Consider the following 72089-nt stretch of genomic DNA (forward strand, 5'->3'; position numbering starts at 1 on the left):
ATGTGAAATTGTCACTCATATATACATTCTGGAGATTTTAAATATATCTTTTTCTTGTGAACATGATAAAAAGACATGAAAAAAAATGTTCATCTTCAAAAGAAACCCCTGAATGTCTCCACTTAAATCACATCTTTGATTTACTTCAAATATTTTAATGCAAACCTGTAAAAATGACTAGACAGGGAAAAAGGGGAAAAGCTAGAAAGAAGAGCAACCGGATTTCTCACCAAGAGGGAGATAAAAGAAGAGCGAGAGAAATCAAGCTAAAAGGAGGGAGGGCTGTTGTGGGTACATTGCTCCAGTTGGTGTTGCTATGGCCCTGCCCTCCCTGCTCACTGAGCCATTTCCTGTTTTTGACCTGAAATCTTTATTTAGAGCCATTCCTCCTCGCTGCTCGGCATTCATGGCTTGGCTTGAAGTCCGGAGGGATGAACACTGTAATAAAATCCCATTTTGAGCGTTAGTTCTTTGGTGCTGTATTAAAATGAAGACCACTGTACGAGTTGCTCGATTGAATTTTTGCCAGCCAAGGTTTTACAATTGACGATGAGCCCTTTCATGCACGAATCATCATTACTTCTAAACCTATACAGGCAAGGGCGTAGGTTTGGTCTCAACATTGGTAGGGACGATATAACAGCATTACCTGCATGTACACTTTTTGCTGGGGACGGGACATTTATAAACCCAAACAGACTGGGTGAACAGAAGTCAGGGCTACATTTCTCACCAATATGAACCTAATTAATTGATAGGCTAAATGATCAATGCAAAATAAATCTGTATTGACTTAAACTAACCTTCATGTCTATTGCTTCAGGTGATACACCGTTCGATTCAAACCTTTGTTTTCAAAAACTACGAGATAAACCTTTTGAAAACTTCTAGAATAAATGTCTGGATTTTATTAGCAAATTTAAATTTCCATATTTAACCACAAATTATATTAACATACACAAGAAATACAAACCTTTTAATCATCAATTAACTATTTATAAGGGGGTAATCCTTACTTCACTACATTTCTTACAGTTTAATTAACGTTAACAGTAGAAAACATACAGGAGAATATTTCTCTCAATGCAGCTTCCTCCTCGAATTCGAGAAATTCACACTGATTAACGTTATGCTAACTCAGAATAGAATAGGTCTTTATTGTCATAGTCAACAACAGAACATGGTGAACTACGAAATTGGATGTGGCACTCCAGTATAAATATATGTATTTCATAAATAAAATAAATAAATCGGAAAAATATATGCTCTAGAGCTATAAGTGCATAATTATAGCTTACTTAGACTGAAATATGTACAGTGGGGCAAATAAGTATTTAGTCAACCACCAATTGTGGAAGTTCTCCTACTTGAAAAGATTATAGAGGCATGTAATTGTCAACATGGGTAAACCTCAACCATGAGAGACAGAATGTGGGGAAAAAACCCAGAAAATCACATTGTTTGATTTGTAAAGAATTTATTTCCAAATTAAAGTGGAAAATAAGTATTTGGTCACCTAATAACAAGCAAGATTTCTGGCTGTCAAAGAGGTCTAACTTCTTCTAACGAGGTCTAACGAGGCTCCACTCGTTACCTGTAGTAATGGCACCTGTTTTAACTCATTATCGGTATAAAAGACACCTGTCCACAACCCTCAGTCAGTCACACTCCAAACTCCACTATGGCCAAGACCAAAGAGCTGTTGAAGGACACCAGAGACAAAATTGTAGACCTGCACCAGGCTGGGAAGACTGAATCTGCAATAGGTAAAACGCTTGGTGTAAAGGAATCAGCTGTGGGAGCAATTATTAGAAAATGGAAGACACACAAGACCACTGATAATCTCCCTCGATTTGAGTCCCCGCCAAATGGCTGGAGAGACTGGTCATCAAGCACATTAAAGCTGCAATACCGCCTTCACTTGACCCACACCAATTTGCATACAGAGGGAACCGTTCAACTGAGGACGCCATCGCCACAGTGCTGCACACACTTCTAGTGCACCTGGAGCATAAAAACACCTATGCACGGCTCCTCTTTGTGGACTACAGTTCTGCTTTTAACACCATCCGGCCATTCAAACTCCGGTCCAAACTTCACCTACTGGGCCTCAACACCGCCCTGTGCAATTGGACTGTGGACTTTTTGACTAATCGCACACAGAGTGTCACAGTGGGCAAAAACACCTCCTCCACTCACCATCAACACCGGGGCCCCTCAAGGGTGTGTTCTGAGCCCTCTGCTTTACACCCTGTACACTCATGACTGCTCCACCCCCTCTGCATCCAACCTCATCGTCAAGTTTGCCGACGACACCACAGTGCTCGGACTCATCTCCAACGACGATGAAACGGACTACAGAAGAGAGGTGCAACATCTGGAGTCATGGTGTCACAAAAACAACTTGGCTCTAAACACAAAGAAAACCAAGGAGATCGTGGTGGATTTCCGTAAGGGGAGTCACATCATCCATCAGCCTCTTACTATCGGCAACGATGTGGTGGAGAAGGTGAGAAGCTTCAAATTCCTGGGGGTAACAGTGACTGAGGACCTGTCCTGGGGGGACCACATCTCCACAGCGGTGGGCAAGGCACAACAACGCCTCTATTACCTGAGGAAGCTGAAGAGCACTAACATCCCCAGACCACTGATGGTGAACTTTTACAACTGTGCCATCAGCAGTGTTCTGACATACGGATTTTTAGTGTGGTTTTCCAGCTGCACTAAGGCAGACCAGCAGGCGCTCCAGCGCGTGGTGAAAGCTGCCGGGAGAATCATAGGAATGACTCTCCCTGAGATCAGCACCATCTACTCCACTCGCTGTTTGAGAAGAGTGCACAACATCCTGCGAGACCAGCACCATCCTGCTCACAACCTTTTCCACCTACTGCCCTCAGGGAGAAGGTACAGGTCCATACAGGCCAGAACATCACGACTGTCCAACAGTCTGTACCCACAGGCTGTGAGGCTACTGAACTCTGCCCCTCTCTGCTCCCCTCTTACGGACAATAATCCACATCCACCAACAACAATAACTCTGAGCTGGTTTGCATTGTTGCAGTATGTCACTATCCACTATTTCCTCCTCCCTGACACTTGCCCATTGGTTGACAACCTGTAGGCTGTACTTGATTATACTTGAGTAACTTATCTGGGTTTTGCACTGATTTTTGCCTTTTTTCAACTGGTGTATTTTTGCTCTGCACTTTAGCACTGACATGACCTCATGCTGCTGTTGAATCTTTGCTGTGCATATGTCCAAAACTGTGTCAATGTTTACACTTGGTACTGATGGGTATTTATGTTATGGGGTTGCACTTTGCACTTTACCAACTTAGCTGTATGAGCTGGATGGATGCTCCCAACAAAGTTTCGTTGTGCTTTTTTGTAACAATGACAATAAATATTCTGAATCTGAATCTTTCGTGTTTGGAGGAGAAAGAATATTGAATTGTATCCAAAGAACATCATACCCACTGTGAAGCATGGGGGTGGAAACGTCATGCTTTGGGGCTGTTTTTCTGCAAAGGGACCAGGACGACTGATCTGTGTAAAGGAAAAAATGAATGGGGCCATGTATCGAGAGATTTTAAGTGAAAATCTCCTTCCATCAACAAGGGCATTGAAGATGAGACGTGGCTGGGTCTTTCAGCATGACAATGATCCCAAACACACAGCCAGGGCAACAAAGGATTGGCTTTGTAAGAAGCATTTCAAGATCTTGGAGTGGCCTAGCCAGTCTCCAGATCTCAACCCCAAAGAAAATCTGTGGAGGGAGTCGAAAGTCCGTGTTGCCCAACGACAGCCCCAAAACATCACTGCTCTAGAGGAGATCTGCATGGAGGAATGGGCCAAAATACCAGCAATAGTGTGTGAAAAGCTTGTGAAGAGTTACAGAAAACGTTTGGCCTCCGTTATTGCCAACAAAGGGTACACAACAAAGTATTGAGATGAACTTTTGGTATTGATCAAGTACTTATTTTCCACCATGATTTGTAAATAAATTCTTTAAAAATCAATGTGATTTTCTGTTTTGTTTTTCCACATTCTGTCTCTCATGGTTGAGGTTTACCCATGTTGACAATTACAGGCCTCTCTAATATTTTCAAGTGGGAGAACTCGCACAATTAGTGGTTGACTAAATACTTATTTGCCCCACTGTACGTGACGGAAATAGTGCAATGCTGTCCTAATTTTAGCAGCGTCATTTGTGCAAAGAATTGAATATGAATAAAAAAAAAAAATCTATAAATAGAAAAGTGGTCCAAGTAATGTGCAGGTTCACGGTTTAACCAAGTTAAAAAGTGTTGAAAATGTTTTCTTAGGAGTTTATAGTTTTTTTGTGTTTAAGGTAGTTATGACCCTGGGAAAGAAGCTGTCTTTCAGCCTGTTAGTCCTTGTTTTGCAGGCCGGACTTTCAGGAGCAAAATTAGTGGTGTGTTCCCTACCTCCACAGCATTGACGTCTTTTTACATGATTTACAGTGGCTGCTGCTGGCGAAAAAAAAAACACTTCTAATTTTCCCTCTTCTTCGAAGGGGGCGGAGGAGGTGGCATGTTGTATTTCTGTCAGGCTGTGAATGCATGCATGTGTGTGTATGTGTGTGTGTGTTGTGGGGGTGAAGTCATCAGCCAATCAAACGTGTGTTTGAGGGGGGAAAAATGGACTTGCACATACAGCAAGTGAAAAGGGGTCAATGTGAGTCTGAACATAATGAAAGCACTGTAATTCACTTAATAATGGTCGGGTCAATTCTATCCTACAATATATGGGAAGACAATCTAAATGACCTCTATAACTGAAGTCATGATATAATGCAAATAAGGTTGCTGAAAAGTTGATGGGGACAATTTGAGCATCCTGAAAAATTGGTACTGTTATGTCCCTACCGTCCCTATGCAAACCTACGCCCTTGCTTACAGGGCACTCATTGGCTGTCATTTGCCACGTTTACATGGAGCCAAATATTCCAATTACAATCGGTTTAGATGTTCAAACCGAATAAATGTGTTCCATATAAACACCTCATTCGGAATGAACAGGCCCAAACCGAATGGAATTTCATTCCGATTCACAGGGGTGGAATATTCCTTTTCCCAAACCGATTAGAAGTAAAATTATATCATGTAAACAGGGAAGCGGAATGGTGTCTGGTTGCGTTCTTTCTGCACATGCTCCATACTGACGTGGTGACGTCACTTGGTGACGTAAGTAACGTCACTTGCAACATGGCTTCCAAGCACACGCACAGCGGACCTAATTGGAGTCCGGCGGAAAGTTTATATCCATGAATCCCTCCACCAGCCCACACAACTTTTTAAATGAACGGCGTGTCATTCTGAAGTTTTGTTTCCACTCGAAAATTTAAAACAGCAGCTGATCTGACGATCGATCTCCATGTTTTGCAACGTGACGCTTTGTTTTGATTAATCTGCGCATGTCAGACGGCAGTTGTCAAACGTCCTTTCGGAATAAAGGCAGACACATGTAAACGCTGGATCGGAATAGATGAAGTGACATGTAAACAGCTGATCTGAAATTTCCATTCGGAATGATTTGAATCGGTATGAATAAAAGTCAGCATGTAAACGTGGCTACTGAGTTGAATACTTTAGGGGGAAAAAAATCAACTTTTGAGTGTTACTTGGGGCTGTAACCGGTATGTATTTCTCTTTTTATTCATTTAAATTTCATGAATTGTCTTTCTGTTAGAGATAGAACGATATATCGGCCGGCTGATATATCGGGCAGATATTTGGAAATTTGACATATGGCGGAAAACACTCAGGTAACTTGAAGTTCCGCTCTGAGACCCACAATTTGGCCAAATTTCAAAATTGTCCTATATGCATGTGTGATGCATCATTGAAAAGCTTAATACCTCAAATTTCAGGAGAAAGAAAAAATTTTCATTTTTCGATCCAAAAACTCAGTGTAGCATGTCTCATTGAGTGTCAAGACACAGGTATTATAACAAGGGTCGCAATGCAGAAATTGCAGACATCAAGGAATGGTCGAGCTTTTTTTCTTCAAATATTTACCCTTTCAAGTGTTTTTTTTTTACCCCCATTTTTCTTTCTTTGGATCGATTATTTATCATCTAAAATATCGGGGAAAATACGACAGTAACAACAAAAATACAATTAAGTCATAGTTATGAGGTAGATATCCGTGACCTATTGACAGACACTATATTTTTCATTGTGACGTAATTTGTTTAAAAGTTTAAAATATGCGAGTGAATAATTTTATGAAGTCGTTTTTTTTTAAACTAAATATTAGACATCACATAATAATTGTAAGCTAAAAATGATAGACATTTCTAATGATAAATATAATTACGTCTTTTTATGGCTGGGTTGAAACAAAAGCGGTTGTGCGGTGTCCATATATAGGGGTCTCCAGGGTAAAATGGACAAATTAAAAATAGTTCGGGGGCTTAGTGCGCCATGAACTGCTATGGTAGCATGTAGACATATTGTTCCATCAAACACAACAGTTCTTTTGGCTTAAAATATAGCAGTTTATTTTAAAGAGTGGTGCAAGAGCAGAAACTGCTTTTTCAGCCTTGTCTGTGTTTTCCGCCATATATCGACATTGGTCTTTTTTTTTTATGTGAGAAAGTCCCATTTAAAACTAGGGATTAGGACTACGGATCATGCCTTTTCTCAGAGAATCGGAATTGGGTGAAAAGGATTAGGTTTATGATTTAATAAAATACATTATTATGTTTTTCTGCTTCATGCTTGTACACAGCCTCAGTCTCCCTCCTGCTGCTTTTCTTGGTCAGCAGTGCACTGCGAGTTTTGCTTGTTATCGACGATTGACAGGCGATGAAGTTTTGATCTTGCAAGAGAAGCTTGGCACCGCTACCTTCAAAGACGCCGAATGTGTCAATCATCGTTTAGCTTGTTAAAGACTCGTGTGCTGTGGCAACTCATTGTGTGTGTTTGCGCGGCTGTTCTCAGCAGTAGGCGGATTTGACTAGACTCACTCATGAAGCATTTAATACAGACAGGCATTTTTCTATGTTATTCTTTTTTAGAAATAATTTACATTTTGAAGGCGTTACGGTGGGACAGTAACATGTTTAAAACTTTTTTTTGGGGGGGGGGGGGGACAACAGTCTTTTTCCGGAGAGCTATTTATTTAACCTTTTATTTAGCTTTATAAGAGATGTTTCTGAGTCTAGAAAATTCAGAAAAAAATCCAGGCACTTATGGAGCGATTATTTTTTTATTTCTTATTATTAAATAAACCTGCTTTAAGCATTTCAATGATGTTCAGTGTTTACATTATTAATTTTTTTTTTACGCCAATTTTTACACTTTTACTGCAAATGAATATCTGCTCCAAAAATCTGTTATCGGCCCCTCTAACTACTAATCATCGGTATCGGTCCTGAAAAACTCTTATCGGTCGATCTGTACTTTTTTTTATCAACGTTGTATAAATAATAGTGAATTGGTTTTAGTTATAATCATATTAAAAAGTAATATAAATACACAATAATTATGAATACATGAAAAAAAATATATACATTTTTTTAAATGACCAAAAATAGTCACTAGCCTTACAAAGGCTTACAAATTGTCCAATTGGTGAATGTAACAAAGTACTGTACTGTACTTAAGTACATTTTATCTGTACTTTATTTGAGTACAAATATAAAGTGGTACTTTTTACTTTTACTCCACTACTTTTCAAATTGTCACCTGCGTTACACGTTACTTTTGTTTGTTTTCTTTTTTTGCTCATTGTGAATTGATAGTTTTGTTTTCATGTCTCCGGTGCAATCGATAAGCCTTGTGCAACTATACCATAACTGAGCTCTAGAGGCAGCAACAGGAGTACACACAAGATTAGGCAGGGGAACAAGATATTGACCAATAAAAACACCCACACTCTTGTACAGTAGGTGGCGGTATGCACCTGATAGTTGTTTGCAGGCCGACATTAAGCTAAGTTTTGAAGTTTTTGAATTTGTTAAGCATGTGTTTACAGAGCAGTCAATTTTTTTGCTTTTTTCCATTCCAATGACTTTTCTGATTCTTTCTTTGAATACAGACTCAGATCTCTGTATGTACGTTGGTACAGTGGGGCAAATAAGTATTTAGTCAACCACCAATTGTGCAACTTCTCCTACTTTTCCACCATGATTTGCAAATAAATTCTTTAAAAATCAAACTGTGATTTTCTGTTTTTTTTCCACATTCTGTCTCTCATGGTTGAGGTTTACCCATGTTGACAATAACAGGCCTCTCTAATATTTTCAAGTGGGAGAACTTGCACAATTAGTGGTTGACTAAATACTTATTTGCCCCACTGTACGTATGTATGTGTATGTATATATATATATGTATAGTAGGGTTGCAGCTATCGATTCTTTTAGTAGTCGATTAATCAATGAACTAGTTAATTTGAATAATCGGGTACAGTACAACAAAAGAACAATTAGCTAACTTACATAGCAAAAGTCTGGTGGCTTAAATGCTATAAAATGCTAACTTTTTAAATTTTATTTATTTAAATTAAAAAAAACATTTTTTTTACAATGCACTTAACAAATGCTTCACATATTCCCACCAAAAACAGCTAAATATACCTATAAACTAAATTCAAGCCATGTGAAATTAGTTATGTCATATTCACTGTTGCCACTAGAGGGAAGTATATCCACCCAAATCAATAAAACTAAATGCACACACTTTCAATACAAACCATTACTACGCCACTTTAATTAAACGAATACTCGAAGCAGCAAAATTTAATTCGAATCTTTTTTCTAATCGTATTACCCGAGTTAATCAATTCATCTAATATATATTAGATTTTTGCATCGGGAAAAATACTTTTCCTTTATACTTGTAAATTTTAAAGCAAGTACTTTTGTACTTGAGTAAATTTTTTCTTAGATACTTGTACTCTTACTTAAGTATTTTTTGCACCTGGTACTGTACTTTTGTTGAGGTAAATAAAAGTAAGTACTTCATCCACTACTGCTGCAGTCTCAATCTGTAAAAAAATGTCTTTAAAAAAGAAAGATGTACAATGCCAAGAAAAAGTCAAACAAAAGCTGGGTAGAGTCCGTGCTCATCTATTCGAGTGACATATAGTGAAAGACCCAAGAACAATTACTGGTACATGCTGTTCACACTACATGGCAGAAGGAACAATTAAGTTGTGTTTCAACCTGATGCCATTCTTACCAGTGTAAACAATAGCAGTGTGTTTCATTTTCACACAGAGTAAATACTGTACTCAAAAATGTACTTTGAGATTACATTATTATTAAGATATGCAGTAAGTGCTTTTTGTGACATTTTTGGTGGTTTTATCACACCAAAAGAATGAAAATTGATGGATTTATTGTCAACTGTTATTTCGACTTCAATGGTTTGAGGAAACTGATAGCAACAATTCATTTGAGTTGAATACTGAAACTTAAAAAAAAAAAAAAAAAATCAAATAATTATTGTTAAGAAACACAAGCAAGATGGTAAGTGCGCTTCCATTTGTGCAGTGCTTTTCTACTGTTGAAATACAAAAAGTACAATGTCTTCTCTCTATGTTTTAACCAATAAAATGTCGTCTAATCCATCTGCAGGCGACTGGGAGATCATGATTTTACGACACTGTGCGGTTGTTCGCTGGTCCTCACGGGAAACGCAATCTTCCTTAAAGTGACACTACCGCTTTTGTCCACAGGTGTCGCAAAAACCGACCGAAACTGAATAGTTACCTAGTGCTGCATTAAAGGTCTGCAAATTATTACCCTATGTTTTTTAGATTGCACAGGTAGCTTTTTATATTGACTAATCTTGGATTGATCAACTCATAATGCATAAGGAAAAGACAACAAAAAGCAATACTATGACTGGTTAATATTGTAATTCTCGTATAATGAACAAAGTAAAACCAATACTGTTAAAAAAAAAAGAAAAAAACTGGAGTTGCTATGCAACTTTGAAATATTTGTGGCATTCGGTTGCATGCCACTGAAGGAACTTGGACGTAGTCGATGCTAATGTGGCTTTGCTCTGTTACATCACCAAATTTTTAATTTTATCCTCTTTAAGAGAATTAGCTGCATTTCTTTGTAAAATGTAGCACTATTTACTAACATAAACTGTCACTTTGCACATTTTATGTTTGCATGTTCCTCTTACAGTATCAGCGCTAATGTAAGTCTACCCATACCAAAAATTTGCTACTTATCTGTTGCTTAATCTCGTCTTGTGAGAATTTGATCATCTCACATTTATCTCTTTCTCTGCTTATTTGTTTCTTCGTTTGTGCTCCTAAGGGTACCCTTAGGAGCAAGTGATGAGTCAAAATGAGCAAAGACATCATTGAGACAAATGAGATTGATTTGAGAAAACCAGATTTGAGCAATATTCGAGAAGAGAAATTCTCTTAATTAAAAATGGAGTTATTCTTGTACGGCACCTTTCAGGCACGCAAAGCACTTTGACACTCATCATCTACCTGCTGGTGACACAACAACGTAGGGTTCAGTGCCGGGTTGGGGAACGACTTCTCTACCACTGAGCCACACACGGGCTCGGATGCATTGTGCTCGATGTGACGCAGCACATCAATGGAAAGCAACTTCAGAAAGCGTGTAGCAGCGATGAAGAAAATTTATTATATTTCTGTTCATTTAATGATTTATATATTTCTTTGATATTTAAAAAAAAAACAACAACTTCCAAATCGCAGACATGTTGCCTGTGAGCCAGTAGTTTTGGCGAGACATCGTCAGCCAGCATATTGCCTGTTTTGATTACGTCATTAAACAAGAGGACTAAGGTTCTTCACACTATTTTGTGATAAACTTTCGGTCTTCGAAACCAAAAACCGATATTGCATTCATAGCGGCCGATAGTTTTCGGCGCCGAATTTTCGGTCACGTCTCTAATTTTTACATTGAACAAGATGGACCAAACGAACCAGATGTTATTTAATTATTTGACCAATTATAATATTTACTCGGATTTTGGCATGAGATGAATTAAGATGTTATTGCACATGTCAGAGCGGACACTAGTGTTTCTTAGAATGAAAGAATCTTGAAAACCCGAAATGAGCAATTGCAGACTGGAAGGAGATCAAATTGAGAAATATTTGTGACTGGCACAATATAAGGTTGCTCCTCGAGATCAGTAAAAGAGACAGGTTTGAGGCAAGTTGAAGGTATAAAATACTTTACTCATCCATATCTTTGACTGAGACATTACTGAGATCATGACTCCAAGTAAGGAGATAAAATTGAGACGCATTTGAGATGGACACAAGTACTCATCGTTGTCTCTTGGTGAGAACTTGAAAGGAGACAACTGTGAGACTTTATTGAAAATTCGTGCCAGTACAACTATTCTTAAGACCTTCTCATGTAATGCTCACTATGAGACATACTTCTCTTAAGACAAATTTGAGAAAACTGAGAAAACCACTCTGGTCTCTATGATTGGTGATTCATTTCTCTGAAATGTAAATGAGACGAGCAAGATCTTCAATTTTGCTTTGCGATGGGTACTGTCAACTGTAATTAGCAGTTTTCACCCTTTAACTTAGTTTGCTAGATACAATCAAATAATCATAGAAAATTAATTCATGCCAACTAGTTTGCAATTAGTTAATGATAGTTAAAAGAAAGGCTACAGTTTCAGTTAAGCGTTGCTTAAAACCTAAATTTGTGCTCATTCTTTCAAGTATTTTTTTTCAGATAGGAATTTAGTCAGCATAAATAACTGTATTTCAAATATCTCGCTCAATAAATACTGCCAATCGTTGGAACAAAAGTCCCAGGCAAAGTCTGTTCTGAAAGTAGACACCCTGTCTGGACAAATATGGAGATCAGCATTGTTTCTGTGAGTGTAGCAGCGCAAGTGTGAGTATGCGGTGGGGGGTAGTAAGTGCACAAACACTTTGAGTTGCACCGTCTTGTGCACTTAAGGCTCTACTGCTGTTCTCTGCCAATCCTGAAATTTACTAGTCATCTGTCAATTACTGGTTTAAGATTGAATTTACTGGCACCACTGTCACCACATCAAAACCAAAAACCTATAGTTATAGTAATAGTTTAAAATCTTGTGGGTGGAGGAGTGGAATTGGGGGTGGAGTAAATTTAATGGCGTCACATGTCAGGGCAGCTGCTCCTACTCTGCCTCGGAGTCCTCCTGTGTCAGACTAGTTACGGTAGTTATCCAGTGGCTGTTGACAAAAGTACAGTGCAAGGATCTTTGTTGTTTTAAACAAGCCGTATTCAAAAAAAGAAAAGTCAATTTAGGTAGTAGTAGGCTACTATTTGTCAGAGTAACCTCATTTTCTCTGAAAAGTTCTGTCACAGACGAAGGGCAAGAAAAGAGACACATCATTAACTCTAGGTCAGTGACCTTTTGCACTGTTGACAAAAGGGGCGTGGGTAGAGTAGCCAAAAATTTTACTCAAGTAAGAGTAGCATTACTTCAAAATAATATTACTCAAGTAAATGTAAAAGTAGTCGTCCAAAAAATGTACTCAAGTACCAGTAAAAAAGTATTTGGTGTAAAGAATACTCAAGAAATGAGTAACATTGTGAGTAACTGCCTATATTTTTGTTGAATTTTTTTTTTTAACAATGGTATTTGTTTCCTAAGCACAAAGTTATCAATACGAACGGTTGTTATAATAATACTGTACAATAACCCATTACATAACCATATTAAGCCAAAGATATACCCAAAAAAAATCATTGAAATCCGACGAGAGAAAAAATACCCCATAAATGAACCATTATTCATCCAAAGAGCATGAGTGCCATCTGGTGGAGAAAATAGTTCCTAGTTTTTATTTTTATTTTTTTTTAAAAGGATCATGTCTCTAGTTTACCGTGGTCAATTGGTGCCAAATGAAAACTGGGTGAGAGGTTACAATCTGCGCTTTCGAGTCGTGTTGAGGGCAGCGCTCTGTCAAATACTTCATTTTTCACGGTGCCTTAAAGACACCACATGATTGAACAGGCTGGCGTGAACATGGAAGCATCTGATTGGTACAGTGGACTCGTGATGATTGTTGTGACATCTCATTGGTGAAATTGGTAGAGCTAGTTTGGCATCGCTGGCAAAAAAAAAAAAAAAAATGTAGCATAAAGAGGAAAAAAGTGAAGACTCTTGTGTAGCCCAAAGTAGCGGAGTATGACTAGCGTTTTTTTTCTTCACAAATCTACTTAAGTAAAAGTAAAAAGTATAGCTTAGTAAAACTACTCTTAGAGGTACATTTTTCTCAAAAAGTTACTCAAGTAAATGTAACGGAGTACATGTAACGCGTTGCTACTTGGAGAGTTCCAAAAAATCGATTATTAGATGCCACACGATTCGACACGTGACGATTTTCATATTATTCTAAAAATGGAGTTTTATTTTTGTTTCACATTGCACGCTATATAAAACGTTGTAAGATTAGTCATCAATTTGTGACATTTGTAAGATTGCCAACGGCCTCGGGTTGACAGGTATGTTTAGCCTTTATTATTGTTGTTTTTGAGATGTTAACAGTTAGCGCCTAGCGCTAAGCTAATTAGTTAATTCGCTAACCTGTATTTCATATGCAGAACATGTAAAACCATGATTAAGTACAGTGGTAACACTACAAACATGCAAAATAGTACAATAAATCTGTGAAAACAAATTATATTAGTTAAAATTAGTCTTATTTCTAAAGACACTTTGTTTCCAGAAAATGTGGAATTCATTCCACCTGTGTAAATTTTATTGTATTGTCAAGAGAAATAAGTACAGCCTTTAAAATGGTTAATGTTTTTGCACTTTCTTGTTAAAAAAAAAAGCAGTTTAAGGGCAGCATTTTTGTTGTATGGGCATGTTTCCATCGTTCCTGTTGAATCATTAGGATATTTTAAATAATTAATGGACATAAATTTGTTTGGCTACTTTATTAATTAGCAATGTGCGATGCATCGATAATCGTGATAATCGTGATAACCATAAGCGGATTTATCGGGGGGCCCTGGTGGCCGAAAAGTGTCGTTGCATGTAATTGACTGTCCTATATATACGTATTGTATATTTTTTAAAAAAGCGATAAAACTGCAACAAAAATGAATGAACTGAACAAAAAAATATATTTTTGAAATGGGTCAAAATTATTTTTTGAACAGATCATGTGACTAGCACCTTAGACGGTTATTTGCTTTGGATATAATTTTCATTTAAAAATATATATATATTAAGGGAGGGCAATTTTATTTTTCAAATGATTTTTTTCTTTGGTTGAAAATATATATTTTTTTACCTAAGCAACTTTTTGAGGGATTGAATGATTGAGACGCAAATGTCCTAACTCTAATATGGCCCAAACACAAAAAGGATTGCTTCATTCAAAGAAAACTTCTTCAATGAAAAATTAAGTGTTCAAATGCAAATTTTTCAATCTCAAATATTTTTTCGTATTCAAAAACTTTTTTCTATGATTGAAATTTTTCTTTTTTTGATTGAAGTGATTTTTCTTTTTAAACATATTTTTAAGCAACTTTTTTTTTTTTTTGAATAGTAAAGACAAAAATGTCCTAGCCAAAATGTGGCCCAAACACAAATCAATATTACTTCAATCAAAAAAGTTGCTTCAATCAAAAAAACTAAACAAATTCAATCCAAAAAAAAAAAAAAAAATCAAAGAAAAATAGCTTTCACATGCATTTTTTGTTTTGAGTTTCAAATGTATTTTTACATTTAAATACTTTTTTTTTTTTTTTTTTTTTTCAATTGAAGCGATTTTTTGGGGGGGTTGAAAATAAATATTTTGATTGAAACAACTTTTTTTGATTAAATAATAAAGACACAATCTATCTATCTATCTATCTCCATATGACTCCGCTCAGGGGATACAATTTTTAAAAAAAGTATTGCCTCAGCAGCCTGATTTAGAATTCCCCTCAATGATGGGAAACAAAAAAACGCTCATTGTCAACTTATTATTATAAATTTTCTTGTAAGTTAATTTTATTGCTGACACTGCGTTTCGGGATCATCAACATGTTGTGCCCCCTCCCACTGCCCCAAAAGTCAAACTCCGCCTATAGTGATAACTATTTGACTCAATTAACGCACATGCTCTGCTCAAACAGATTAAAATGACAGCAGTGTAATGTCCGCTTGTTACTTGTTACTTGTTTTCTGTTGTTTGGCGCCCTCTGCTGGCGCTTGGGTCCAAATGATTTAATGGGTTTAGGGAGTGAGGATGGTGTAATTATTGACATCAACAATGGCGGGCGAGCTAGTTTATTTGTTGATTGAAAATTTTACAAATTCTAATAAAACGAAAACATTAAGAGGGGTTTTAATATGAAATTTCTATAACTTGTACGAACATTTATCTTTTAAAAACTACAAGTTTTCTATCCATGGATCGCTTTAAGAGAATGTTAATAATGTTAATGCCATCTTGTTGATTTATTGTTATAATAAACAAATACAGTATTTATGTACCGTATGTTGAATGTATATATCCGTCTTGTGTCTTATCTTTTCATTCCAACAATAATTTACAGAAAAAATGGCATATTTTAGAGATGGTTTGAATTGCGATTAATCACGATTAATTAATTTTTAAACTGTAATTTACTCGATTAAAATTTTTAATCGTTTGACAGCCCTATTAATAACGTGATCATCGTTCAATAATCGATTCTTGGCACCCTGAATCGTAATCGAATCGAATTGTGGGATGCCTAAGATGGCACACCCCTAGTTACTAGCCACTTTTAGTTAGCTCTAGGTCAGTGACCTTTTGCACTCTTGACAAAAGGGGTGTGGGTGTCAGGACCGGCCCAGGCCATTTGGGGGCCCTAAGCAAAATAATGCCAAGGGGCCCATATTTTTGGCCCACCATTTCGTCACAGTGTACTGTGAAACCCATATATGCAATCCAACCTATATGTCCATATTTTGTATATTAATCAGATTTTGTTGCACTGCATTCTTCAAACTTCTCACCCCAAATGATTGTCAGTACTTACAATAGATAACGCCAAACCTTTTTCTAAAAGAGGAAAGAAAGAAGTTAAGGAAGAACTTAATTTTTAAGCTTGTAATCAAGTATCAAAACTCATAAAAGTCAAATAAAGCAAACTGTAGTAAACAAAATAGAATATAAATTAAACAATTGCCAGATTGCGCACTATCTGGGCCCCCAAGTGGTCAGGGGCCCTAAGCAGCTGCATAGTCTGCGTATAGGCTGGGCCGGCCCTGGTGAGTGTGCAAAATTAGGTATAAAGTTATGAAATAAAAAAATCATAAAACAATTTTGTAAATTGTTCTGATTTTTATTTGCTTACTTTTGCACCGCGCTTTATTTGTTGCTTGATGGACCTTTATGTGTGGCAGGCGGCGTCAAACGTCACGAATCATACAGAGTGGCCGCTTCTCCGGGTTTGTCCGACAGTCCGTGAATGCATCAGCGTTCCAACTAGCGAGGCATTTTTTTCTCTCTCCTATCAGCGCCATTGTGTGACAGAGTCTCCAGCGGTGAGGACGCTGTGTTTTTCCCCTTGTCGAGTGGACTGTTTAAATACCCCCATGTTTCTCTTCCAAACTCTGGTGGACCTGAATCTGGTAAGACACTTATTCTCACTCCAAATCGATAGTGAACACACACGCCATTCAATCAAGCCGTACTATACAGAAAGCAACGCCGTGTTACATACAGTACAGTATTTGTACATAATAATATGCACAAGCGAATGCTGTCGTTTTTAAGTATCTTAGCTGATGGGACTCACGAGGAATGAAAAGTTGTTATAATATTTTTATATCTGATATACTTTTCCCCTGCTGTCCTTCTGTTTCGATACTGACGACCGCCTCCACTTTCCAGTTTATCACAGTCGAGAAAAGTGTTTGAACTTTTCCAGTTAACCGTCCTGTTTGTGTTTTGACATTAGCGACACATTAAAATGAAAGTTAGCAATATTTTACTTGGATACCAATTAAATGCTTATTGTAGCATTGTTGGCGATTGGAGCTGCTTTAGCTTTGAGTGTTTTAACGCGATTCAGTGACTGTCTCAGGCAGTCTATGGAAGGGGGCTCTGTTTTGTAACATGCGCTACAACACAGCAGTCTGCTAGCTCATGTCAAAGGTGTTAAGGTCTGTCTGGAGGACAATCCCACTTGAGCACAGAGCCATGTTAGTCTACCTTTAAACTGGAGAGGCGTGTTTGTAGAGTGATGACAACTTGAACAATTTCAGGTGCTGGAGGTGACTCACTAGTTCATGTACTTGTGTGTCATTATAAATACATGAGAATTAGCCTACCGTACATAGAAAGAAATCAACTCAGGATTCAAGGATTTAACTCAAGATTTACTTTTTTTGTTGCCACTGACAGCTACAGATGTTAAATCCAGGTGTTGAATGACTTAAAACGCATGTAAAATACTTTTCTGTTGTGGTCGGCGCAAAAATTACATATATTTTTCCACTAACAAAATTATAATTTTTGAACCCTATAATCCAGTCTGTGAAGTTCAAAGCTTGAAAAAGCAGCACATTTACAGAGGCGCTAAACTAACGTGCTCCTTGTCAAATATGTTTTGGGGGCAGCAGCTAACATTTCCTCATTTGCTGATGTTACACTGCAGGGGTGTCAAACACATTTTGGTCAAGGAGTACATCAACACATCAGACAGTCAATAAGAAGCCTTGTAAGCGGATGTTTATCCTGGATTATTACATATACACGACCAGTGTTGTCAGTAACGCCTTACTCAGTAACTAAGGCTACGTTCATACCGCAGGTCTTAATGCACAAATCCGATTTTTTGTCATATCTGTTTTTTCAGCGTGCCCGTTTAGAGTATGCGCACGAATTCGCAGTCCGACACGCACTGAACAAGAAGACCCGCATGCGCAGAAGCATCAAAGCAAATGACTACACATGCTGGCTGTCATCCGTCATTCCAGGGCGATCATATTTTTATTTCCAAAAAGAGGACACAAATAACAGACATAAACAATCCCCGTTTAGGCTTATATTAAAAGTTTCTGTGGATCGATAGCATGCACGCACTGTCCGTGCATATCACAAACATACGGGCACTTTGCCCCGACTCTCGGCCGTGTAAGTAATCTTGAAATATTGCTCATATAGACCCTACTCACCAACGTCACAGAATGACGTGTCGCTGTGTCCGGCCGCCATATTGTCCATGTCTGTTTAGCCCTATTGTCAATGGTTTCAATTAGTCGTTCAGTTTATAGAGCAATTCATGGAAGCTCTGGTGCTTTTAGACGCTGTAAACTCATTGGATGCGTTGCATAAAAGGCGTTATGTGGAAAAGCTTCAGTCTATCCATTCGCCAGATCCATATTTGATGCCTAAATCGATATTTTTCGACCTGCTGTCTTCGCCCTCGCTGCCTGACATCTGCTACCCTGATATCTACAACTATCTTGTCCACACAAAATCGGCCTATTCTCACGAAAGTTTGGAAAACTTTAAGAGCAGCATTCTAAGCAACATTACCCCGTGTGACCCTTTACTTCCAATTTTCTAAAATGGCGACAATCAATAAAAAAAAAAAGTTGACTGAGATGGCCGACGCTTCAAGGATAGGTGGATATTGGACTATTTCTTCAATAAAACACGCAACAACTGTGTCTGCCTCATTTGCAAAGAGACAGTCGCTGTTTTTAAAGAGTTCGATGTGACGCGATAATATTACCGAACAAGACACGCTGACATGTACGACATTACAGGGAAGATACGCAGAGATAAATTATAGCAACTTGAAGCTAGTTTCATTTCACAGCAGCAGTATTTCGTAAGAGCCCGAGTGTCGAAAGAAAACGCCACAAAGGCGAGATTGTTGAAATTATGAATTAATGAAAAAAAAAAAAAGTAAATGTGACACACAGAAGGGCTTGCTAAAATTTGTTTAAATATATTGTTGTATGTGAATCAGCCAAGGTAGCCCCCAGCATTTTTACCACACCAAATCTGGCCCCCTTTGCAAAAGGTTTGGACACACCTGTTTAACTGATGATCCGTAGACGAGGCCAGCTTCTTTCACTTGGTACCAGCTAAATATTATTCAAAATGTAATGATGATGGAAGAAATAACTTAGCATCTTGAATTTGAAACTGTATGTTGTCGGCGATTAGCCTCGCAATGATCTTAATTGTGGTTGTCAGCCCAAAACCCTCTAAATATATATTAAATGCATCTTACCAGATATAAAATGACTACTACATAATCTGTGGTAATCGTTTGGACCCCAGTTTTCTCGTCGAATTGCAGCAGTCCATCTCGCTCTCCTCTCCGGGTCTCTCGGAATACGGTAGAACTTCAAGTCTCTCGGTCTATCTTCTCTGTTACTGCAACCAACCGCCACACACGCCTTCACCATTATGATTATTAATGTTAACGAGCAGAAAAACACGCCATAATTGGAGGAATTTACGAAGCGGTAATGCGTTAACATGACGAGTAGACGGACAACATGGCGCGGAGGCGTGGTTGTGACGTCATGTGAGTAGGGTCTATAGAGCAGAGAGAAAACCGATCAGTCAGGCTTATCCTCAACCCATTTTTATTTTTTTTATGACTGTTGCCAAGCCCGACCCTTCCCCAAAAGCCGTGTTCAAGACAAGCTAGGCGCTAACGCACAGCTGCACCGCTACCGTACCGCGCCGTCTCCCTCGCTCTTTGATGACGCAATTGCTGCATGAATTCCGATTTGGGAGACTTGCCAGTTTAGACCACTGCAACGTTCTGGAAAAATGTGGCCCAGATCGGATTTAAACCACATACGAAAGTGACCCAGATCGGATTTGAAATGGTCCACTTCTATGCGACTTGTCCCATTCAGATAGTCAAGTTAATTGCCTCTTTTGAGTCGGAAAAACACAAAAAAATCGGATTCGTGCATTAAGACCTGCAGTATGAACGTAGCCTAAGTAACTGATTACTTTCTTTCAGTAACGAGTAATCTAATGCTTTAATTTTTCCAAACCAGTAACCTGAATAGTTTCTTTAGTGTCTGCGTTGCTATTTTGTTATTGCCTTATCATGTATGTAGAATGACGAATATTGTAGTCATGTACGAAGAGCATTTAGAATAGGAAATTCTAGAAATGTTCCGCGCTACGTGTTCGTTGTCATGGTAACCGCTCACTATTACTTCCTGTTTTGGTCTCGAGTCACACGTGCTAAGTTTTTTGGGACTGAAAGGCTGCCAGCGCGGGTGCACATTCGAGCCGAGTGCAGCTACTTGTTGAGATGTGCAAGGGAATGTTGATCTATGTACATCCATGAATGAACTGAGTATTTTTCCTTCATTCTGGAGGATTCCTTCGATAGGTTGGACCCCTTACATGCGTGGCCGTTTCGTAGAGTTGCTGTTGCAACGACGGGTAGTCATCGCCCTAGGTTGGCAAGCATTGTTTACATCATATTCGTGTTGCACATTTATGCCGTGAGGTTACGTGTTCGTTTAGTATCTTTGGGATGTGTTGTGAGTCCGATTTAGTGTAAAGTGCTTAGTTGCCGACACTGTTTCTGGCAAAAATGACCGCGTGTGTGTACGGCGTACGTCCGGGTTGTGTGCGCGCATCCGCGCCCAACCCCACCTTTGTGTTTATTGTTTTGTGCAATTCATTTGTGTGTTGTTGATTATTATGCAGTCAATTTGCATTGTTTTACATTGGCATTGATATGCTGTTAGCCCTTAAACCCTAACCCGAAGTTCAGAATTTTTTACATTAGGCTTAATCTTCGAGTTAGCTGGAGTTTAAATAGTCGGTAGAGCTGATCTCAACAAATTCCAAGCAGTTTGTCAGTTATTTGTTAGTTTCAGGGCTCCACAGTGGCTAAGGTAGCGCGAGTCAATGGTGGTTGAAATCAACTCCATCAACTAATTAAACCTCCGCTAACTTGAAGATTAAGCTTTATGTGAAAAATTCTGATCTTCCCCTTTAAATTCAATTATCGGAACATCAATTACATGCGATGACCTTTTTCTGTTGTCATTCTTATGTTGAAGCGGCAAGTGGGAGAAAAATTGGTAAAAAGTAACTGATGAATTACTTTTAAAGAAACTTAGTTACTTTGATAATAAAGTAATCAGTAAAGTCACTAGATTACTTTTTTGAGGCGTAATCATTAATTACATTACTTTTTGAAGTACCGTACTAGCCCGAATATAAGAGGGTGTTTTTTTTTTTTTTTTTTTTTTGCATTGAAATAAGACTGAAAAAGTGGGGGTCGTCTTATATTCACGGTCTAGACATTATACCCATTCATGACGATAGATGGCGCCAGATATCATTGAAGCGATGTTCTGTCATGACAGATCTCAGCTACTCTCAAGTTTTTCCTAATTCAGATTTGTTTCAAGACTACAGTTACAGTTAGATTTCACTTTGATGGTTAATGCAGTTATTGCAATTTTGTTGTTTTATCACAATAGATTAGTTTATTTACATTTCAAAAACCAGAAGCCATCCATTTACGAATGTTATTGCACTTTAGGTTACATATTTAAATGTTCAGATATTAAGATTTGAATGAGGAAAAATAACTTTTTTTCTCTCAAATATATTGTTATAATCATGTTTCACATGTACTGTAATCATTTTCTCTTTCAAAATTAATTTGGTGTTCAAAAAGTCTTTTTTCAAACTTGAGTCTTGAAAAAGAGGGGGTCGTCTTATAATCAGGGCCGTCTTAAATTCGGGCCAATAGTACGGTAAATTACTTTTTCAAGTCATCTGTGACAACACTGTTTACGACAAACTGAAAGATTCCTCAAATCAGCAAAAGCAGTAAAGCTCTGTAAGGGATGCTGCTAGATCACGTAACTCATTCACTTTCATTGACAGTAACAGATATCAAATTTATTTGAACTGGGATGACTGGCATCGAGTGATCATGTTTTACTACCATTGACAGAGCTAGCTGTCCAATCCAATTTAACTGGGGAGTCCCAGCAATTTAATTCAGCAACATGGAGCTGTGGGCAGAACAAATAAATTATCCCTCATTAGATTAATGTGTTCACCTGTTGCCGCTCATATTACACAATAAGTCTCCACTTCCTCAGGGTGTATCAGCTTTTTTGCTCAGTTAATCAGGCCCAGATTTCACACTGGGTAAGTCAATATGCAAGTAAATTAAGTTCGCTATTATTTACTTACGCATACGTTTTTGGAGACTTTGTTTTGAGTCTATGGTGAATTACTGTAATGCAAAATGAATGTTTGAGCTCAATAAAGTTGGTAGCACTGCTTTAAAGTATAGTAATTAAAGACATTTTGGCAGCTAAATTCCTAGAAGTAATTCCACAAGAATGAGACATCGTACAGTAGTACGGCTTATATACTGTAGCGTTGATTTAGTTATATTCCCATTGATGGACATCGAGTGAGTAGTGGTATCTAGTACTGTAGGAATGCTAAGGAAACTGCAATGCATTGCACACAGATACAGTGTATAACAAAGTGAGTACACCCCTTGCATTTCTGCAGATATTTAAGTGTATCTTTTCATGGGACAACACTGACAAAATGACACTTTGACACAATGAAAAGTAGTCTGTGTGCAGCTTATGTAATCGAGTTCATTTATTTCCCCCTCAAAATAACTCAATAACTGAAACCATCGGAACCAAACAAATTAATCTTCGTCTCATCAGACCATAGGACATGGTTCCAGTAATCCATGTGCTTTGTTGACACGTCTTCAGCAAACTGTTTGCGGGATTTACCGTCTTCAGAAGACACTTCCTCCTGGGGTGACAGCCATGCACACCAATTTGATGTCGAGTACGGCGTATGGTCTGAGCACTAACAGGCTGACCCCCCACCTCTTCAATCTCTGCAGCAATGCTGACAGCATGCCTGTAATGAGTCACATGACATTTTGGAGGGAAAATGACAAGCAGTACTCAATTTGGACATTTAGGGATGTACGTAGTTCCCATGCGGTGTACTCACTTTTGTTGCCAGGAGTTTAGATATTAATGGCTATATTTTCAGTTATTTTGAGGGGAAAATAAATGAACTCTATTATATAAGCTGCACACTGACTACATTTCATTGTGTCAAAGTGTCATTTTGTCAGTGTTGTCCCATGAAAAGATATACTTAAATATCTGCAGAAATGCGAGGGGTGTACTCACTTTTGTGATACATCGTATCTGCAAGTATACAGCAGTAACAGGGTATGTATAACATGTAAAATTTGCTGTATTACAGTAATAAGGAAGAAATACTGTACTATAGTAGTAAGTAGGGCTGGGCGATATGGCCTTAAGCACGTATCGCGGTAAATTGAGCAGATTTACCTCGATAACGATAAATGAGGATAAATTCGCCCAAGCGGACTGTTATATAATTTGAAAATCTGAATCAATGCATGAAATACAGATTAACCGTTTCTTGTTGATTTATTTACCAGCTTTCAATTTAATATGTTTAACAATCGTACATGCAGTCTAAACATTAAGTATACAAAAATTTATTGTAAACAATAAGAATTCAAGTATGAACATTTATAACAGCTTGTATGGCTTGAACAATGTACATTGTCAAAATCAATATGCCTGTGCAAAAATGTCATTGTAATACAAATGACTTACAGCTTGAACAGTACACTTCAAAAAGACAACTTATTGTTAATGGCTGCTGTGACATATTTACTTAACACAAGTGTTTATTTCAAGGTTTCAGGTTTTTTTTCCCAGTGCATTTTTTAATACATGCAAGCACACATGAACCCCCACACAGACACAGACACATTAAAGCTGCATTGATCTAATGACACAGAATTAAGCACATACAGAAAAATAGCTGGGGCCATTAAACAGTCATATTAAAATTTTCACTGTTGGATTGTACTTTATGCTGAATGCTTTACTATCACAACAGCCAGCATTTAGTTATTATGCTCTTCACCTCTGGAACAAGTTACCCGAACGTCTGAAGTATGCTCAAACTGTTAGCTCTTTTAAATCAGGGCTAAAAACGCTTTTGTTTAGCACTGCATATCTATAACTGTCTATATATTTCAATCTACCTGCTTTCTATTCCTCTTGTTTTTATCTCCATTGCTGTTTTCAATTATTATTATTAGTAGTAGTTTTTGTTTTATTTATATTTTATTTATTTATTTTTATTCTGTGATTAAATGCGATCTTTTGTCTTCGTTTCTACGTTGTGTTGATTTAAATGTGATTTTTATGATCTTCATGTGATGTAAAGCACTTTGAATTGCATTGTTGAATTGTGCTATATAAATAAATTTGCCTTGCCTTGCCTTGCCATCAGAAATCACACATAGACAGAGATACACAATAACGTGACATACTAATTGCTAGATGCAGTCCGTGCCCAATCCACTCATTAAGTTCAGCTGTTTCGCCAAGGTTAGAGCCGCTATCCGACTCCATCACGTTTATTTGTAGCGTTAGCCGCTAGCGTTAGCCACTAGCGTTAGCCTGTGGCTTGGCTACTAGTAGAAAGCATTGAAAGCATCCTCTTTGGAAATCGTGAGAACATGGGAGGACAGCGGGTGAAAGCCTGTCTGGATACCGCCAAGAGTCTATTTAATGTCGGGTGAAAGTTTGGCGAACCTCCCTTAAGCCACACTCCATCACATTTGCTTGTAGCGTTAGCCGCTAGCGTTAGCCACAGGGCTCTTATTTGTTTGGCTTCCTGATAACCACGTGACTCCATACGTAAGCACACTTTCTGCTTTGTTAAAGGGGATTGAACATTGCCGAACAAGACAGAGTCAAAGCGGGATGAAAAGACTATATTTTCTTGTTTTATTAAATTACTGAATTTACCGTCATGGTCAAAATTACGTCGGTCATCGTGAAGAATTTCGGTGCCGGTAAATTTTCGGTTTACCGCCCTGTTCTAGTAGTAAGACATGTTGCACCAATACTGATGCTAGTATAGGTACCGATTCAGCACTAAAATGGCGTCATTGCTATCAGCGAGCAATTAGAAATACTGTAACTTGTCAATGCTTTTGAATATGAACTTTTCGAGAGCTAGTTTTGTACCGCTGTTCGCCCAACCCAAGATGGCCGCTCGCGATGCGCACCACCGTAAAAAAGGAGCTTTTATAAGTTGTCGCCCTTCTCAAGGTGCTAATAGACGTCCAATCATCCTTCTGCTGTGAATTTAAATGGGTTTATCACTGGTAGATGTCCCATCCATTTGAAAAGGGAGCGTGTTAACCAACATTTGCTGTCAGCCTCCCACTTCAAATGAATTGGATGATTAGCAATGTCAATGGCAAGTAACGAGTTAAGCCGTGTCTGACCAAGCTATTATTGGCAATTACATTGCACTCAGGGGCGTATTAAGTAATTTAGTATTTAGAACTGGCTGAACAGGGGTCAGGGCTCCATATCTTATGAATATGAACCTGCCGTCATTTTCGAACTATAAGCCGCTACTTTTTTCCTTCATTTTGAACCCTGCGGCTTATAGTCCAGTGCGGCTTATTTGTTGATTTATTTGGGTTAATAGTTAACACTTTATTTGACAGTGGCGTCATAAGACCGTCATAATTATGACATGACACTATCGTGGGCATTACTGAATGCTTATGACAGATGTCATTAAGTGTCATCTGGCAAATTACAGTAAGTAACTAACTCCATTTATGTCCAGCTCGGATTGTTTACATCCATTCAAAAGTGAGATAATTTGCCAGATAACACTTAATGACATGTGTTATAAGCATTCATTAATGCTCATGACAGTCTCATGTCATAATTATGATTAGTCTACTGATAGTCTTATGGCGCGACTGTCAAATAAAGTAATACTGAATACTATAACTAGCAAATCAACTGGAACAGTAACTGAAGAAATAATTAGCACAGAACTTGAATTTTGATTGTTATTTACATCTGTAGCACTGCAATGCATGCTAGGAGGCTATTGGACAACAAAAATGTTGACAGCAGATGGTAGCAGCTTTGCAGCCAATTGGTTCAATACTTCATGGTGGTTCATTTGGTCTCATGACAGTCGTATGATGCTGCTGTCAAATAAAGTTTTCCCGGTTAATATCTTTTGGTGTAAATATCCCATAATACAGTGAGGACAGCTGCGGCTTATAGTCCAGTGCAATTTGTCTATGAACAAATGCCGTTTTTGTGTCAAATTTGGTGGGTGGTGGCCTATAGTCAGGTGCGCCTTATAGTGCGAAAATTACGGTAATTAATTGATAGGCTAAAAGATCAATGCGAAATTAATCTGTATTGACTAACTATATACAAACTTTCATTTGTATTGGTTCAGGTGATACACCATTCGATTCAAATCTTTGTTTTAAAAAACAAACCACTAAAGAAACTTTTTGAAAACTTCCAGTATAAATGTCTGGATTTTTAAAGCAAATTTAAAGTGCAATATTTGAACATAAATTATATAAACATGCACATTCTCTTAACTATCCGAGAATGGAAAAATAAGCATTTGTTAAGACCACTCAACATTTGTCGAAATAAATAAATAAATTAAATAGAACTGAAAAAACTTCTTAGTCTGGGCCCAGGGGATATCGAGAATAAATAAAATGGAGCCCTCCTCCAGGTAAAACACTACTGCTTTTGTCCACAAGCACAGCCAAACGCAACAAAAAATGAAAACTATTTACCTCGATCATGATTAATATATGATTATCTGAAAAATGTCTGTATAGGTTGCAAATACAAATAACAGTGGTATCTGGACATACAATCGCTTTGACACACAATCTTTTCGACATTCGATGTAAAATTTGACTCGCCATTTGTTTCTACATCCGACGACATGCTCGAAATACGATGATTCATGACAGCGCCGCAGTTTCTTTGTTTGCCCGCAAGACGGATGCACAGCAGATTTTCTTGTGAGAGAAATCAACATGGGTTCCAAGAATGTTAGCGCAGGTGGTAAAAAATGGAAAAAGGTGACGCTTACTTACACAGCTGTGAATGGCAACAGCCGGACTTTTTGGGGCTTTTATGAGTGAAACACGGTAGTATAACAAGGGTCGCAATGCAGAAATCACAGACATCAAGGAGTGGTCGAGATTTTCTTTTTCAAATATTTACCCTTTTAAACTTTTTTTTTTTTCAATTTTTTTTCATTTGGATTGATTATTTATCATCTAAAACAAGGGTCCCCAAACTTTTTCCTGTGAGGGCCACATAACTTTTCCCTTCTCTAATGGGGGGCCGGGGTCAGTTTGTAACAGAAAAGGTGTGACGATTGCAGAAGTGCCTAAATGTAAAAATTAGGGCTGTCAAACGATTAAAATTTTTTATCGAGTTAATTACAGCTTAAAAAGAAATTAATCGTAATTAATCGCAATTCAAACCATTTCTAAAATATGCCATATTTTTCTGTAAATTATTGTTGGAATGGAAAGATAAAACTCAAGATGGATATATACATTCAACATACGGTACATAAGTACTGTATTTGTTTATGATAACAATAAATCAACAAGATGGCATAAACATTATTAACATTCTGTTAAAGCGATCCATGGATAGAAAGACTTGTAGTTCTTAAAAGATAAATGTTCGTACAAGTTATAGAAATTTTATATTAAAACCCCTCTTAAGGTTTTTGTTTTAATGAAATTTGTATAATTTTCAATCAAAAAATAAACTAGTTGCCCGCCATTGTTGATGTCAATAATTACACAATGCTCATGGGTGCTTAAGCCCATAAAATCAGTCGCACCAGCAGAGGGCGACAAAACTCCAAAAAACACAAGTAGCAAGTTGACATTACACTGTGCTGTCATTTTAATGTGTTTGAGCCGGGTGTGTGTGTTAAGTGCGTCAAATATTTTAAAGTGATTAAATAAAAAATTAATTACCGCCCGTTAACGCGATAATTTTGACAGCCCTAGTAAAAATGTATTGTTTTTCAGAAAGCCACAATCAAATAACCCTTTCTGAATTCTTCACGGAACAAAAGTAAATAAAATAAAAATAATAATATAACATAATATAATATAATAATAACACTATTAATTAAACAGATAATAACCAAATAACCCTCTCTGGGTTCTTCACAGAAAAAGCCAGGAAATAAATAACACTATTGGGAAAAAAAAAAAAAAAAAAAAAAATTTCTTCAGGGGGCCCGGCCCGCGGGCCGTAGTTTGGGGACCCCTCATCTAAAATATCAGGGAAAATGCAAAGTAACAAAAAAAAATACAATTAAGCGATAGTTATGAGGTGGATATCCGTGACCTATATACAGACACAATTTTTTTCATTGGGATGCAATTTGTTTAAAAGTTTAAAATATGCGAGTAATTTTATAGTCTTTTTTTTTTTTTAACTAAATATTAGACATCATTAACGATTCTAAGCTAAAAATGATAGACATTTCCAATAATCAATATAATTGCTTACCTTCTTTTTATGGCTGGGTTGAAACAAAAGCGGTTGCGCGGTGTCTGTAAACGGGGGTTTCCAGGGTAAAACTGAAAAATTTAAAATAGTTCGGGGACTTAATGCGCCATAAAACTGCTATGGCAGCATAAAGACATATTGTCCTATCAAACACAACAGTTCTTTTGACTTAAAATACAGCAGTTTATTTTAAAGATTGGTGCAAGAGCAGAAACTGCTTTTTTATCCTTGTCTGGGTTTTCCGCCATTTGCAAAGCAAATAAGGTTGCTTTAATGTTGGTGGGAACAATTTGAGCATCCTGAAAAGTTGCTACTGTTATGTCCTTACCGTCCCTATGCAAACCTACGCCCTTGAGTGTAACAGACATTCTGCAGTGAATTGGGAATATACAGTGTTGCTGCAATAAGAAGCTGTAGTACTGAAAATGTTATTCTGCAACAGTAACGCAAGGATATGTCAAGAACAGTGTTGTTAATAACGGCGTTACAATATAACGGCGTTACTAACGGCGTTATTTTTGTAAGTAATAAGTAATCTAATTAATTACTTTTCTCATCTTGGCAACGCCGTTACCGTTACTGAGGCGGGAAAGGCGTGCGTTACTATGCGTTACTAAGTTGGTTGAATAAAAAAAGTCTGAGAGAAACGGACTCACAGGGACGAGAGCAGAGCAGGAGTGGGTCCGTTGCAACCGCGATGCTAGGTGGCTCCAATAATACCTGACTGTAGCCATAGCCGACAAACTACGCCCACATGACACGGTAGATATCATATTATAGAACTAGATGCAAATGACAGACAAAGCTGCATTGCCAACATGTTTTAAGGACTACATGCGTTAGTAAACAGCCGCCATCTTAAAGCAGTAGACCTCTCAGGAAGGCCCTGATGTAGAGATCCTTCCTAGCGAACCTAAGTAATTTAAAAAAAAAAAAAATTTTTAATCTAAAATGCTCCTAAATCGGCAAAATCTTAACTTAAATCTATCTTTAAATGATGAAAAAGGTTGAAAACTTACACATGTTTAAAGTAGACAGAAGGGAACTAATGCAATAACGGGAGTCATTTTAACAACTTTAACGATTGATTCACAACTTTAAATGACTTCCACACATAGCAAAGGTTACTAGCTAGTTATCGCAATACCCTTGTGTCTAGTTAAGTGGAGGTAAAGAATTGGGCTAGGGCCAATTGTGCCCCAAACCCTTTAAGCTTCACATTGTGTGACCTGTTTTTGTTGTTGTTGTTTTTTTTTTTTTTTTTGAGAGAAAAAAAAAAAATTATCACTAGTTACTTTGCCAAGTAACTAATTGCTCTTACATTCAGGTAACTGAGTTACTAACGCAATTACTTTTTGGGAGAAGTAATTTGTAACTGTAATTAATTACTTTTTTAAAGTAAAATTAACAACACTGGTCAAGAATAAGTCAATTTAGCAGTAAATGTGTAGGTATAAAGAAGTATTAAAGTGTCTACAATGCCGGGGTATTCTTGTGCTAAGAAAATTAGTAGACTGCAGAATGAAGACAAGTATACTGTAGTAGTAAGGCACTTGCATTCCAGTGTATTGTGTATACTTTAGTACTAAGACTGCTATACTGCAGTAATAATTCAGGAGCACTGAGCAAGAGGACAGAACACAGCAACGTGTATGCTGACATTAAGTGACTTGTACTTAGGCAGCAAGGTAGGAGACTTAATTCAGTAAAAAAGCAAGTGTTTTGAGGCAGGTTAGTATACAGTACAGTGTTAATAAAGCAGGTACATACTGCAGTAGCGAGGCAGCTACTGTATTGAGCAGACAGATTGAGGCTGTAGATTTCAGTAGTTCCTGGGGCTGTTGCTGGAAGTGTCAAGCTGCGTTTTCTCCCACCAGAGGCTAGCAAGGAAGAGCGGAGTACTCTACAGCATGCAGACACGTCTGCTGACCTAAATCTGCTCCCCTCTTTTTTCTTCCTGCACATAATATGTGTTTAAGGAAAGAAATGTTTTCAGTGAATGCAGCTGCAGTTATCATGAATCAATTTCACTTTAGAATATGCTTTTCATTCTTAACCCCTTGATGCTTGAATTTACATTGAACTCTTTCAGTGCTGATGATGCTAGATGTCCAATCCTGCGGAGTCCAATTTTGCTTCTGCTGTGAGTTGAAAGGATTATGTCACTAGTAGCCGTGAATGGCAGCAAAGAGTTAATATACAGTACTCATGTGCTTCATGCATTTTTTTCTGCTTTATTCGGACTCTGAAGCATTTTATTAGGTACATCTGGCGAATGTGTCTAGCTTTGTGCTTACTGAAAGCAACCATTCTTTTTTTCAAGGACCATTTTGATGTGTCATTTTTAGCATAAATATAACCATTTTCCTATAAACCAGCACACAGAAAACCAAATAGAAATTCTGTTGTACTTCATCCGTTTTATACCAACTTCCCCTGAACATCACTGTCCACTGTTTTCACATGAATAGCATTTCGCTGGTTTTCGAGTACAAACTTTAATACGTTTAACTAAGCCTGTCATTATGCAAGATGCCGTAGTGTTGTGAATTCACTGTTTGATATGCAACTGACTTCTGTCATGTGAATCTTATGACGTGAGTGAGGAATAAGCACACACAGAGCCAAAGAACACAAATAATCTTCAGGTGAAGTCCGTATCACTGTATTTTCAATTGAATATACCTTTTTGACAGGAATGACTAAATCAGGACTAAGTATTTGTACTATTTGTTCACCAGAATCCAGCGGTAAACCAACAGCCGTCATTCAAAAAGTTTGTGATATGTGCACTACACTGCTTGGCAGACCGTGAACAATTCTTCAATAAAGAGTGCTTGTTTTTTTTCTAGCTGTTTTTTTTTTTTTTTTTTGCTTCACTCAAGTTTCTTACATGTGGATACTGGAAGTAGAGCCAGGCGGTACACTGAAAATTTACTGTTACCGAAAATTTTCACGATGACCGACGTAATTTTGACCATGTCTGTAAATTCAGTAATTTAATAAGTCAAGAAAATATAGTCTTTTCATCCCGCATTGACTCTGTGTTGTTCGGCTATGTTCATTCCCCTTTAAGAAATCAGTCAGTGTGCCTACGTATGAAGTCACGTGATCATCAGGAACTCAAAACAAACAGAAGCCCGGTAGGCTAATGCTAGCGGCTAACGCTACAAGCAAACGTGATGGAGTCGAGCTTAAGGGAGCTTCGCCAAACTTTCACCCGACATTAAGTAGACTCTTGGCGGCCTTCAGACAGGCTTTCACCGGCTTTCCTTCCTGGTTCTCACGATTTCAGGAGCGTGTGTTTTCAGTGCTTTCTAGTTTCTACTGGTAGCCAGGCCACAGGCTAACGCTAGCGGCTAACAGCAGCTACAAATTAACATGATGGAGCTGGATAGCGGCGCTAACATTGTTGAAACGGCTGAATTTAATGAGTGGATTGTGTACTTACTGCAGCTAGCAATTAGTATGTCGCGTTATTTTGTATCTGTGTGTGTGTGTAATTTCTTTAATATTTTTTGTGATGGTAAAGCATTCATCATAAATTATAATCCAACAGTGACCATTTAATGGCCACAGTTATTTTTCTGTATGTGCTTGCTTTATTTTGTCATTCCGTTATTCTGTCTCATTACTGCCATCATAAAATCGTTGGTGTTTCATTGGCATAAGAGCGATATAGCTTTAATGTGTGTGTGTGTGTCTGCGTGCGTGCATGTATTTAAAAGAAAGCTCTGGTAAAAAAAACACGAAACCTTGAACACTTGTGTTGAGTAACTATGTCACAGCTGCCATTAACAATAAGTTGTTCGAAGTGTACTGTTCAAGCTGAAATTTGTGTACAATGATATGTTTGCACAGTCGTCATATTGATTTTTATAATATAAATTGTTCAAGTCATACAAGCTGTTATAAATGTTCATACAGTACTTGAATTCTTATTGTTTACAATAATTTTTTATATACTTAATGTTTAGACGGCATGTACAACTGTTAAATTGAAAGCTGGTAAATAAATCAAAAGAGAAACAGTTAATTCGTATTTCATGCATTGATTAAGATTTTCAAATTATATAACGGTCCGCTTGAGCGAATTTATCGTCATTTATCGTTATCGAGGTAAATCTGCTCAATTTACCGTGATACGTACTTGAGGCCATATCGCCCAGCCCTACAGTGGAATGCCCTATTCCGGGTACGAAATTTGATTGCAAATGTAACAATAGTCAGGAATTTGATTTTGCGCGACCACAGGTCACCAGAAATTTGTTACTCTTGTTTCATGGCTGCCATGGCAGCTCATGTAAAGATTTTTAATTTAGTTTTTAAGACCCACAGGATTGGCCATCTGTCATCGTTGATGACACTGAAAGAGTTCATGAAAAAATAAAATTTAACTAATCGATAGGGCATGTGCCGGTATGAGATTCTGACAGTATGATAACCTTAAGCCAAAATTTAATGGTTTCACGGTATCACTGTATTCCAATTACAACTCTGAAATGTGTTACTTTGAGATATATGGGTTAAAATAAAGATTTTTGAAAACATATTAGCAAATTGGAACATAAGTATAATTTTAACTTAAAATAAATTTTTAAAAACAACAGTCTAAATAAAATTAAAATTAATGCAATCCTTTAGTTGAGCCTAAACCCTCAGCCACAGCTCAACATTATTCCCGTCAGAACAAAAATAATTGAATTATTTTCCATAAAAAGCTCGTGTGTATGACTCGTATCATGTTTACATTATACATAAACTCTCTTTCTCAACACAGATATTTGCCAGAGAGAAAAAAACACCATGTTTTACCACCGCTAGACACACTAAACACGCTGGAGTTTACTCTCGTAGCTGGTGGGAAATGTTCATGACCGTGTTTACTAACCTTTAATTTTGTATAATGCGAAATCATATTGGAGGTGTTGCCTCCCCGGCAGCCACTCTCCGTAAAAATGTTTTACATGTCGGTTGGCCCTCCTCTTCTAAGCAGCGGCAGTCTTTATCTTTTCTGTAGCCAAAGTATTCTCATACTAGCGATTTCGTTTTCTTTGATGGGGGAAAAAAGTTCAGGAGTTTCACCTCCTCCAGCCATCGTGTAGCACAGCTGAGTCACGGACACTTAGCAACAACTGGTGGGGGAGGGTTGAGCCCTGTAGCTGCAAGCGAGAGATTTCTCCCTGCATTTTTGGACATAAAAATAGCTAATACCTCAGGGATTGTCTGACAGAAAAATTTAGATAGGCTATAGTGGTATGATAGTGATATAGAGTATTTTTTTTAGTAACAATATTGAGTTGAAAGTTTTAGTCTTGTGACATCAGTGCTGAAGTTTACATTCATGTCAAAGGGGAAAGACTACTTCAGATACAACTGTTTTGAGTTATGAACGTGATTATGTAAACAAGTGAACTCAGGAATCAAAGCAGCTTTGTGCTGTATTTTCTCTTCAAATACTGGGAGCGGATCCGTTCAGGAGACAACTACAAGTTGCTCATCCTCTGGTTTTGTCTGGAATGTGTTTACGAGGACCACATTGTGCGTCCCGCTCACACGCACAAGCACACGGACACATACAGAATTTGCTTCTTGTCTTTAGCTGCAAGCAGTTCAGTTAATGCTACAGTAACGTGCTTCTGATTATGCCCTACTACACAATTATATGCTGTTTTACATTCATTTACCTGCAGTGGCGCGGTGTGTATTTGTCTATCTTTACTTTGTGCATTTCAAGAACCTGAAATAGCCTTATATATGCAAGGGGGAGGGGTGGATGTGTAGCACAGGCATGGAAACCAGGGTATCCGGTTACAGGATCATAATATCACTGCAGAGTCCATCCACTTGCACAGCACTACTGCACAACGCATTCATATGCACTTATTCCACCCCAGGCGAACACACTTCTGGATGCATACAAATATAAAACTCGTTCCCTGGTAATTTTAGGGACTGAGCGATTTGGGTTTTTCATGATTAATACTGATTATTAGTAATTACAGAGGCCGATTATTATTATTATTATTTTTTTTTTTGAGCCGATATTCATTTGCAGTAAAAGTGTAAAAATTGCAGCTAAAAAAGTTCAAAAAATGCAAACACTTCATTGAAATGCTTAAAACATGTTTATTGAATCACACAAATAGAAAATAAAAGCTCTAGAAGTGCCTGAATTTTCTAGACTCGGAAACATCTATTAAAAAGCTGAATAAAAGGTTAAATAAATAACTCTCTGAAATTCATTGGTAGAGTAGTCGTGGGTTCGATTCTCCGGCCTAATGACTTCGTCTAAATGTTGTTGAGCAAGATACAAGACCCCACGTTGCTCCTGGTGCTGTGTCACAAGTAGGTAGAGGAGGATAGAGTACGAAGCGCTTTGAGGGCCTTAAAAAGGTGGAAAGACACAATACAAGTGTAACTCCATTTACCATTACCATTTAACCAATCAGAGGATGGGATGACTACTAGTGCAGGAGAGAGCATGTGAGCCAAAATAACCCAGTTTTCAATAGATTTTTTCATATACGCCGTTTGGATTAAAAAATAGCCCGATACCATTATATGTTAAATTTCCGAATATCGGCGCCGATAATCGGGCCAGCTGATAATTGGGCTATCTCTAATTTTTCGAAATAGAATTTTTAAGCAGCCACTTCTCACCTGAAGGCAGTTGTTAAGATTTAAATACCATGGTATGAAAAAGTATCTGAACCTTTCTGGATAACATCACCATCAAATGTGATCTGATATTTGTCAAAATTACACAGATGAAAAAACAGTGTCTGCTTTAACTAAAACCACCCATACATTTATTGGTTTTCATATTTTAATAAGGATAGTATGCAAACAATGGCAGAAGGGGGAAAAAATAATTAAGTGAATCATGACGTTTAATATTTTGTGCCCGCTCATCAGTGATTGGACACACCTGACTTAAATTGTTTGGTAAAAATTGGTTTCAATTGCTCTTTAAGTTTCCTTAGGCACCGGGTTGACTAACTTATTTCTCCCCCTTCTGTCATCAAATATCAAAACCTATAAATGTTTGGGTGGTTTTAGTTAAAGCAGACACTGTATTTTCATCTGTGTGATTTTGACTAAGATCAGATCACATTTGACGGTGATTTTATGCATAAATGTATGAAATTCCAAAAGGTTTAGATAGTTTTCATACCACTGCAATTTTATCGAATGAAATTTCCTAGGTATACTTTTTTATGGTAAAAATATAGTGAAAAGCCTGCCATCAACACCACTTTTATGGACTCATTTATCATGAAATAAACATCACAAAGTGTTCAAAAATTGCATTTTGTAAACGCTACGCCACCAAAAATTATTTCAAAATAGAGAATAAAAGTCACTCCTTTACCGTTTTTATAAATATCCACACAAATATCCACACGGGGATCCCCAATTCACTGGTATCAGTATGAAGATTTCTGTATCCATTTTAGAATAGAAAAATGGCAAAAAATATTATTAGAGAAAAATTTCAAGATATGAACAGTCTTTTGGACTGTAACCAGTTTGCCAGCGATCAAGCTGCAGTTTATATTGTTAGCATTTGATACAAGCATTTACTTTTGTAATTAAATCATCAAAAATTGAAACTTTTTTTATTAACTCATTGGCTGTCATTGACAGTGACACTAGCAGCATTTTTTTCCTTTTCCTTTTTACCTGTCCTGTTCAGCTGCTTAGACACAGAGAAAAGGAATCTGAGTGCCCTTATGGTCTGAACAGTTGTAATATATCACATGGGAGTTTGATATACTCCCATTGTAGTTGTTAATTATGTTTTATTTAAAAGGAGAAAGCAGTGAACAGGAAGGGATTATAGGGGGGACAGAAAGAAAGGAAGCAGACAGAAGAGGAGAAGAACAAACAACAACAAGAAATACATTATTACTTGCTGATGCTACCTATGAACATAGTGGTGCGACCATTAGCTAATTATATTTACCTGTAGACACCATGTGGAGGACATGATCACCGAGGAGAAAGAGGAAAGAAGTTGAGTCAAGAGGAGACGTGATTAGGCGGGGTGGTGCATACACAATCCAGCAATGTGAAGTGGAGAACCCAGTATTATGTAAATCACCTTTAAGTATGGATGTGTTGGATGGATAAGCAAGCTAATTTAAATTCACAACAGAAGGATGAAAAGAGCCACACGATTGGACTTCTAACGCCGTCAATGGCAGCCAATTGGCTAGGTAAGACTAGTCAGGCTTTAAATTAAGATACACAAAGATCACTATTGTTCCTATATAGTTTTCATATTTTGGATCACAAAGTATAGGTTTTGGCCTTGTAAATGGGAAAAGAGTGAGGTGGTGAGATGATGTGAAGGCATGGGATGAAGAAGAATGAAAAAGAGGAGAGGTGGGGCAGACGGAAAAGGAAGAGGAGGACACTGAAGTGGAATGTAAGGGGTGGGGCGCCTCTGGTATGTCAGTCTTGTACACTGTGTGCAAGTGTTTGAGTTTGAGTCAGAGAGGCACACATGCTCAGCTGCTACGGCTTTCAATCATACACACGCAAACGGCTTTGAAACTGTCACTCACTTGAACTCCCAACTCCTCGTGTGTCTCTGATAGATCATCTTTTAAACTCTAGATTGCAACATTTTGTTTCAACTCATTCTAAAGATTCTCCAATAATCAGAGGTGGGTCAAGTAGACTAAAATTTGACTCAAATTAGAGTAGCGTTACTTCAGAATAATTTTAACTCAATTAAAAGTAAAAGTCATCCAAAAACTTGACTCAAGTACAAGTAAAAGAGTATTCGGTATAAAGAATCTTCCAGTAATGTGTAACATTGTGAGTAACCACAGAGGCCCAAATAGGAGAGAATGAAATCTATAAATACATCTTAAAATATATACTTCAATATGTCATTAAATAATTAAAATACCAGCTCATTTAAAGTAAAAACATATACAGTGGGGCAAATAAGTATTTAGTCAACCACTAATTGCGCAAGTTCTCCCACTTGAAAATATTAGAGAGGCCTGTAATTGTCAACATGGGTAAACCTCAACCATGAGAGACAGAATGTTGGGGAAAAAAAAAAACGGAAAATCACATTGTTTGATTTAAAAAAATAAATAAAATAATTGCAAATCATGGTAGAAAATAAGTATTTGGTCAATACCAAAAGTTCATCTCAATATTTTATTATGTACCCTTTATTGGCAATAATGGAGGCCAAACGTTTTCTGTAACTCTTCACAAGCTTTTCACACACTGTTGCTGGTATTTTGGCCCATCCCTCCATGCAGATCCCCTATAGAGCAGTGATGTTTTGGGGCTGTCGTTGGGCAACACGGACTTTCAACTCCCTCCACAGATTTTCTATGGGGTTGAGATCTGGAGACTGGCTAGGCCACTCCAGGACCTTGAAATGCTTCTTACGAAGCCACTCCTGTGTTGCCCTGGCTGTGTGTTTGGGATCATTGTCATGCTGAAAGACCCAGCCACGTCTCATCTTCAATGCTCTTGCTGATGGAAGGAGATTTTCACTCAAAATCTCTCGATACATGGCCCAATTCATTCTTTCCTTTACACAGATCAGTCATCCTGGCCCCTTTGCAGAAAAACAGCCTCAAAGCATGATGTTTCCACCCCCATGCTTCACAGTGGGTATGGTGTTCTTCAGATGCAATTCAATATTCTTTCTCCTCCAAACACGAGAACCTGTGTTTCTACCAAAAAGTTCTATTTTTGGTTTCATCTGACCATAACACATTCTCCCAGTCCTCTTCTGGATCATCCAAATGCTCTCTAGTGAACCGCGGATGGGCCTGGACGTGTACTGGCTTCAGCAGGGGGACACGTCTGGCAGTGCAGGATTTGAGTCCCTGGCTGCACATTGTGTTACTGATAGTAGCCTTTGTTACTGTGGTCCCAGCTCTCTGTAGGTTATTCACTAGGTCCCCCCGTGTGGTTCTGGGATTTTTGCTCACCGTTCTTGTTATCATTTTGACGCCACGGGGTGAGATCTTGCATGGAGCCCTAGATCGAGGGAGATTATCAGTGGTCTTGTATGTCTTCCATTTTCTAATAATTGCTCCCACAGTTGATTTCTTTACACCAAGTGTTTTACCTATTGCAGATTCAGTCTTCCCAGCCTGGTGCATGTCTACAATTTTGTCTCTGGTGTCCTTCGACAGCTCTTTGGTCTTGGCCATAGTGGAGTTTGAAGTGTGACTGACTGACGTGTGGACAGGTGTCTTTTATACTGATAATGAGTTAAAACAGGTGCCATTAATACAGGTAACGAGTGGAGCTTCGTTAGACCTCGTTAGAAGAAGTTAGACCTCTTTGACAGCCAGAAATCTTGCTTGTTTGTAGGTGACCAAATACTTATTTTCCACTCTAATTTGGAAATAAATTCTTTAAAAATCAAACATTGTGATTTTCTGTTTTTTTTTTTCCACATTCTGTCTCTCATGGTTGATGTTTACCCATGTTGACAATTACAGGCCTCTCTAATCTTTTCAAGTAGGAGAACTTGCACAATTGGTGGTTGACTAAATACTTATTTGCCCCACTGTACATATAGTCGTTTCACAATTTAATTAAGTGTTTCATGGACACATGTTGCACCACATTATGAATTCATTTTATCTGTCAAACTCACCCACCAAAGTCAGTGGGTGGGACTATTGCTGATCTAAGTCTAATCGATCGCTGTCGTCTGAAGTCTTTCACAGAGGATATACTCCAACTTTCTCGGGAGTTGGTCAGAGATATTTTAGGCCTTGCTGATTGCGTGAACCTGCTGACCAAGAACATGTGGTGTGCAAAGCAGAGGAGTTTATTGAAGTTGTTGGCATCATTTCGGCTTTTTGTTGCAGAACTTCATGAATCAATAAGCAAAACCTGCTGTCACTTGTCCTCCACTTGTTTGACCCAAGCAAATGAAGCGCCACCTAGTGTGCCAGAATTTGTTTACTGGCTCTGCAAAGATGGTTTATCCAAAATGCCGTCTTGGCTTGATTTGCTGGGTAACAAATCAGGTGTTAGTCCCGCCCACTGATTTTGATAGGTGAGTTTGACAGATAAAATGAATTCATGAATTGCTGCAATGCATGTCCATGAAATAATTAATTAAATAGTGAAATAATTGTTTTTTTTTTGTTTTTTGTTTTTACATTAAAGGGACTAGTAGTATTAATGACTTAATGATACATTTAATTACACTTTTATTTATTTAAGTCCCATTTTAATTAATTAATGACACATATAAGTATTTATTTATTTATAGAAGAGTTATAGACTTCATTCTGTCCCATTTGGTCCTCCATAAGTAAATGCTTACAGTGTTTTTTTTTTTGTTTTGTTTTTTATGGTAAATTTTTGTTTCTCAGCACGTCAACTATATGAACTGTTATTATTATATGGTACTACAACCTATTATATGACCATATTAGGCCAACAAATACACAAAAATCATCAAATTCTAACTCAAAAAATCTACAGAAATTAAAACATCACCCGTCCAAAGACATGAGTGCCCTGTACTGGAGAAAACATATTCCCTACCATCGAAGAAAACAGATCGCTGGTATGTAAATACTTTGGCTACAGAAAAGTTAAAGGCGGCTGTGGCTTCGAGGAGGAGGGCCAACTGAAGTGTAAAACTTGTTTGCAGAGGGTGGCTGCCGAGGAGGCAATACCTCAATATAATTTCGCATTTATACAAAATTAAAGGTTATTAACACTAGTGCCATGCGAAATTTCCGATTCTTAGATTATACGCGATTCGGCCGTGGAAGATTTGAGAACGATTCACAAACATCCAAATTCCGATTATTGAATTATACCATACTACAAACAACGCCCAGTTGCTAGTTTCTACAAACATACGGCCACATATGGCTACAGTAGATATCATATATGTAGAACTAGATGCGAAATGACAGACGACAGCACCGTTAGACCGTGTATAGAGAACTAAATGCGAAATGACAGGCTTGCCGGCGTTCGTAAACAGCCGCCATCTTAAAGCAGTAGACTTCTCTAGAAGGCTCTGTCATAGCAACCCTAATTAACTTTTATCTCAAATACTCCTAAATCAGCAAAATCTTTACTTGAATCTATCTTAAATGATGAAACAGTTTTAAAACTTTGACATGTCGAAAGTAGACAGAAGGGAAATTATGGAATAACAGGAGCAATTTTAACAACTTTAACGGATGATTCACAACATTAAATTAATTGAATGTCGTTTAAAGCTGATGATACAGAATGGGGACTTGAGTATTTTATTAACTGTTTTTAACTGTTAACTTGATACTGAAATATTATTTTGGTTTAGCCTGAGAGGATTTTTGAAAAATTTTGGAACTAATGTACATAACGTCAAAATGGGGTGGTGTACATCAATAATCGATTTATAATTGAATCTGAGTCTCTGAATCGTAATCGAATCGTTAGGTGCCCAAAGATTCCCACCTCTATTAAACACTGTCATGAACGTTTCCCACCAGCTATGAGAGTTAACTCCAGTGTGTTTAGTGTGTCTATCGGTGGCAAAACATGTTTTTCTTCCTGGCAACTGTCTGTGTTGAGAAAGAGAATTTGTGCTTTTTATGGAAAAATAATTCAATTATTTTTGTTCTGATGGTGATAATGTTGAGCTGTGGCAGTAGCTGTGGCCGTTTAGGCTCACCTAAAGGACTGCATTTATTTTAATTTTATTGAGAACATATATATATATATATATATATCTTTTTAATTATTTTAATTTAACATAAGACTTATGTTCCAATGTGCTAATATGTTTGGAAAATTAAAAATCCTGTTCGATGGGGAAAAAAACAGATATCTCAAAGTAACACATTTTAGAGCTGTAGTTGCAATACCGTGAAATCGTGATATTTTGGTTAAAGGTTATCATACCGTCAGAATATCATACCGGCACAAGCCTAAGTTACCTATCACGATCCTTTATTAACTGAACATTGTAGAATTCTTAACTGTCAGCTTTCTATCCATTAACTTTCACGATAAATGTATAAAAGGTGCAAGTTGCACTTCATATAATGATGCTGAAGACTGACTTACTGTAGTTCGTGTCTCAAACACCTATTGTTGAGACTTTTCTATCTTTTGTAAAATGTGTAGTTGGCACAAGTTGTTGAGAGGGTCGTCACTGCGTCCTTAGGCAAGACATTTCATCTACCTACCTGCCTGTGTGAAAGTAGTTTGAGTGTGACCGGTTGGCGGTGGTCAGATGGTGCAAATTGGCTGCCTCGCTAATGTCAGTCTGCCCCAGGGCAGGTGTGGTTACTGTAGTAGCTCATCACCGCTTAATGTGGAATGAATGATTCCTGTCCTAAAAAGTATCATATAAATATGGCGGAAAACACTCAGGTGACTTGAAGTTCCGCTCTGAGACCCCCAATTTGACCATATTTTAAAATTGTCCTATATGCATGTGTGATACATCATTGGAAAGCTTAAAATCTCAATTTTCTGGGAGCAGAAAAATTTTGAACAGGAGGGCATTTTTAAAAAAAAATATATTTTTAAACAGCAAAACCCTAACTGGAGGTGAGAGCACGCGAGAGCAGAATTAAAGACGGCGTGATTTTAACGAGATATTATTGCGTATTTACCTCGTTTTGATCCAAAAACTCCATGTAGCGTGTATCATCGAGTGTCAAGACACAGATGTGAATGGCCACATCTAAAATATTGGGGAAAATGCAACAGTAGCGAAAAAATACAATCAAGCAATAGTTATGAGGTCGATATCGGTGAATTTGTTTAAAAGTTAAAATATGCGAGTGAATAACTTTTTAAAGTTTTTTTTAAACTAAATATTAGACATCAATTGCTGATTCTAAGCTAAAAATGACGGACATTTTGAATAATAAATACGATTACTTCTTTTTATGGCTAGGTTGAAACAAAAGCGGTTGCGCGACGTCTGTAAACGGGGGTTTCCAGGGTAAACTGGACAAATTAAAAATAGTTTGGGGACTTAATGCGCCATGAATCTGCAATGGCAGCATATAGACATATTGTTCTATCAAACACAACAGTTGTTTTGGCTTAAAATACAGCAGTTTCTTTTAAAGAGGCGTGCAAGAGCAGAACTGCTTTTTCAGTCTTGTCTGTGTTTTCCGCCATATACCCAATGTATTATTGTTTTTTGAAGGAAGGTCATCTTTAAGATTCACAACATTGGTTGCGTTGTAATGTAACAAGTATTCATCTTGAATGAAATCGTTTTATCGAATTTTGACCCTCAATAAGACAGTTGTGCTCCAGTAATTCCTTGTAAGTCCTTGTAATTTAACTCATTTGCTCCCAGAAACATATAAATAAGTTCTATTTTTAAATGCTTCATTGTCTCAAAAACGTAGCACTGGCGGCAGTATGCCAGGCGGCGGACGACTGAAAAAAACAATCGAGTGGACGCCTGGAATGTCAGGCGCTGGACGACGGAGCAAAACGACTGCGACCCCCGTGCAGCGGGCTCGCCAAGCAGACCCCGCAGAGATTAAAAAAATAATCCATCTTTGTGAGACAGACAACGATGAGGGAAAAGTTTACACAGCAGACGCGGCGACAATGGCGTTATCTCGACGACAACAGGCGTCATCTCTCAGTAGTCATGTGTAAACAAATTGTTACTTTGCTATCAAAAGCTCTATTTGTCTTGTTCATTATGATATTTTGTAAAAGGAAAACATTCAGATGTTTGGGATGTAACTAATGCAAAAAATAGCTGTGTTAAAGTCAAAGTTATGTTTGAAATGTATGCGTTTACAAAAAGCTTATTTTCTCCGTTTTTTCATCAGAAATTGGAAAATTGCTCAGACTAAGCTATTTTCGAATGCTGATTTCAAAAGAATGGAAAAAGATATCAACTTACTTTTTTCTGCTGAAAGAAGAGAGTCTAATCTTTCCTTTGGTGGGTTCCATATTTATATAGCAATAGAACAGAATTTTCTGTTGGCCTTGCAAAATCAGTCAAAATCCAGAAAAACTGCCGGGAGCGAAGAAAATGGCTGGGAGTGAATGAGTTAATGGCCTTAAAGACTTTCTGCCATAACCCTCTTTGCTAACCCCAAGAGAGTGTTCTGGCTTTTTGATATAACTAATATCATTTCATTAGGACAAGTAGAGTTATTATTTAGGTTAATTGGGGAGACGTCTGTTTTGGAACTTCTGGAAGTTCATGAAAGAAGTTTCAGTTCTAATACAACCAAAGTACTTTTTGTGCAAGTGTGTTTTTGACTGAAACAAGTGGATGATGGAATTTATAAGGAATATTTGTCAGTTGTCTTGTTTGCTGGACTGCTGCTCAGTGAAATGTTGCTCATGACTCCTACCTTTGGCTCCACCTTCTCTTCCTCCTCCTCTTCAACCTCCCTCTCTTCCTTCATACCCTTAAGCAACCCCCACTACCATCTCGTTCTTTGTCATCTCTTTGGGTGAATTCCCAGCTGACTCTGTTTGTCATGGCAACCAACCAGTCATGGTGACTGGGCCTGCAGCTCACGCTTCCTGTGTGTGTGTGTATGTATAGCGGCTGGCTCTATGAGCCTGTCAGTCTGGATTAGAATCAACCATACTGCAGTGATGCCTGCTTTCCCTATTTTGCTTTTTTTTTTTTGGTCTTTTTTTTTTCTCCTCTTGTCCAGCAGTGGTCCAATCAGACGCTTTAATTATTTAAAACTGCTTTAATAGTTGTTATGAATACATTCAGGCTCTTTATTATCGTGCGTCGGTATGTCTTGCTTACTGAGCGGCTCTGTGCTGTAGTCGATGAGCGGGAGGGCGGAAGGGGTTTGGCTTAAAACGTGGCCTATGATCTTGTGCTACGGCAGGGAACACTGCTATTACATAACGTGAATGTGTGTGTATGCGTTTGTTGCGTCCCAGTCTGAAGCAAATAGGCTCCCATTCCATCTGCCCTTTAGTTTAAATTCACGCTTTATTAAATCTGATGTTGTAATAAACCTGCTGCCTAAAATCAGAGTCATGAAACACTGTATAATGGCATTATTTTCAGGTCAGCTACTTAAATTTGCTTGTGCCAGTACCAGTACTTAACTCTGTTACATCTTAGAGTTGAATGAAAATGCATCTCACACCCAAATTTGTTCAGAAATACACAGCAGAAATATAATGGGACTTTGTACAATATACACTCAAATATATCACTTTTTAGAGTGACAATTTGAAACTCCTTCTCATCTGGGTGGGAGCGTGTTCCCTGCTATCCTTTGCTACGGCATCGTGACTGTGGCTTTGGCATCGTGGCTGTCTTGCCGGAGCACCGGCGTGGAGGAGAAACATTCGTCTGATATCTGTGCAGGCAGCGTGAATTCAGTTCCCTCTCAGTGAGCGCAAATGGTGCTCTGTTTTTAGTGACAAGCTCATTTTATAGTGCGTATTTCAGTAGAAGTCAGCTGGGATAATCTTCGGGATGGACGGCATATTTCATACATTTGTGCAATTAGTTAAATAAAAGACTGAAACCAAACAATGAAATTATTTTAACTTGCTCGGCTGGAACTTTTCACAGAAGTAAAACTGGTTTAACAGCTATTCTTCCATACAGTACAATGGCCATTTTAAATCATCATCAGCCCAGGCAGGGCTCCAGACTAACATTTTTTACTAGGAGGACAGTGGGCCCTAACTTAAAATTTTAAGGGCGCAAGCAGAAGATTCAGGGGCGCACAATGTACCGTAATTTTCGGACTATATGGCGCATCTGACTGTAAGATGCCACCCACCAAATGTGACACGAAAACTGCATTTGTCCATAGATAAGCCGCACTGGACTATAAGCCGCAACTGTGCTCACTGTATTAATATTAACCGATAACGCTTTATTTGACAGCGGCATCATACGACTGTCATAAGATCAAATGAAACACCATGAAGCTTTGAACCAATTTGCTGCAAAGCTTTATTGCTTCAAGTAGATTCATTTGGCGATCACTGCTCCCTTGGGGGAGATAGTCAACCTCTGCTTCCACCTGCTGTCAACACTGTTGTTGTCCAACATGCCTCCTAGCATGCATTGCAGTGCTACAGATGTAAACAACAATTAAAATACATGTTCTTTGCTAATTATTTATTCAGTTACTGTTCCAGTTGTTTCATTAATTGCTAGCTATGGTATTTGCTAACCTTAACCCTAACCCTTAAGAGTGTCATGACACAATCATAATTATGACATGAGTCACACGACACTGTCATGAACATTAATGAATGCTTGTGTAACGGGTACACGCAGGTCCGCGTGTGTGTAAGCGGTGCGTGGAAAAACCTTCCTTTCGATGCCTTCGTGTCGGTGCGCTTGCGGCTGGGCCGTCAGCTCGAGCTTAAGGCCTAGCGGTTAGTGTTTCCGCCTGCTGAGTTGACGTGTCGTGCGGCGCTTGTTCGAGTCTTGACCTGAGCGGGCAAATTATCTCACTTTTGAATGGATGTAAAAGATCCAAACTGGACATAAATGGCGTTAGTAACATAGTTAATGACACCTGTCATAAGCATTCAGTAATCCCCCTGATAGTGTCATGTCATAAATATGACAATCTTATGATGCCACTGTCAAATAAAGTGTTTCCAAATACCATAACAACTAATTAATGAAACACCTGGAACAGTAACTGAATAAATAATTAGCACAGAACATGAATCTTGATTGTTATTTACATCTGTAGCACTGCAATGCATGCTAGGAGGCATGTTGGACAACAACAGTGTTGACAGCAGGTGGAAGCAGAGGTTGACTGTAGTGCTGCAACGATTAATCGATTAACTCGAGTATTCGATTAGAATAAAATATTCGAATTAAATTTTATTGCTTCGAGTAATCGTTTAATTAAAGTGGCGTTGTAATGGTTTATTTTGAAAGTGTTTGCATTTAGTTTTATTGCTTAGGGTGGATACACTGCCCTCTTGTCTGCCTCATTTCACATGGCTGAATCCAACTGCTCCCTGTTAAGACCAACATAAGCTAAGTTTTGTTTGAGCTAATGTTTTTTTAATGCATTCATAATTTAGTTTATAGATATATTTAGCCGTTTTTTGTGGGAATATATGTCTGAACCATTTGTTAAGAGCATTGTATTAAAAAAAAAAAGTTTAGCATTTTATAGCATTTAAGCTAGCTGACTTTTGCTATGTAAGTTAGCCAATTGTTCTTTTGTCGTACAAAGATCCTTTTATTTTTCTTTTGTAAATACCGTTTGAGGCTCAGCTCAGGTATTTTAATTTTTCATGTTCCTTATCCGATTACTAGATTATTCGAACTAACTAGTTCATCGATTAATCGACTACTAAAATAATCGATAGCTGCAGCCCTAGTTGACTGTCTCCCACAAGGGAGCGGTGATGGCCAAATGAGGCTACTTGAAGCAATAAAACTTTGCAGCGCTGCAATGCATGCTAGGAGGCATGTGTGCCTATTAACCCAAATAAATCAACAAACAAGCCACACTGGACTATAAACCGCAGGATTCAAAATGAAGGAAAAATGTAGCGGCTTTTAGTCTGAAAATTACGGTAAATCAACGTACAAAGTTTTTCTCTATTTTTCACTGTTTAACCGATACTTTCATAACAAATGCATAAAAGTACAACTAACTTATGAATCTATATTTTATTCTCCATCAGTTTTGACATCAACCAGTATACTGCTTAGGAAATTAGATTAACATGGGAATTTTATTCTATTTATGTTGCTGTCACCTGGCACTACAGGACACTGGCCAACCTGGAAATTGACATCCACACACCACACTTTGTCCACATACAGGAGCTTTCATTTTAGCAGTTTACTGTATGACACCTCTCAGCATGATTTCTGGGACATAAATCATATAGCAGCAGTATGGGAAGTTGTTGGTGCTCAGAAAAGACCGGAAATTTTAAAATGCCCTCCAAATTCTGAGCTAATCAGAAACAAGAGATGATGCACAGGCGGTGCGTGTCACTCTCGCTTGCCGCTGCAGTCCCATCACGTCCCGTGTGTTGGCTTTCAGCTCAACGGCGAGGATTTTCGCCATCGCTCATCGCCTCCCGTGTGTCGAGCCCCTGAGCTGCACTTATGCACAAGTAGATGAAAAAAATACTCGCACCGGCTCTAATTTTAGTCGCAAAGTGCGACCATTTGGTCGCAGTCTGGAGCCCTGCCAGAGTACCCTTCAAGTACATGAGCTCACCTGAAAATATTGTTAATTTTTAAAGTCAGAGAATCACAAAGTGATGGAATATTAAACTATTCTTGTACGTAAATGACTGTTTACAACTACCGTCTTGAAAACTTTTTGACTCGTACAAACAGTGAGTAGTGTCTTGCTATCCTACAAAGTAAGACATAAGAGACTGAATCAACTGAAAATAAATGACAAGTTATCACTTTCATTTATAATGTGAATTTTAAGCTTTAAAACCATTTCACTGAAACACAATCACCAATAGATGGCAGCAACAAACTGTTTTAGATGAGATCAGTATGAAGGTAGATTTGTGTCTTTATTATTCAATCAAAAAAAAGTTGCTTCAATCAAATAAAAAGTTGCTTCAATCAAAATATATATTTTCAATTGAAGAAAAAGTCACTTCAATCAAAAAAAATGTGTTTGCATGCAAAAATAAATTTGAAACTCAAAAAAATATATTTGAAAACTATTTGTGTTTGATTGAATTTTTTTTTATTTAAGTCAAGTTTTTGATAAAACAACATTTTTGATTGAAGTCATGTAATTTTGCGTTTGGACCACATTTTGTGTAGGACATTTATGTCTTTATTATTCAATCAAAAAATAAGTTGCTTTAAACATAAAAATATATATTTTTTAAAAGAAAAATCACTTAAATCAATTTTTTTTTTTAATTCAAGCGTAGAAGAAAAGGTTTGAATGTGAAAAACTAACTGAGACTCAAAAATTCGCATTTGAACACTTTATTTTTCATTCAAACTGTTTTCTTTGATTAAAGCAATCCTTTTTGTGTTTGAGCCATAGAAGGGGTAGGACATTTGTGTCTAAATCATTCAATCGCAATAAAAGTTGCTTTAATCAAAAAACAATTTTTAATCAAAGAAAAAAATCATTTGCAAAAATATATTTTTTTGAAAATATATTTCGTTCCGAACCGAGCACCACGTACCGAAACGGTTCAATACAAATGCATGCACCGTTACACCCTTATAACTTAAGATAAACATGGCTCATACAACACTTGACAAAAAAATGGTGGCGTTAGGATTTTTTTGCAAAGTCAGCTTTCCGTCATGATGTTCTTTTTTCTCTTTGCTTTCCAGATTTATGTTCAGTAAAGGTGCCAAGCGAAAACTGGACGAGTATGAAGAGGTGCTGGAAGGCAAAACGCTGGAGGCATCGGAGGCGGGAGGAGGGCTAGGCCTGGGTCACGAGGGGTTGTCCAAGGTGTCGTACACCCTTCAGAGGCAGACCATCTTCAACATCTCTCTAATGAAGCTGTACAGCCAGCGTCCGCTGAACGAACCCAGCCTGGAGCGCCGCGTGCTCATCAACAACATGCTGCGGCGCATCCAGGAAGAGCTGAAGCAAGAAGGCTCCTTGCGGCCGCTGCTCCTGCCACCGTCGCCTCCGCCCGACGACCCTATGGACGAGGGCTTCCGTGAAGCCCCACCTTCATTCGGGGTCCTCTCCGCCGCGGTGACGGCACAGGCGGCTCCTCCTTCTGCTCTTCTGATGCCGGCGATCATTCCGCCGCCTTCGCCGCACCCTTCGGCGCCTCCCGACTGCCCGCCCCCGCCGGACGCCTGCCTCACTCCGGCTTCGTTGTTGGAGGAGGACGGCGCCGATTCCTCTTTTTGTGCTTCATCTCCGCCCACACCTCCCCTGTCACCTCCCCCGTTACAGAGTCAGACGTCCATCAATGTCTCTTCGTCCAACAGCGTGAACGGCATGGATTTGCGTCCTCTGACAGCCATAAGCAGGACGGCAGCAGCCATTTCTATGACAGTAACTACCTCCCTCGCTCCCACCCTGCTCACCCAACACCCCCACTTAGCGGCCTTGTCCCCGGCACCCTCGGGCCCTGCGAAAGACTGTAGAAGTTCAGACTCTAAAACTGAAGCAATTTGCGTCTCGCTAGTGGAAAGCTCCGCTGCTGAGCACCGACCGATGGACGCCCATCCCGCAGCACCGCCATCCGCCCCGGTAGAAATATACACCTCTCATTCCCCGGCTTCCGCACCCTCCGGCTTTCTCACCGACCTGGCGCTGGACGACGTCCTGTTCGCCGACATAGACACGTCCATGTATGATTTTGATCCCTGCGTGACGGCGGGGGCGGTCGGCACGCCGGCAAGCGCTGGCCTGGCAAAGATCTCGCCGGTAGTGACGGCGGACGACGTCCTCAAATCGCTGGCGTCGCCGTACAGTGGCCCCGCCCCTCAAGTTTCAGCAAATCAGCCTTTTAAAATTGACCTGACGGAACTCGATCACATCATGGAAGTGCTGGTCGGTTCTTGACAAGCGTGCACCACCACTTTTTCTAAACCAGACACTCTCAATCCAGACAAGAGACTGAAATGAATATTTCCGACGGATCTGGGATTTGTTTTTCTGCTGGTCATTTTCATTTTTGTGCTTTTAAAGTTTGCAATTTTAATTTTCACTTGTCATATTTATCATGACAAGTACTACTACTACTACTACTTCAATTAACACTGTGCATGGACTGTCCTCCCCTTTCCAAACACAGTCATGAAATTCTTGGGAAGCAAAAATACAAATTAGTTTACATTTCTATTCTAGTGACGACCTCCAAGGAATTAATTCCCTCACTTGAACGTAATCCCAGTTCTGATCTTTAACACTGTCCTAAGCCTTTATGGTGTCACAATAATTTTTTTATGCTTATTTTTGTTTTATATCCAAGCCTAGGAAGATCCTTACCGGTACATGAATTAACAATACAAACACACACATACAGTCGAATAGCGTAAAAGGATCCATTTTGCATGTGTGATTCAAGAGTTGCAAACACACAGACACATGTGCACATTAAATGTGTGTCTTTTAGCAGATGAGTGCCTTCCCCCCAAAAATGAACACTTATTTAATTCTTTTATCTAAATTTCAGTTCTTCCTTGATTATATTTACACAGTGGTACCTCTACTTACGAAATTAATTGATTCTGGGAGTAGTTTCCTAACTTGAAAATTCTGTAAGTAGAGACACGTTTTCCTTGGAAATGCTCTAATCCATTCTAATCCAAAATTCAGACATAAATCTTTTATAATGCATCAAAACATGTAACAAATACATGTTACAATTAAGCTAGGTTCATACCGCAGGTCTTAATGCACAAAACTGATTTTTGCGTGTTTCTCCGACATTAACTTGATGATCTGAATGGGACAGGTCGCATAAAATTTGACCATTCCAAATCTGATCTAAGTTATTTTCGTATGTGGTTAAAATCGGATCCACATTTTTCCAGAATGTGGCTGCGGTCTGAACTGTCATGTCCCCCGAATCAGAATTCATGCAGCAATTATGTCAGCAAAGAGCGAGAGGCGTGGAGGACGGCAGCGATGTAGCTGCTCAGTAGCGTTAGCGCCTAGCTTGAACTCGGCTTTTAGGGAAGAGGTGGGCTTGACAAGTCATAGACTTCGCTATCAGTTGACGGGAAACAGGGCCGCTCCGTAGGGGGCCTATTTTCAAGAAACTTAAAATTCAAATATTTTCAAAACCAAAGACGCTAGCGACCTACAACCAAAACAGACACCTCCCTTAGGCATATATGAGTCGTTCCCTAATAAAATCCTGATTAAAGTGTTTTGTATATAAGTATAACAAAACTTAAAATGGCTATAAAATTCTCAGATTTCACGCTAGATGCACAAAAATCATCAAAAGCATAGATAATCGCTTATATTTTCAGTATCAATCGCAATATTTAACATATCATAAAGTTTTGTTGCCCAAAAAAGCGACTTAATTTTTTTATTTATTTAGTGCAAATCATGCAGAATCGTCTTAATTTTAGTAAACAAAAGCAAATTTTGCACTTTCTATATCCAATCACAGCTTATTTAGGTTGAATTCCGACATCACTATTGTCTCAGCACGTCTTGCTGGCTATCTGGTCCTTGTCGTTTTTAGATTGATATGTTGCATAAAATAAAATGTAACATGGAAAAGCTGATTATTTAGTATGGACGCAGAAATGTCTAAATTACTAGTTTCTTGCCCAAAAAAGGGCAGTTGGCCGAATATTACCTGATTATTTGAATGTAAAATTACGCTATTGTGTATGGATACAAAATCCAACATGGTGGCCATCACAAAACAAGGAAATTTTAAGTTGAAAACTCTTGTAAATAAATGCCTAAGTCCCGAGTTTCTATAGATATGACTATAAAACAGTCGTGGTTCAAAGCAAAAAAACTGGCAGTTATAATTCATTTTACGTAAATATTTCAAGCTAACGTAACGCACATTTTTTCCGTTCATTTCATGGTTTTCAAAACGTTTCAAAGTGCATGCTTGGTGCTGTTTTATATACCGTATTGGCCCGAATATAAGACGGTGTTTTTTGCATTGAAATAAGACTGAAAAAGTAGGGGTCGTCTTACATTTGCAGTCTAGACGTTATACCCATTCACGACACTAGATGGCGCCAGATATCATTGAAGCGATGTTCTGTCATGACAGATCTCAGGTACTCTCAAGTTTAACCAGTTTGCATTATTTTATCGCAATGTTTTTCCTTATTCAGATTTGTTTCAAGACTACAGTTACAGATAGACTTTACTTTGATGGTTAATGCAGTAATTGCAATTTTGTTTTATCACAATAGATTGGTTTATTTACATTTCAAAAACCAGAAGCCATTCATTTACGAATGTGATTGCACTTTAGTTTACATATTTAAATGGTCAGACATTAAGATTTGAATGAGGCAAAATAACATGCTTTTCCCTCAAATATATTGTTACAATCATTTGTTTCAGATGTACTGTAATTATTTTCTGTATAAAAATTAATTTGGTGTTCAAAAAGTCTTTTTTCAAACTTGAGTCTTGAAAAAGAGGGGGTCGTCTTATAATCAGGGCCGTCTTATAGTCGGGCCAGTACAGTAATAATTAGCTTGAATCCTCAACCAAATCACTCTTGAGCCACTCCTGCCTGCTTGAATGCATTAAAACTTTCGTCATGTTTCCACCTAAATCCGGCGTTAGAACGCAGCGTGTGTTGGAGTTTATCGCAGTGAAAGCTGAGTAGACGCTCTGCCTGGCCTGGCCCCCTACAGGAAGCTGTGGCGCAATGTCTGCAAGAACTGTCTCGTCAACTGATAGTGAAGTCTATGCTCCAGTCATTAAAAATTAGGAGATGCAATTATGAGAATGCTCAGTTTTCTTTCTGTGCGCCAAATGAGCAGTACTGTATTTCAATATTTTTTTTCAAGATTTGTGCATGAAGACCTGCGGTATGAACCTAACCTTAGATTATTGCACAATAAACATGAAATCAGACTTGTGCATGATGTAAAAAAAAACAAGAATACAGTAAAGAAAAAAAGTTAATACACTCATGTAAAGCTATCGGAACACGAAGGGTGAATGAAAAGGACACTTGGATACATACAGTGGGGAGAACAAGTATTTGATACACTGCCTATGGGAAAACCCATTGGCAGTGTATCAAATACTTGTTCTCCCCACTGTACATACAGTAGAGGTCCGTTTTAGCCAATTGGGTGCCAGGAATGCTTGGCAATAACCAATGGCAGAGCAGCTATAAGTATGTTACGTTCAGTAAACTCTGGGACCTGCGAGTACGAGCCATACTGTATTTTTCCCTTTCGTATCCTGAACTTTCTTCCGTAACAACGGGCAACGTCTTAACCTGAAAATTCTGTATGTAGAGACGTTCTTAAGTAGAGGTACCACTATATATATTTTTAATTTATTAAACTTAGAGTTGTATTAATGAGGGATTTCCTCCCGATCAAATGATCATTTTAATCGTCTTTTATTACAGAGTCAATTATGTTTAACTCATTGGCTGCCATTGACGGCGCTACACGTCCAATCCATTTGAACCGGAAGGGCTGGCAGCGAATGAACGTTCATTCGCTGCCAGCCCTTCCGGTTCAAATGGATGGGCGTCTACAAGTGATAAACTATTGTAAATTCACAGCAGAATGACGTCAATGCCGCCAAATTCGTCTTTTCCTTTCTATTTATTAGCGCTTGTTGATGTCATCATTCTTCGACTTATAGTTTTTTGTTTCGCGGCAGCATTCTCAACAACGAGAGACCCGAGTTCGTTGTGTTTACATTCGAGTCAGGTGGAAAAACGCGCTAAAGTCCAACCAAAACAGAGACATGCACAAGAACTGTAAACATATTTCAAGAAAGCCATTTGGGCACTTTTAGTGTTTCAAGGAATTCCTTAAAATTGTATGAAGACAAACACACAAGTGTATTTCTTGAGCTGCCTTTGTTTGTTTTTGCACCCAATTTAGTTGCTTGAGTGAAAGACAAATTACAGCACAGCGTACAGTATTACACAAAATCTATTTGCACAAACTGTTGCGTTTAGAATAGAAACCCGTGTTACCTTAATCTCAGGGTTTTACACACTTGCTATACTGCGCAGAACCGTTTTGAGGCTGACCCAGAACACCCCAAATAGTTCCAACGTGGCTAAATCAAAAATCATTTTAAAGTATGTTTGACAAGCAGTTTAAGGTGATGCACAATCTTGCTGGATTGATTGTTCCATGTATTCGCTACTAATATATTCCATGTATCTATCTGGGAAAGATCCAATCGAGACCTGCTTCATGAGAGGAACCTTGAAAAAATATACACCTGCTGATTGGACGATGGCTCTTCGCGTCACACTTGTGAAAACATGGCTTCCGGTTAAACAAAGCTTTTAGTGACGTTCTTTGCTCCACTTTTAATGAGGAAATTTTTAGACAAAACTTGGGAAATTGACCTATAGTGGTATGAAAAAGTATCCGAACCGTTTGGAATTTCTCACATTTCTGCATAAAATCGCAATCAAATGTGATATGATCTTTGTCAAAATCACACAGATGAAAAAACAGTGTCTACTTTAACTAAAACCACCCAAACATTTATACGTTTTCATATTTTAATGAGGATAGTATGTAAACAATGACAGAAGGGGGAAAAATAAGTAAATGAAGCATCACCTTTAATATTTTGTGAACCCCCCCCCCCCCCCCCCCCATCCACCCACCCCCCCTTTGGCAGCAATAACTTCAGCTAGACGCTTCCTGTAGCTGCAAATCAGTCTGGCACATCGATCAGGACTAATCTTGGCCCAATCTTCTCTACAAAACTGCTGTAGTTCAGTCAGATTCCTGGGATATCTGGCATTTTTTGGGTAGTTCCACAACATCTCAATGGGGTTCAAGTCTAGACTTTGACTTGGCCACTCCAGAACGTGTATTTTGTTCTTCTGAAACCATTCTGAAGTTGATTTACTTCCGTGTTTTGGATAATTGTCTTGTTGCAGCATCTATCCTCTGGCCATCTCTGCCCAGGTTTTCCTGCAAAACATCCTGATAAACTTTTGAATTCATTCTTCCATTAATGATTGAAAGTTGTCCAGGCCCTGAGGTAGCAAAACAGCCCCAAATTATGATGCTCCCTCCACCATGCTTCACGGTGGACATGAGGTGTTGTTGTTGGTGAGCTGCTCCATTTTTCCTCCACACATGACGTTGTGTGTTACTCCTAAACAATTCAAATTCGGTATGCTCAGTCTACAAAATATTTTGCCGCAACTTCTGTGGAGTGTCCAAGTGCCTTTTTGCCAACATTAAAGAGCAATAATGTTTTTGTTTTTTTTTAAGAGAGCAGTGGAGTCCTCCCATGAACACCATTCTTGGCTATAGTTTTACATATAGTTGATGTGTGCACCGAGATATTGGACTGTGCCAATGATTTCTGCAAGTCTTTAGCAGACTCAGTAGGGTTCTCCTTACCTCTGTGACTATTCTGCGCTGAACTCTGAACAGTGCTAAACTCTCTCCATTTGTAGACAACTTCTCTGACTGTCGATTGATGAACATCCAGACTTTTATAGATGGTTTTGTATCCCTTCCCAGCTTTATAAAAATCAACAATCCTTGATCGTAAGTCTTCAAACAGCTCTTTTGACCGAGCCATGATGCACATCAGACAATGCTTCTCATCAAGACATTTCTTACCAGGTGTGTGTTTTATTGTGGGTAGGGCAGCTATAAATGACTCATCAGTGATTGGGCACACAGCTGACTTAAATCATTTGGTAAAAATTGTATTCAATTGCTCTTTAAGTCTCCTTAGGCAGAGGGTTCATTTAATTATTTCCCCCCCTTCGGTCATTGTTTGCATGCTGTCCTCATTAAAATATGAAAACCTATAAATGTTTGGGTGGTTTTAGTTAAAGCAGACACTGTTTTTACATCTGTGTGATTTTGACAAAGATCAGATCACATTTGATGGTAATTTTATGCAGAAATGTGGGAAATTCCAAACGGTTCAGATAATTTTTCATACCACTTTATCTCCAAAAAAACACTTAGCTTTCCGCCATGGTATTTAGGCTGATAGTCGCTTCCTGAGCACGTCTGCAGCTCCCGCCTCTTTACTCTGATTGGCTCACCATCAGATGGCGACCAGTCCACGTGAAGCCACAGTGTGACGTATTGGTTTGCGGAAGGGCAAAAAAATCTTTGTACTCTGACATCGCAGATACTGTAGTGTCTTCCTGGTCACCAATAATACCTGACAAGAGCCAAGCGACAGTCGTTACAAACCGTGCCTCGTGCAAACCATCCCCCTACAAACTACGCTTACATGATGCTACGGCGGTAGCGTCTCATAAATATCACGTATATAAAACTAGATGCGAAATCGCCGGCGTTATTAAACAGCCTCCAGCTTAAAGCTGTAGACTTCTCAGGCAGGCTCTGTTGTAGCAAATCTAAGGTGAGTTACTTTTTTTAAAAATCTAAAATACACATAAATCGGCAAAATGTTGACTTCAGTCTATCTTTAAATGCTGAAACGGTTTTAACACTTTCACATGTTGAAAGTAGACAGAAGGGAAATAAAGCAATAATCAGAGGTGGGTAGAGTAGCCAAAAATTTTACTCAAGTAAGAGTCGCGTTACTTCAAAATAATATTACTCGAGTAAAAGTAGTCATCCAAAAAATGTACTCAAGTACAAGCCAAAAAGTATTTTGTGAAAAGAATATTCAAGTAATGAGTAACATTGTAACTGTTTACTTGTTAAACAATTTTTTTTTCTCAGCATGAAGTTATCTATATAAAATGTTATAATGATACTGTACAATAACCCATCACATAACCACATTAAGCCAAAGAAATACAAAAAAAAAATCAATTGAATTTTGAAATGACATAGATGAAGCATTATTTGTCCAAAGAGCATGACTGCCCTCTGGTGGAGAAAATAGTTCCTAGTGTGAATAGTGAAGAGTTCCTTCATAATTACTATTTTGAAATTAAAAGGATCATATCTCTGGTTTTCTGTGGTCAATCGGTGCAAAATAAAAACTTGGAGGGAGGTTAAAATCCGCGCTTTCAATTCATGTTAAGGGCAGCACTCTATAACAAATACTTATTTTTTTACAGTGCTTTAAAGACACCAAATGATTGAACAGGCTGGCGTGAATATAGAATTACGAGCTTGCGTCTGATTGGTATAATCTAGTCATGTGATTATTGTTCCGACGTCTCATTGGTGAAATCGGTAGAGCTACTCTTAGCATCGCTGGCTAAAAAAATTATAAATCTAATACGTATGTACATAGAATAAAGAGGAAAAATGTAACGACTCTTGTGTAGCCCAAAGCAGCAGAGTAAGAGTAGAGTTTTTTCTTCACAAATCTACTCAAGTAAAAGTAAAAAGTATAGCTTAGTAAAACTACTCTTACAAGTACGTTTTTCTCAAAAATTTACTCAAGTAAATGTAACAGAGCACATGTAACGCTTTATTACCCACCTCTGGCAATAATGCAATAACGGGAGCAGTTTTAAAAACTTTAACAGTTGATTCACAACATTAAAGCAAGACTAGGTTTCTTTTCAACCTTTATAAAATATTTTCATAACATTGGTGATAATTTGTCGGCTGACAACTAGTTGAATGACACCTCTTTTATATCTTCAGGGGATCAAAACGTCTAATGTGCTGACTGCTTTACGGGATACGTCACTTCCCCCTTTCCCCATTCATTATAAAGACGGAAGGCAGGAAGGCAGAGCAACAAAAGAGACAAAAAAGTTTTGGCTGAGGAGGATAAAACTGAAGGGTACCAGGATATACAGAATAAACATTGGCCCGGCTTTCACTCGCTGGTGTGATGCCCCCCCCTAACGAGTTCGGATAGTGGAGTGGGTGGGTTAGCCTCATTAAGCCCCACGGTTGCAACCTGTCACGCTATTGTTTAGCCATAAGTGGATTCATTACCTTATTACTATTCATCCTTCACACAGCTGCTGGAAACAGAAATGTTGTTCAATCAATCTGCAAGCGATCGAGAGATTGATTTTTGATTGATGATTTTACAACACTGTACGGGTGTGCGCTGGTCCTCATGGGAAACGACTTCTTCCTTAAGGCAGAACACCAACGCTTTTGTCCACCGGCGCCGCTAAAATCGACCAAAACTGAAAAGTTAGCAAGTGTTGCTCCAAATGACTTCCAAACAGCAAAAGTTACAATCTAGTTATGTTTGGGCGCACCCCTTTGTCCGCAATACCCCTGTGTCTAGTTAAGTTTCGGGTATGGAATTGGGCTAGGGCCTATCGTCCCAAAAACCCTATGAACCTCAATATAGTCAACGAATTCTTCGTGCCACCGTACCGACAGCAGGCCTGGTTTGTATAAGGTGTGGTTTATAGCGGCTTTCGCTTGGCTCTGGGCTGCAGTCAGACCCTTCTCCCGAAACTGATTGGCTCGAACATAAGACGACTGGGAAGTGGATAGACAGTTGAGGTTTGCAAGACGGTACTGCATGATGAATCAGTAAGAATCAGGAAGTTCCGTCTTGCTTGCTAGCCTAATTAGAATGTGTATTAATTACAACTCTGCCAACATCAGTGTGTCACGTGTTGAGCTAATATACCATACACTTTTGAAAATGGGCAGCTAGCATGCAGATTTACTTTCAAGGCACACCAGAGGCCCAACTATTTGTGCTCGGAATTCATTATCCATAATTTGTCCATTTAAACTTTATAATTTATATCCACAAGGTATTCATTTGTCTGCTTCTTGTAATGAACACCCGGAGAAGCGCTACTGCTCAATTTCCCTTGTTCGATGCAGAAAAATACACATTACTTATCATAATTATTTACTGGAGTATTGCTATCAAACACATTGATAAGTGCCGCTTGACTATTTTTGATATCGCAATTTATTTTTACACCTGATGTACAGTATGACATGAAACGACCTATTGTATTTGTCTTTTGTGGCTGTTGGGACATTTTCTGCTCATCATAACTCTTTATAGGGCACGTTTGCTGTTTAAAAAAAAAAAAAAACTTAAAACCCCATGATCGTGGACATCACATTGTCACATTTTGGGTAATGTAGACCACCATATTTACATTGGGTATGCAAAATGTAATGTCCACATATGTGGACGCCAGGTCTCAATTACAGTGATCCCTCGCTACTTCGCGCTTCAAGCTTTTTTTGATTTTTTTTCAATTAAATATAACAGATGAGCTGTCCCGATCCGATCACGTAGTCTGACTCTCCCTTCTGCTGCTTTTCATGGTCAGGCTGTGCACTGGAGTTGCCTATTAAAGTTAACAATGATTGACAGACATTAAGGTTTGATCTCGCCAGTGATGCTCGGAAGCCGAAACTTCAAAGCGCCGCATGCGTCAATCATTGTGTAACTTGTTAAACAGTTGCTGTGGCAACTCATTGTGTATAAGTGAGCAGCTTGAGTGGATTTCACTAGACTCCCTCAATGAAGCATTTAATAAAGACAAGCATTTTTCTACTTTATTCTTCTAAAAAAAATAATTCGGTGGGACAGTAACATCTGAAGTGCTTAAAAACCATTTATGAAAATATATACATATTTCTTTAAATTATACTTTGGGAAAAAAAGTGAGAAAAACATGTATTATATGTATCTCCAATGAATAAATCTGAATAAATACATTGAACACACCCACTTTCACTTATCGCCGCGCGTTGTGGTCCCTTTAACTGCGAAAAACGAGGGATCACTGTATAATTTAATTGAATTCTTATAAATAAAAAAAATCATTTGTAAAATTTTGATTATAACTAAATGAATTAAATAAAATTAATAATAAGAAATACATTTTGGATATTCCAATAGCCCTCTAAAGTTGATGAATAAATAAAAATTATAGTAGTTGACTCATTGACAACATTCGTTTAAACTGGGAGGATTGGCTATGAATGCTCATGTTTCAGTGCCATTGATGGCGCTCGACGTCCAATCTGATTGGACGTCGAGGGCCGTCAATGGCAGCCATCGATTTAAATGTGTGCCCTATAGAAGCTTATTGTTAGCCAAAAACGAAAGGTGTTCAAGTGACGGTTTGTCATTGACTTTCCGCAGTATTTCAACCATCAGCACCACTTGTGCATCAGCTTTTAGTCCCTTTTTATTGTTTAAGTTTGTGAGTGGTCTTTTTTTCCTCTATCAATGAAGTTATTTATTTTTGTTTTACTCTCTGTGTAAATATATTTATTTTAATTTGAAGTGAACCTTTGGATTGTAAATAACGTGTACAGATTATGTAGTCGGAATGTACTCCGCTCCGAATGGGAATGTATCTTGACTATGGAATTAGTGTGGAATTGTTTTTGTATATGTGGGTCTGTTTTGTTCTTTTTAAAATATGTCTTTTATACTCTTTTGTTCACCATTTTCCAGTGAAACTGTTTATGCAGCAATACGCAAAAACAAAAAAAAACCAACAACCCAACTGCAACCTTGAGATATCAAGATTCCAAAGCTTGTCATAGACGCCTCAATGCCAAAAGTTTTGTGCATAGTATGATGGACACAGGAGCTCCTGGGACTTCTTGGATAGGTTTTTCTCACTGAATTTGTTCAGCGCTGTCCAAGCATGTGACACAGTACTACTTCCTGGGATAGACTAACCGGAGTCAAGGCTGAGTTCCTCCAAAGGCTGTCTTTTTTACAGACCTTCGAGTTGTGCCTTGTTCTACTCAATAGAACACAAAACTCTCTCTCTTTCTCTCGCTATCTTTCTCTCTCTGAAAAAATATATGAGATAAACTGACTGCTGACTATGAATTTGAAAGTCTTACTTTTGTAGTTTTATATATATGAATATATATATACACACACAGAATAAAAAGAAAAATATAGAACATGATTCGTGGTTTCTTTTTAGCTCTTACAGACGTCCAATTTTGTGGCTTTTTTCATCACTACCGTACTTTTCAGACTAAAAACTGCTGCTTTTTCCCTCATTTTGAATCCTGCGGCTAATACAGTCCCTGACACAAGTCTTGTCGCTTATCCATTTTGTAGAAACAATTGCTAATAACCTGACTTTTGATTATTCAATTGGTTTCAGAAATGGCTCATACGAAAGCTAAGACCCTCCCAAAATATGTTGAATGTATAGAAATATATTTATTTCACTGAAAAAAGATTGATCATTTAACCCCTGGGTGTTATTTGTCCATTTTTTGGCTTTTTTCGTTTTTTTCTGTGTTTAAAAGGAAAAAAAGCATATGAAAAAATACACTAGGGAGCTGATATTTCCTGCAGGATACTAAATCATGTAGAAGTTCGAAATGGCACCATCCGGCAATTTCTAACTTATTGCAAACAGGCTGGGAAGATTTGCACTAAACTCTTGTTATTTTGCCATTTTTAGGCTCATTGACTCCCATTATAAATCATGATTTTTAATATGCTGTAAACCTGATGTTTTATAATGCATTTTCCGTGATTATTGATGCAATCGCTTCTTTGGCGAGTCAAAAACATGCAGATAAAATTTTTTTTGTGTTGACACCCAGAAGTCACTAGATGGAGCCATAGGCCAATACATGAATTTGCTTGCGAAGCTAGCTTTAGATCGGTCAAAAATTAATGCAATAAAGACGGTTGGCTTTACAAAAAAAATGGTGTCAATGTTGTCTGAGCTCACTTTCAGTCTATTTGGGCATGCGTATTTGCAATTTTGCACGTTTGCACAAGACAATAAAAAGGTACTTCCCGGAAATGCAAAAAAACCAAAACAAAAAACCACGTGTTTATTGTTGTCGTTTGAATTTCAACTTTTATTGGTTGGGTGTTTGAATTTCTTTACTCTCATTGGTTCTGGGCATTTTGGGAGTCTCTGTTCTCGCGAGGATCACCATTTTGCATTTCTTCCAACACAACTGTGATCGATGGCGGCGAGAAGTATTTCACCGCAGGACACGATTCGAATGGTGTTAGAAAATCCTGATTCCGACGACGACGACCTTTGTTCGGACGCTTCTTTGGAGAGCCCAGAAGACATTGAACAAATTCTTCCGGACTTTCGATGCCGGAGGAGGACGGCTTTGATGACGAGGATTAGGAAATAGTTGACAACATAAGGAGATGAAAGCGGGGAGCAGAAGGCGGGGGCACGGACATGACCACGTTGAGGCGCATGACGAAAATGACGGCGATCGAGGTAATGACGAGAGTGAGTAAGCAAATGTTTTGCATATCAAGGTTTGTCTTGTAAAAGCTGATCAAAGATCAAAGCTGTTATTGTTGCGTGCGCTTGTGCTTTGCAGGCCTGTGGCACATACTCCTGCCGCCGGCGCGCACTCAGGTGGCCAATGTGTGTTTTTTCACATGTCGGACATTTCGTCATGCAGCGCGTTTGTGCTGTTCACGGAGATCTACCCTCGTTTGTGCTGTTCACGGAGATCTACCCTGAGTGGAACGTGAAGAAAAGCTACAAGCGCCGACTATTTCTTGAGGAACTTGGCAATGCTCTAATTCGGCCAGAAGTCCTAAAACGGGAACCACCGCCTTCTGCCGAAGGCTTGGTTGAGCAGCGAGCTGGACCCCCGTCCAAGCGCAAACAATGTGGCCTTTGCACAAAGCCACTTCGGGCTTCGAACATAATAATAAATAATAATACATTTTATTTATAACGCACTTTACATTTGAACAACAAATCTCAAAGTGCACATCATGAATTGTGTATGTTGTTATTATGTTAACTGTTATATTGTATGTATGTTTTGTAAAATTGTTAACATAAATTCTATCATCAAATCAGTTATTGTCACGTTATCACAGTCTTGTTCTAAAAAAAAAAAAAAAATCTATTGTTACGACTTTTACTTATCCAATGATGTAATTATGTAATATAAAATATTTTAGTTTGATTTATATATAGCCTATATAGCATAGTTAGTTTTACTATTAGGATAATGCTGCTATTATTGTCCATAGGGGGCCAAAACAAAAAAACTATATGTTTAGATAGGTCTGATGCCACTGAACATTGTGAGTGGTTGAAAGTGAAAAAATATTCAGAAATAACTTAGTTATCACACTTCAAAGGAAAAGCCATTTTTTGGACAAAATCACAAGAGTTGAATTTAAATGAGAAAACTGCAATTGTGTAAAAAGTGGGTGTGCATAAAAAAATTGGTTGTTACGACTTGTGGACTTATTCAAGCCTCTAACTATGTGATATGGAATATTGAAATTAGACTTTTGTTTTTTATATATATACAGCATAGTTAGCTTTGCTATTCGGATAATGCTGCTATTATTGTCCATAGGGGGCATTGAAAAATAAAAAAAATAAAAAACTATATATGTGTAGATAGGTCTGATGCCACTGAAGATTTTGAGTGGTTGAAAGTGAAAAAATATTCAGAAATGACTTAGTTATCACACTTCAAAGGAAAAGCCATTTTTTGGACAAAATCACAAGAGTTGAATGTAAATGAGAAAACTGCAATTGTGTAAAAAGTGGGTGTGCATAAAAAAATTGGTTGTTAAGACTTGTGGACTTATTCAAGCCTCTAACTATGTGATATGGAATATTCAAATTAGACGTTTGTTTTTTATTTATATAGAGCATAGTTAGTTTTGCTATTCGGATAATGCTGCTATTATTGTCCATAGGGGGCATTGAAAAATAAAAAAAATAAAAAACTATATATGTGTAGATAGGTCTGATGCCACTGAAGATTTTGAGTGGTTGAAAGTGAAAAAAATATTCAGAAATGACTTAGTTATCACACTTCAAAGGAAAAGCCATTTTTTGGACAAAATCACAAGAGTTTAGTGTAAATGAGAAAACTGCAAATGTGTAAAAACTGGGCATGCATTAAAAAATCGGTTGTTAAGACTTGTGGACTTATTCAAGCCTCTAACTATGTGATATGGAATATTCAAATTAGACGTTTGTTTTTTATTTATATAGAGCATAGTTAGTTTTGCTATTCGGATAATGCTGCTATTATTGTCCATAGGGGGCATTGAAAAATAAAAAAAATAAAAAACTATATATGTGTAGATAGGTCTGATGCCACTGAAGATTTTGAGTGGTTGAAAGTGAAAAAAATATTCAGAAATGACTTAGTTATCACACTTCAAAGGAAAAGCCATTTTTTGGACAAAATCACAAGAGTTTAGTGTAAATGAGAAAACTGCAAATGTGTAAAAACTGGGCATGCATTAAAAAATCGGTTGTTATGACTTAACGACTTATTCAAGCCTCTAACTATGTGATATGGAATATTCAAATTAGACTTTTGTTTTTTATATATATACAGCATAGTTAGTTTTGCTATTCGGATAATGCTGCTATTATTGTCCATAGGGGGCATTGAAAAATAAAAAAAATAAAAAACTATTTATGTGTAGATAGGTCTGATGCCACTGAAGATTTTGAGAGGTTGAAAGTGAAAAAATATTCAGAAATGACTTAGTTATCACACTTCAAAGGAAAAGCCATTTTTTGGACAAAATCACAAGAGTTTAGTGTAAATGAGAAAACTGCAAATGTGTAAAAACTGGGCATGCATAAAAAAATCGGTTGTTATGACTTAACGACTTATTCAAGCCTCTAACTATGTGATATGGAATATTCAAATTAGACTTTTGTTTTTTATATATATACAGCATAGTTAGTTTTGCTATTCGGATAATGCTGCTATTATTGTCCATAGGGGGCATTGAAAAATTAAAAAAAATAAAAAACTTTATATGTGTAGATAGGTCTGACGCCACTGAACATTTTGAGTGGCTGAAAGTGAAAAAATATTCAGAAATGACTTAGTTATCACACTTCAAAGGAAAAGCCATTTTTTGGACAAAATCACAAGAATTTAGTCAAGATAAAATAACGCCCAAGGGTTAATGAGGACACAAAGGTCAAATTTTGGCAAGACAAAAGTTTTGTCGCCTGCAGAAAGTAGTGTGAAAATTGAACAAAAAATGTACCTCAAATACAAAAATATGTTAACATAAGCAAATTAAGTAGATGTGCTGTGAGATCCAAATTTGATATTTTGTATGATTTCCATGGGCTTGAAGGACTGCATCCATGTGGTGCGGCAAGGGATTCATACAATTTATTGATGAAGTCATCAGGAACATCGAAGAAAGTAGTCTTGCAAGCCTCCCAGAGTTCATCAACATTCTTGAGTTTCGTCTTCCATGCTTCCTCTTTCCTACCCCAGACATGCTCAATGATATTCATGTCTGGTGACTGGGCTGGTCAGTCCTGGAGGATCTTGATTGAAGTGTGCAATGGAGTAGGTCTCCTGCAATATTTGTGGCAACTGTGGTGTGATTCAATGGAAGATTAATCTGAAAAATCCACCTTTTGCCACTTTTCCAGTGTCTATCCTTTTGACAGGCTGTGGGCCTTGGCAAATGCCACACGGTTTTTTTAATTGTCTGCACCTTGAGAGATCTGCAGGGTGAAATATCAACAAATCTTAGCTGCCTCTTACATTCCTAACCATAAAAAGGGACAAATTCTGCAGCAGGATGGTGCTCCATCGCATACTTCAATTTACCTCAAACTTCCTCAAGGCAAAGATCAAGATCATCCAGGAATGGCCAGTCCAGTCACCAGACATTAACATCATTGAGCATGTCTGGGGTAGGATGAAAGAGGAAGCATGGAAGACGAAACCCAAGAATGTTGATGAACTCTGGGAGGCATGCAAGACTGCTTTCTTTGATGTTCCTGATGACTTCATCAATAAATTGTATGAATCCTTCCCAAAGCCCATGGAAGTCATACAAAATATTAAATTTGGATCTCACAGCACCACTACTTAATTCGCTTATGTTATGTAACATATTTTTGTATTTGAAGTACATTATTTGTTCAATTTTCACACTATTTTCTGTAGGCGACAAAACTTTTGTCTTGTCAAAATTTGACCTTTATGTCCTCATTAAATGATAAATCTTTTTTCAGTGAAACAAATACATTTTTGTACATTCAACATCATTTGGGAGGGTCTTAGCCATTTCTGACACCAATTGAATAATTAAAAGTCAAATTATTAGCAATTGTTTCTACAAAATGGATAAGTGACTTTTGTCAGGGACTGTAGTTTTGTGCAGCTTATTTGTTGATTTATTTGGGTTAATAGGTAACACTTTCTTGACAGCAGCGTCATAAGACCGTCATAATTATGACATGATACTATCATGGGCATTAGTGAATATCTATGACATGTCATTAAGTGTCATCCGGCAAATTATGTCAGAAACTCCATTTATTTCCAGCTCAAATCCTTTACATCCATACAAAAGTGAGATAATTTCCCAGATGACACTAAATAACATCTGTTGTAAGCATTCATGACAGTGTCATGTCATAATTACCTGTATTGTTGTCTTATGGCCCCACTGTCAAATAAAGTGTTACCAAATACCACAACTAGCAATTAATGAAACATCACGTCTTTGTCATTGGTTTCAAAATTGTATCACTACGGTTAAGTCTCTGATGGCAGCCTTGCTTTTCAGTATACGTTTTGAATCATAACCCTGCTTTTCTAGACCACCCGAAGGCTCATGGTCTCACTTGGTTTCTTCTTCTTGTTCTTCTTTGTGAGGACACCAGCTAAATGGACTGCGGATGGATCAGAATGAAATTGGTAGGTAGATTCTTGTGATGTGCATATTTAAAAGCATGTTATTTAATTGTTTTGTCTCAGGGCTGATTAATTCGATTTAATCAAGTGCGGACTTATTTTTGCCTGTAGGTTCCGAGTTACGGCTGATTTATGCTTCTGCGTTGCAGTGACGGCGGACCTATGCCGTCATCGCAGACCCGATTTACGTAGCCTGACGCGCGCCTCTAAAAAATCGTGACTACGCGTCACGTCAATACTTAGTGACGTGAACGTCAAACGACTGCGATTGGTTTGTTCAGAACCCTGTTTCTCGTTCAGCACAACAACACCGCCGTTTTCGAACATTCGCAAACGTCTTCTGTGTCACCTACGCTTCAACTTTTGTATAAAATACATTTGTTGTTCAATATTAATTAGCTGCAGCTGCAAATACACAGATTCCATTACCATTGCCGTCTATGAACGAAGTAAAATGAAGGGAATAGTATCTTTTCTCGTATTTACTGTTTGACTGTATTACTCTAACACACTTAATATATCAGGGAACAGTATCTTTTCGCATATTTACTGTTTGACTGTTTGTATTACTCTAACACACCCAATATAAAATAAATAGCAGTTATATCATTGTTTAAGAAAAACAAGCAGAATATATTTGATATTAAGAACATTTAGACTTGAAATGATTAGAATTTGCAGCGCCAAGACAACGGGCAGATAAGGGCAGAACAGATACAGGACGCCTTCTGACCACAGAAGCCCAACGTGCGCGTCATGCAGCTGACTGAGCAAGATAGACGCTGCCAAGCAGGTGATAGGCAACACATCTACAAGCCCACGTCTGCACCACCAAATCCCGCAACCAGCTCTTCTGGACAGTCCAGAACAAATGGCAGGACATCTTGTCTTTCCACAAGGATACGAAGGAACACGCGAGCAAGAAGTGAACACTCAGCACTCACTTGGCGCTGAGGATGGCAAAATCCTTAACTCTCGTTGACCTGACAACAGTAACGCCTGAATTTTCCTGTCTAACAGACAATAATCCTAAACAATGCCCAAACACACCATTCTTCCGAACCACAGCCCACCTCACCAGAGCCTTTAAAAGACTAATTGTTTAACTAATCGTTGTCATTTTTCTCGGGAATCTATTGTTGACTTATGATATGGTGACCCTGGATCCAGTTTGCCTCATCGCCTGGATCTCTCTGTGCTGTAGGATTGCTGCCGACTTGGAATAAATTGTCAACTTGTGTTTAGAAGCCTTTGTCTAGCTTTTAAAATGGAGTCAATTGAAGGGAATAGTAATAATAAAACCTTTCTCGCACACACCATTTAACTGTTTGCATTACTCTAACACACTTAATATTATCAATCAGGGAATAGTATCGTTTCTCATATTTACTGTAGGGTGGTTTGTATTACTCTAACACACCTAATATAAAATAAATATCACTTATACAATAGTTTAATGAAAAGAAGCAGAATAGAGGGCATAAAAGATACACAACGTCATCTTATCACAGAAGCCCAACGTGCGTCATAAGAAAGATTGACGCTCCAACTCCCGTGATCAGTTCTCTCGGGCACTCCAGGACTGTCCTAAAATAAGTAGCATCGGAGAACGCCCGATATCCAACTGATAACACAACTTACAAGACTCCACTTTGACGCTGAGGGGGCAGAATGCACATCCTCGTTGCCCGGACAACTGTAACTCCCAAATCCTCCTGTCCAATCAGCAAAAGACAATAATCCTACACAAACCCTTCTTCTTCCTTCTTCACACCCTTCTCCTTGCTCACGGCCCGCCCCCGTGAAGGCTTTCAAAAGACAACATTTAGATAACAACTGCCGCTTCTCGGGAACATTTCTATGTAGCCATTGTTTTGCCGAACCTGGATCCAGCATTGTCTGTCCGTCGCCTGTTTTTGCCTTGTTTTTTACCATTGTCGATGAATAAATTGTCAACCTGTTTTCGGTGAGCCTTCTTTAAACCATTCAAAATGGAGTCAGTACAAAGAGTTAACACCGGAGTGAACGCGATATTGGCCCCTCTTGGCCGACTTGCGGGAGCGGTACCAGCGGAACACCATTTGGTTCGGCTGTTGCTGTTTCCGCGGGTTGGCCGGGGGGCCGAATTCCTCTCTATTGTTGAATCTATTGTTGACTTGTGATATGATGATCGTGGATCCAGTTGGCCTCATCGCCTTGATCTCTCTCTGCTGTAGGATTGCTGCCGATTTGGAATAAATTGTCAACTTGTGTTTTGAAGCCTTTGTCTAGCTTTTAAAATGGTGTCAATACAAGAGGTTAGGAATAAGCGCGGTGTTTGGCCTTTTTTTTTTTTTTTTTTTTTTTTTTTTTTTAAAACCTGTCCTGTTCAGCTGTTTGACACAGAGAATGGAAGTCTAAGTGCCCGGATTCTGAACAGTTTTAATGTTTCACATGGAGAGTCATGTTTGGCCTTTTGGCCGGGTTGTTGGGGTTCCTGATGGCCCGGGTTGTTGGAATTGCGCTAGCGCGGTTCCGGGAGTTCGGCAGGCGTGGTTCCGGCAATCTGGCTAAAAGGTCAGATTCCTTTAAAAACTAAAGGAATTCGACAAGAGTTGCCCAAAACCGAACAAGTCAAAGCCACGCCCCTCTAGTGGCTTGGCGGTGAATTTACAGAGCAAAGCGTTTTCTTGACGTGGAACTTCGAATGCTCAATGATGACGTAGGGTCTACACCAGGGGTCTCCAAACCGGTCCTCGAGGGCCGCTGTGGGTCCTGGTTTTGGTCATACAGATCAAGCACAGACCTTTTAACCAATGTGGTTTCTACTAAAACAAGCAGCACCTGACTGCAATCAACTGATTACACTTATAAAACACCAGATTGGTGAAAAGGTGTGGTCTTGTTTTGTTGGAGTGAAATCCTGCACCTACTGCGGCCCTATGTGGAATAGTTTGGAGACCACTGGTCTACACCATCGCTGCGCCATCAACGGATTGCAGATGCATAAATCAGGCCTTATCCAGGTGAACTAGTTCAGGTGTGCTTGTCTTGTTTCTAGGCTGATGAGATGTTTAGAGAGCGAGCTGGTAGGTCGTAGTTCATTTGACCTTTTTTGGCTGTAGTTCTGAGTCTGTATAGGATTCCTTCTGGGTCCAAACATGGACCTCACTGAATCTTAACTTTGTCTGAACAGCCAAATAACTGTGTCTGGGGAATAAAGCTCAGCCTTAGAGTACATCTTCCAATATGTGTGCTTTCTTTTCTGGTTGACAGTGGCACAACAACAACATTGCTACTGTTCGACAGTTATGACTTCTGATCTGCAGGGCTGCTGGTTATTTCCAGCATTTAGGCCACACAGCTGTGAGGGGAAGGGGGCCAGTCTGTCGCTACTGGCGGAGGGAGGGCTAGTTTAGCTCAACATAGCAACAGCCCTGCTAAGGTCAATGAGGACAACGCAGAAGGCATTCAGAAAGGCAGACGAGGACACTGAGACCATCTTAGGAGAGAGACCGAACTCCTTTCAGGAGTCCTCCATTAATTAATCATGACTATGATTATCTGTCACTTGTATATATGTCACTTTTGGTCTCAAACATTCCCAGAACTAATAAACCTACATTTCCAAAAACACTGAGAAGAAAAAATGAATCAGCCAATTATGCTTTAAAATACGGGGCACTTATCGAAGTCATTTGCTACCATTGACGGCGCTAGACGTCCAATCCATTTTGACTGGGAGGGGCGAATGAACAGCCATTACCTATGTGGTTGTTCATTTATTTTTTAATGATCAAAAAGTCATTTGCTTTATTAATCGTTAAACTACAGTACATGCATACTTCAACTGTGATTAAAAGTAAAAGAGATGTAATGTATGGACGCATGGGATGCAAACCTTGCAGATAAAAAAAAAATATAGGTATAACATTAAGCACTGATTTTTAGGACTAACAAACGTGACAGTGATTCGTTCACAGTAACTGATTTTAATGAAAAGGTACAAGAATATTCACTTATGCAAAGACATCTAAAATGCAGCGTCATTCTAGCTCCATCTTGTGGTAGACTAAGGGACACATCAGGGACAAATGTATTACATGAAACACGTAAGTACAACACATTAATATTATCATAAACTATAATACAGTCCGAATTTAAAATTACTAACCATAGTTTCATGCAGTCTTTCAAGATTTCTGCTCTGCTTATAAAGTAGTTGCGCAATGTGATCATTTCACCCATAATATTAAAAACTTCTATTGCGCCCCCTGTGGCAGTGAGCGCTGGCCATGGTGCTGAGACCATGTTTTTAATAATGCATATTAAATATGTTGAGGGGCTAAGCATGGTTCTTAAGAGTTTCGTTAGAACAAATTATGGTATATCTAAAAAAAAAAACAACAACTCAATTTGAACAATATAAAGGATTGACTTTTTTTTAAAATTTAAATAAGTGTGCAATGCATATGTAGTATATTTATTGTCCTCTGGAAGAAAAATCAATTAATCCCTCCACGTCATCCCCAAATTGTAATGCAATTAATTTGATCAATGGATCTCAAAAAACGGCTCTTGTGGTCCCCCTTGTGGACTCATGGATTAGTTAGCGCTTAGTTCGCTGTGCCTAAGACAATCTGTAAAGAGAGGTATTTTATACGAAGAATGAAAAGTTAGTGTTGGAGGCAGTCTTTCAGGTCCTCCGCGTGTTCGTTTTCAATTCAGGTGAGACGGCTAGACTGGATTGCTAAGTAAAAGACTGGAGGCAAGAGATCATTACTGCGCAGTTTTAATTTCAGAAATTTCTGGGTGCATTCAATGACAGAACAAAAGCTGTGTAGAGAAATGCACGCCAAACAGGGAGCTCGGCGTTGCTTATATGCTGTACTTAAAAGGAGGTATGTCTGTTTGGTGATTAACTCATCTTACAAAATAGGCCATGAGCCTTGCTGGTTGGCAGTTAAAAGTCCATGCTTATTGTTGGCAGTTAAAAGTCCATGATTATCTGAAGCAAAACTAAATGTTAGTGGTTTTCTGTGAAAAACAACTCCATTTATGGACATGATTGCATTTGGGGAGATGTATACTGACTTAATTAGTTAAGACACTGGGAATTCCAATGGAACTGTGTTGTAGAAAAATAAAAAATCAATAAAAATGAATACATTAACCCATGTTTGACCCTTCATAGGACACTCATTTGACTTATTGGCTGCCATTATTGGCACTTGACGTCCAATCAATTTTTACCGAAAGGATGGGTCACACTTTTATTGATGGTAGCTTTGCAGGTAATGCAAAAGCTACCATCTATAATATTTCGTACATTTTTTCAATGGAGTTTCTTCAGAGCACCACCAAGCCCCCAAACCGTTTGACACATCGACACCCTTCATACACCAAAACAACTGGAATTCTCATGCGATGCGGGCTGTCTTTTGTTTGAAACCCCGAAAATGACTGTTTGC

The 72089-nt window shown here is 38.3% G+C and overlaps 1 protein-coding gene and 1 long non-coding RNA gene across 2 annotated transcripts; both read left to right on the forward strand.

Annotated features, from left to right (window-relative positions):
• The first annotated feature begins 12191 nt into the window (after positions 1-12191).
• sertad2b (SERTA domain containing 2b) lies at positions 12192-53113 on the forward strand. Its single transcript, XM_057848691.1, has 3 exons — positions 12192-12389; positions 16497-16610; positions 48748-53113. Exon 3 carries the CDS (start codon positions 48752-48754, stop codon positions 49943-49945), a length of 1194 nt encoding a protein of 397 aa, XP_057704674.1. The 5' UTR covers positions 12192-12389; positions 16497-16610; positions 48748-48751; the 3' UTR covers positions 49946-53113.
• An 8067-nt stretch (positions 53114-61180) lies between these two features.
• On the forward strand, positions 61181-62779 carry LOC130923146 (uncharacterized). The gene is made up of 2 exons (XR_009064657.1): positions 61181-62180; positions 62287-62779. It is a non-coding gene; the product is annotated as an uncharacterized LOC130923146 (long non-coding RNA).
• Positions 62780-72089: the final 9310 nt, after the last annotated feature.

The sequence above is a fragment of the Corythoichthys intestinalis genome, chromosome 10 (genome assembly GCF_030265065.1).
Source record: "Corythoichthys intestinalis isolate RoL2023-P3 chromosome 10, ASM3026506v1, whole genome shotgun sequence".
Lineage (NCBI taxonomy): Eukaryota > Metazoa > Chordata > Actinopteri > Syngnathiformes > Syngnathidae > Corythoichthys > Corythoichthys intestinalis.

Bases quoted from the DNA above. Each gene is read 5' to 3' on its own strand.
- sertad2b (XM_057848691.1), top strand. From the start codon at position 48,752: ATGTTCAGTAAAGGTGCCAAGCGAAAACTGGACGAGTATGAAGAGGTG.